Below are 72,089 nucleotides of genomic sequence, written 5' to 3' on the forward strand. Positions count from 1 at the left end.
TAGACCCAGAGTTACGAGGCCGCAAAGTTGGGTCTAATGCAATTCCTATGGAGGGTTTGTTTGTTTACGTTTTGCTTAATTACTTGGCCCCTGTTTGTCGTAGCCCTAAGTTTATAGTATGGTTGGATGGGGGACAAATTGATCTATAACATACTCAAAGGACATCCCCGTATCACTACTAGAACCAGAGTTACGAGCCTCCAAAATTGGGTCAAACGCTTTTCCTATGGAGGGGTTGTTCGTTTACGTTTTGCTTAATTACTTGGCCCATGTTTGTCGTAGCCCTACGTTTTTAGTATGGTCAGATGGGGGACAAATTGCACTATAACATTCTCAAAGGACATCCCCTTATCTCTACTAGAACCAGAGTTACGAGCCTCCAAAGTTGGGTCTAATGCTATTCCTATGGAAGGAGTTGTTTCTTTACTTTTTCCTTAATTACTCGGCCCTGTATTCTCGGTCACCCATAATAACATATCTGTAGTGTAGTGGTTAACACATCCGCCTCACTCACGGAAGGCCACAGGTTCGAAACCGCGAAGTTTTTTTTTTCGCTTGGGATATGTAAAGACCTTTATAATTATCCGAACATTTGTGTCAAGGTCACATTATTTACATCCCCGTATCTCTGGTAGAACCAGAGTTCCGAGCCTCCAAAATTTAGTTTAATGCATTTCCTATGGAGGGGTTTGTTTCTTTACGTTTTGGTTAAGTACTCGGCCCCAGTTTGTCGTAGCCCAAAGTTTTTAGTATGGTTAGATGGGGGACAAATTGGGCTATAACATACTCAAAGGACATCCGCGTATCTCTACTAGAAAAAGAGTTACGAGCCTGCAAAGTTTATTTTCAAAAATCAAAAGTAACCTCCTAACAATAAGTGAGACAAAAAATAAGTTGACGACGATATTGAGGTAGCCTCAAGTTTAAAGTATCCTTGTATGGGGAGCAAAGAGTACTATAACATATCCAAAGGAGATCCCCGTATCTCTAATAGAACGAGAGTTATGAGCCTACAAAGTTCAGTGCTAAAATCATAAGTAACATAGCAAATAAAGGTGAGAAGATACCATACGTTGACGAACATTTTGCTTAATATCTCGGCCCCTGTTTGTCGTAGCCCTATGTTCTTGGTATGGTTGGATGGGGGACAAATTGGACTATAACATACTCAGAGGACATCCCCCTATGTCTATTAGAACCAGAGTTACGAGACTCTAAAGTTGGGTGTGACGCTATTTTTATGGCATGTTTTTGAATATTTCGCTTAATTTCTCAGCCCCTATATGACGCAACCCCAAACCTTTGGTATAGTAGGATGGGGGACAAATTGGGCTATAACATACTCAAACGACATCCCCGTATCTCTAGTAGAAACAGAGTTACGAGCCTGCAAAGTATAGTCTAAAGCATTTCCTATGGAGGAGTTTGTTTCTTTACGTTTTGCTTAATTACTTGGCCCCTGTTTGTCGTAGCCCAAAGTTTTTAGTATGGTTAGATGGGGGGCAAATTGGGCTATAACATACTCAAAGGACATCCCCGTATCTCTAGTAGAAACAGAGTTACGAGGCTGCAAAGTTGGGTCTAAAATGCAATTCCTATGGAGGGGTTGTTTGTTTACGTTTTGCTTAATTACTTGGCCCCTGTTTGTCGCAGCCCAAAGTCTTTAGTATAGTTAGATGGGGGACAAATTTAACTATAACATACTCAAAGGACATCCCCGTATCTCTACTAGACCCACAGTTACGAGCCTGCAAAATTGGGTCTAATGCATTTCCTATGGAGGGGTTTGTTTGTTCACGTTTTGCTTAAATATTTGGCCTGTATTTTCGATCAAACATCAGAACATATCTGTAGTGCAGTGGTTATCATGTCCGCCTCACTCCCGGAAGTCTACAGGTTCGAAACCGCGAAGTTTTTTTTTTTTTTTTTGCTTGGGATATGTAAAGACCTTTATAATTATCCGAACATTTGTGTCAAGGTCACATTATTTACATCCCCGTAACTCTACTAGACCCAGAGTTACGAGGCCGCAAAGTTGGGTCTAATGCAATTCCTATGGAGGGTTTGTTTGTTTACGTTTTGCTTAATTACTTGGCCCCTGTTTGTCGTAGCCCTAAGTTTATAGTATGGTTGGATGGGGGACAAATTGATCTATAACATACTCAAAGGACATCCCCGTATCACTACTAGAACCAGAGTTACGAGCCTCCAAAATTGGGTCAAACGCTTTTCCTATGGAGGGGTTGTTCGTTTACGTTTTGCTTAATTACTTGGCCCATGTTTGTCGTAGCCCTACGTTTTTAGTATGGTCAGATGGGGGACAAATTGCACTATAACATTCTCAAAGGACATCCCCTTATCTCTACTAGAACCAGAGTTACGAGCCTCCAAAGTTGGGTCTAATGCTATTCCTATGGAAGGAGTTGTTTCTTTACTTTTTCCTTAATTACTCGGCCCTGTATTCTCGGTCACCCATAATAACATATCTGTAGTGTAGTGGTTAACACATCCGCCTCACTCACGGAAGGCCACAGGTTCGAAACCGCGAAGTTTTTTTTTTCGCTTGGGATATGTAAAGACCTTTATAATTATCCGAACATTTGTGTCAAGGTCACATTATTTACATCCCCGTATCTCTGGTAGAACCAGAGTTCCGAGCCTCCAAAATTTAGTTTAATGCATTTCCTATGGAGGGGTTTGTTTCTTTACGTTTTGGTTAAGTACTCGGCCCCAGTTTGTCGTAGCCCAAAGTTTTTAGTATGGTTAGATGGGGGACAAATTGGGCTATAACATACTCAAAGGACATCCGCGTATCTCTACTAGAAAAAGAGTTACGAGCCTGCAAAGTTTATTTTCAAAAATCAAAAGTAACCTCCTAACAATAAGTGAGACAAAAAATAAGTTGACGACGATATTGAGGTAGCCTCAAGTTTAAAGTATCCTTGTATGGGGAGCAAAGAGTACTATAACATATCCAAAGGAGATCCCCGTATCTCTAATAGAACGAGAGTTATGAGCCTACAAAGTTCAGTGCTAAAATCATAAGTAACATAGCAAATAAAGGTGAGAAGATACCATACGTTGACGAACATTTTGCTTAATATCTCGGCCCCTGTTTGTCGTAGCCCTATGTTCTTGGTATGGTTGGATGGGGGACAAATTGGACTATAACATACTCAGAGGACATCCCCCTATGTCTATTAGAACCAGAGTTACGAGACTCTAAAGTTGGGTGTGACGCTATTTTTATGGCATGTTTTTGAATATTTCGCTTAATTTCTCAGCCCCTATATGACGCAACCCCAAACCTTTGGTATAGTAGGATGGGGGACAAATTGGGCTATAACATACTCAAACGACATCCCCGTATCTCTAGTAGAAACAGAGTTACGAGCCTGCAAAGTATAGTCTAAAGCATTTCCTATGGAGGAGTTTGTTTCTTTACGTTTTGCTTAATTACTTGGCCCCTGTTTGTCGTAGCCCAAAGTTTTTAGTATGGTTAGATGGGGGGCAAATTGGGCTATAACATACTCAAAGGACATCCCCGTATCTCTAGTAGAAACAGAGTTACGAGGCTGCAAAGTTGGGTCTAAAATGCAATTCCTATGGAGGGGTTGTTTGTTTACGTTTTGCTTAATTACTTGGCCCCTGTTTGTCGCAGCCCAAAGTCTTTAGTATAGTTAGATGGGGGACAAATTTAACTATAACATACTCAAAGGACATCCCCGTATCTCTACTAGACCCACAGTTACGAGCCTGCAAAATTGGGTCTAATGCATTTCCTATGGAGGGGTTTGTTTGTTCACGTTTTGCTTAAATATTTGGCCTGTATTTTCGATCAAACATCAGAACATATCTGTAGTGCAGTGGTTATCATGTCCGCCTCACTCACGGAAGGCCACAGGTTCGAAACCGCGAAGTTTTTTTTTTTGCTTGGGATATGTAAAGACCTTTATAATTATCCGAACATTTGTGTCAAGGTCACATTATTTACATCCCCGTAACTCTACTAGACCCAGAGTTACGAGGCCGCAAAGTTGGGTCTAATGCAATTCCTATGGAGGGTTTGTTTGTTTACGTTTTGCTTAATTACTTGGCCCCTGTTTGTCGTAGCCCTAAGTTTATAGTATGGTTGGATGGGGGACAAATTGATCTATAACATACTCAAAGGACATCCCCGTATCACTACTAGAACCAGAGTTACGAGCCTCCAAAATTGGGTCAAACGCTTTTCCTATGGAGGGGTTGTTCGTTTACGTTTTGCTTAATTACTTGGCCCATGTTTGTCGTAGCCCTACGTTTTTAGTATGGTCAGATGGGGGACAAATTGCACTATAACATTCTCAAAGGACATCCCCTTATCTCTACTAGAACCAGAGTTACGAGCCTCCAAAGTTGGGTCTAATGCTATTCCTATGGAAGGAGTTGTTTCTTTACTTTTTCCTTAATTACTCGGCCCTGTATTCTCGGTCACCCATAATAACATATCTGTAGTGTAGTGGTTAACACATCCGCCTCACTCACGGAAGGCCACAGGTTCGAAACCGCGAAGTTTTTTTTTTCGCTTGGGATATGTAAAGACCTTTATAATTATCCGAACATTTGTGTCAAGGTCACATTATTTACATCCCCGTATCTCTGGTAGAACCAGAGTTCCGAGCCTCCAAAATTTAGTTTAATGCATTTCCTATGGAGGGGTTTGTTTCTTTACGTTTTGCTTAAGTACTCGGCCCCAGTTTGTCGTAGCCCAAAGTTTTTAGTATGGTTAGATGGGGGACAAATTGGGCTATAACATACTCAAAGGACATCCGCGTATCTCTACTAGAAAAAGAGTTACGAGCCTGCAAAGTTTATTTTCAAAAATCAAAAGTAACCTCCTAACAATAAGTGAGACAAAAAATAAGTTGACGACGATATTGAGGTAGCCTCAAGTTTAAAGTATCCTTGTATGGGGAGCAAAGAGTACTATAACATATCCAAAGGAGATCCCCGTATCTCTAATAGAACGAGAGTTATGAGCCTACAAAGTTCAGTGCTAAAATCATAAGTAACATAGCAAATAAAGGTGAGAAGATACCATACGTTGACGAACATTTTGCTTAATATCTCGGCCCCTGTTTGTCGTAGCCCTATGTTCTTGGTATGGTTGGATGGGGGACAAATTGGACTATAACATACTCAGAGGACATCCCCCTATGTCTATTAGAACCAGAGTTACGAGACTCTAAAGTTGGGTGTGACGCTATTTTTATGGCATGTTTTTGAATATTTCGCTTAATTTCTCAGCCCCTATATGACGCAACCCCAAACCTTTGGTATAGTAGGATGGGGGACAAATTGGGCTATAACATACTCAAACGACATCCCCGTATCTCTAGTAGAAACAGAGTTACGAGCCTGCAAAGTATAGTCTAAAGCATTTCCTATGGAGGAGTTTGTTTCTTTACGTTTTGCTTAATTACTTGGCCCCTGTTTGTCGTAGCCCAAAGTTTTTAGTATGGTTAGATGGGGGGCAAATTGGGCTATAACATACTCAAAGGACATCCCCGTATCTCTAGTAGAAACAGAGTTACGAGGCTGCAAAGTTGGGTCTAAAATGCAATTCCTATGGAGGGGTTGTTTGTTTACGTTTTGCTTAATTACTTGGCCCCTGTTTGTCGCAGCCCAAAGTCTTTAGTATAGTTAGATGGGGGACAAATTTAACTATAACATACTCAAAGGACATCCCCGTATCTCTACTAGACCCACAGTTACGAGCCTGCAAAATTGGGTCTAATGCATTTCCTATGGAGGGGTTTGTTTGTTCACGTTTTGCTTAAATATTTGGCCTGTATTTTCGATCAAACATCAGAACATATCTGTAGTGCAGTGGTTATCATGTCCGCCTCACTCACGGAAGGCCACAGGTTCGAAACCGCGAAGTTTTTTTTTTTGCTTGGGATATGTAAAGACCTTTATAATTATCCGAACATTTTTGTCAAGGTCACATTATTTACATCCCCGTAACTCTACTAGACCCAGAGTTACGAGGCCGCAAAGTTGGGTCTAATGCAATTCCTATGGAGGGTTTGTTTGTTTACGTTTTGCTTAATTACTTGGCCCCTGTTTGTCGTAGCCCTAAGTTTATAGTATGGTTGGATGGGGGACAAATTGATCTATAACATACTCAAAGGACATCCCCGTATCACTACTAGAACCAGAGTTACGAGCCTCCAAAATTGGGTCAAACGCTTTTCCTATGGAGGGGTTGTTCGTTTACGTTTTGCTTAATTACTTGGCCCATGTTTGTCGTAGCCCTACGTTTTTAGTATGGTCAGATGGGGGACAAATTGCACTATAACATTCTCAAAGGACATCCCCTTATCTCTACTAGAACCAGAGTTACGAGCCTCCAAAGTTGGGTCTAATGCTATTCCTATGGAAGGAGTTGTTTCTTTACTTTTTCCTTAATTACTCGGCCCTGTATTCTCGGTCACCCATAATAACATATCTGTAGTGTAGTGGTTAACACATCCGCCTCACTCACGGAAGGCCACAGGTTCGAAACCGCGAAGTTTTTTTTTTCGCTTGGGATATGTAAAGACCTTTATAATTATCCGAACATTTGTGTCAAGGTCACATTATTTACATCCCCGTATCTCTGGTAGAACCAGAGTTCCGAGCCTCCAAAATTTAGTTTAATGCATTTCCTATGGAGGGGTTTGTTTCTTTACGTTTTGCTTAAGTACTCGGCCCCAGTTTGTCGTAGCCCAAAGTTTTTAGTATGGTTAGATGGGGGACAAATTGGGCTATAACATACTCAAAGGACATCCGCGTATCTCTACTAGAAAAAGAGTTACGAGCCTGCAAAGTTTATTTTCAAAAATCAAAAGTAACCTCCTAACAATAAGTGAGACAAAAAATAAGTTGACGACGATATTGAGGTAGCCTCAAGTTTAAAGTATCCTTGTATGGGGAGCAAAGAGTACTATAACATATCCAAAGGAGATCCCCGTATCTCTAATAGAACGAGAGTTATGAGCCTACAAAGTTCAGTGCTAAAATCATAAGTAACATAGCAAATAAAGGTGAGAAGATACCATACGTTGACGAACATTTTGCTTAATATCTCGGCCCCTGTTTGTCGTAGCCCTATGTTCTTGGTATGGTTGGATGGGGGACAAATTGGACTATAACATACTCAGAGGACATCCCCCTATGTCTATTAGAACCAGAGTTACGAGACTCTAAAGTTGGGTGTGACGCTATTTTTATGGCATGTTTTTGAATATTTCGCTTAATTTCTCGGCCCCTATATGACGCAACCCCAAACCTTTGGTATAGTAGGATGGGGGACAAATTGGGCTATAACATACTCAAACGACATCCCCGTATCTCTAGTAGAAACAGAGTTACGAGCCTGCAAAGTATAGTCTAAAGCATTTCCTATGGAGGAGTTTGTTTCTTTACGTTTTGCTTAATTACTTGGCCCCTGTTTGTCGTAGCCCAAAGTTTTTAGTATGGTTAGATGGGGGGCAAATTGGGCTATAACATACTCAAAGGACATCCCCGTATCTCTAGTAGAAACAGAGTTACGAGGCTGCAAAGTTGGGTCTAAAATGCAATTCCTATGGAGGGGTTGTTTGTTTACGTTTTGCTTAATTACTTGGCCCCTGTTTGTCGCAGCCCAAAGTCTTTAGTATAGTTAGATGGGGGACAAATTTAACTATAACATACTCAAAGGACATCCCCGTATCTCTACTAGACCCACAGTTACGAGCCTGCAAAATTGGGTCTAATGCATTTCCTATGGAGGGGTTTGTTTGTTCACGTTTTGCTTAAATATTTGGCCTGTATTTTCGATCAAACATCAGAACATATCTGTAGTGCAGTGGTTATCATGTCCGCCTCACTCCCGGAAGTCTACAGGTTCGAAACCGCGAAGTTTTTTTTTTTTTTTTCGCTTGGGATATGTAAAGACCTTTATAATTATCCGAACATTTGTGTCAAGGTCACATTATTTACATCCCCGTAACTCTACTAGACCCAGAGTTACGAGGCCGCAAAGTTGGGTCTAATGCAATTCCTATGGAGGGTTTGTTTGTTTACGTTTTGCTTAATTACTTGGCCCCTGTTTGTCGTAGCCCTAAGTTTATAGTATGGTTGGATGGGGGACAAATTGATCTATAACATACTCAAAGGACATCCCCGTATCACTACTAGAACCAGAGTTACGAGCCTCCAAAATTGGGTCAAACGCTTTTCCTATGGAGGGGTTGTTCGTTTACGTTTTGCTTAATTACTTGGCCCATGTTTGTCGTAGCCCTAAGTTTATAGTATGGTTGGATGGGGGACAAATTGATCTATAACATACTCAAAGGACATCCCCGTATCACTACTAGAACCAGAGTTACGAGCCTCCAAAATTGGGTCAAACGCTTTTCCTATGGAGGGGTTGTTCGTTTACGTTTTGCTTAATTACTTGGCCCATGTTTGTCGTAGCCCTACGTTTTTAGTATGGTCAGATGGGGGACAAATTGCACTATAACATTCTCAAAGGACATCCCCTTATCTCTACTAGAACCAGAGTTACGAGCCTCCAAAGTTGGGTCTAATGCTATTCCTATGGAAGGAGTTGTTTCTTTACTTTTTCCTTAATTACTCGGCCCTGTATTCTCGGTCACCCATAATAACATATCTGTAGTGTAGTGGTTAACACATCCGCCTCACTCACGGAAGGCCACAGGTTCGAAACCGCGAAGTTTTTTTTTTCGCTTGGGATATGTAAAGACCTTTATAATTATCCGAACATTTGTGTCAAGGTCACATTATTTACATCCCCGTATCTCTGGTAGAACCAGAGTTCCGAGCCTCCAAAATTTAGTTTAATGCATTTCCTATGGAGGGGTTTGTTTCTTTACGTTTTGCTTAAGTACTCGGCCCCAGTTTGTCGTAGCCCAAAGTTTTTAGTATGGTTAGATGGGGGACAAATTGGGCTATAACATACTCAAAGGACATCCGCGTATCTCTACTAGAAAAAGAGTTACGAGCCTGCAAAGTTTATTTTCAAAAATCAAAAGTAACCTCCTAACAATAAGTGAGACAAAAAATAAGTTGACGACGATATTGAGGTAGCCTCAAGTTTAAAGTATCCTTGTATGGGGAGCAAAGAGTACTATAACATATCCAAAGGAGATCCCCGTATCTCTAATAGAACGAGAGTTATGAGCCTACAAAGTTCAGTGCTAAAATCATAAGTAACATAGCAAATAAAGGTGAGAAGATACCATACGTTGACGAACATTTTGCTTAATATCTCGGCCCCTGTTTGTCGTAGCCCTATGTTCTTGGTATGGTTGGATGGGGGACAAATTGGACTATAACATACTCAGAGGACATCCCCCTATGTCTATTAGAACCAGAGTTACGAGACTCTAAAGTTGGGTGTGACGCTATTTTTATGGCATGTTTTTGAATATTTCGCTTAATTTCTCAGCCCCTATATGACGCAACCCCAAACCTTTGGTATAGTAGGATGGGGGACAAATTGGGCTATAACATACTCAAACGACATCCCCGTATCTCTAGTAGAAACAGAGTTACGAGCCTGCAAAGTATAGTCTAAAGCATTTCCTATGGAGGAGTTTGTTTCTTTACGTTTTGCTTAATTACTTGGCCCCTGTTTGTCGTAGCCCAAAGTTTTTAGTATGGTTAGATGGGGGGCAAATTGGGCTATAACATACTCAAAGGACATCCCCGTATCTCTAGTAGAAACAGAGTTACGAGGCTGCAAAGTTGGGTCTAAAATGCAATTCCTATGGAGGGGTTGTTTGTTTACGTTTTGCTTAATTACTTGGCCCCTGTTTGTCGCAGCCCAAAGTCTTTAGTATAGTTAGATGGGGGACAAATTTAACTATAACATACTCAAAGGACATCCCCGTATCTCTACTAGACCCACAGTTACGAGCCTGCAAAATTGGGTCTAATGCATTTCCTATGGAGGGGTTTGTTTGTTCACGTTTTGCTTAAATATTTGGCCTGTATTTTCGATCAAACATCAGAACATATCTGTAGTGCAGTGGTTATCATGTCCGCCTCACTCCCGGAAGTCTACAGGTTCGAAACCGCGAAGTTTTTTTTTTTTTTTTTTCGCTTGGGATATGTAAAGACCTTTATAATTATCCGAACATTTGTGTCAAGGTCACATTATTTACATCCCCGTAACTCTACTAGACCCAGAGTTACGAGGCCGCAAAGTTGGGTCTAATGCAATTCCTATGGAGGGTTTGTTTGTTTACGTTTTGCTTAATTACTTGGCCCCTGTTTGTCGTAGCCCTAAGTTTATAGTATGGTTGGATGGGGGACAAATTGATCTATAACATACTCAAAGGACATCCCCGTATCACTACTAGAACCAGAGTTACGAGCCTCCAAAATTGGGTCAAACGCTTTTCCTATGGAGGGGTTGTTCGTTTACGTTTTGCTTAATTACTTGGCCCATGTTTGTCGTAGCCCTACGTTTTTAGTATGGTCAGATGGGGGACAAATTGCACTATAACATTCTCAAAGGACATCCCCTTATCTCTACTAGAACCAGAGTTACGAGCCTCCAAAGTTGGGTCTAATGCTATTCCTATGGAAGGAGTTGTTTCTTTACTTTTTCCTTAATTACTCGGCCCTGTATTCTCGGTCACCCATAATAACATATCTGTAGTGTAGTGGTTAACACATCCGCCTCACTCACGGAAGGCCACAGGTTCGAAACCGCGAAGTTTTTTTTTTCGCTTGGGATATGTAAAGACCTTTATAATTATCCGAACATTTGTGTCAAGGTCACATTATTTACATCCCCGTATCTCTGGTAGAACCAGAGTTCCGAGCCTCCAAAATTTAGTTTAATGCATTTCCTATGGAGGGGTTTGTTTCTTTACGTTTTGCTTAAGTACTCGGCCCCAGTTTGTCGTAGCCCAAAGTTTTTAGTATGGTTAGATGGGGGACAAATTGGGCTATAACATACTCAAAGGACATCCGCGTATCTCTACTAGAAAAAGAGTTACGAGCCTGCAAAGTTTATTTTCAAAAATCAAAAGTAACCTCCTAACAATAAGTGAGACAAAAAATAAGTTGACGACGATATTGAGGTAGCCTCAAGTTTAAAGTATCCTTGTATGGGGAGCAAAGAGTACTATAACATATCCAAAGGAGATCCCCGTATCTCTAATAGAACGAGAGTTATGAGCCTACAAAGTTCAGTGCTAAAATCATAAGTAACATAGCAAATAAAGGTGAGAAGATACCATACGTTGACGAACATTTTGCTTAATATCTCGGCCCCTGTTTGTCGTAGCCCTATGTTCTTGGTATGGTTGGATGGGGGACAAATTGGACTATAACATACTCAGAGGACATCCCCCTATGTCTATTAGAACCAGAGTTACGAGACTCTAAAGTTGGGTGTGACGCTATTTTTATGGCATGTTTTTGAATATTTCGCTTAATTTCTCAGCCCCTATATGACGCAACCCCAAACCTTTGGTATAGTAGGATGGGGGACAAATTGGGCTATAACATACTCAAACGACATCCCCGTATCTCTAGTAGAAACAGAGTTACGAGCCTGCAAAGTATAGTCTAAAGCATTTCCTATGGAGGAGTTTGTTTCTTTACGTTTTGCTTAATTACTTGGCCCCTGTTTGTCGTAGCCCAAAGTTTTTAGTATGGTTAGATGGGGGGCAAATTGGGCTATAACATACTCAAAGGACATCCCCGTATCTCTAGTAGAAACAGAGTTACGAGGCTGCAAAGTTGGGTCTAAAATGCAATTCCTATGGAGGGGTTGTTTGTTTACGTTTTGCTTAATTACTTGGCCCCTGTTTGTCGCAGCCCAAAGTCTTTAGTATAGTTAGATGGGGGACAAATTTAACTATAACATACTCAAAGGACATCCCCGTATCTCTACTAGACCCACAGTTACGAGCCTGCAAAATTGGGTCTAATGCATTTCCTATGGAGGGGTTTGTTTGTTCACGTTTTGCTTAAATATTTGGCCTGTATTTTCGATCAAACATCAGAACATATCTGTAGTGCAGTGGTTATCATGTCCGCCTCACTCCCGGAAGTCTACAGGTTCGAAACCGCGAAGTTTTTTTTTTTTTTTTTTCGCTTGGGATATGTAAAGACCTTTATAATTATCCGAACATTTGTGTCAAGGTCATATTATTTACATCCCCGTAACTCTACTAGACCCAGAGTTACGAGGCCGCAAAGTTGGGTCTAATGCAATTCCTATGGAGGGTTTGTTTGTTTACGTTTTGCTTAATTACTTGGCCCCTGTTTGTCGTAGCCCTAAGTTTATAGTATGGTTGGATGGGGGACAAATTGATCTATAACATACTCAAAGGACATCCCCGTATCACTACTAGAACCAGAGTTACGAGCCTCCAAAATTGGGTCAAACGCTTTTCCTATGGAGGGGTTGTTCGTTTACGTTTTGCTTAATTACTTGGCCCATGTTTGTCGTAGCCCTACGTTTTTAGTATGGTCAGATGGGGGACAAATTGCACTATAACATTCTCAAAGGACATCCCCTTATCTCTACTAGAACCAGAGTTACGAGCCTCCAAAGTTGGGTCTAATGCTATTCCTATGGAAGGAGTTGTTTCTTTACTTTTTCCTTAATTACTCGGCCCTGTATTCTCGGTCACCCATAATAACATATCTGTAGTGTAGTGGTTAACACATCCGCCTCACTCACGGAAGGCCACAGGTTCGAAACCGCGAAGTTTTTTTTTTCGCTTGGGATATGTAAAGACCTTTATAATTATCCGAACATTTGTGTCAAGGTCACATTATTTACATCCCCGTATCTCTGGTAGAACCAGAGTTCCGAGCCTCCAAAATTTAGTTTAATGCATTTCCTATGGAGGGGTTTGTTTCTTTACGTTTTGCTTAAGTACTCGGCCCCAGTTTGTCGTAGCCCAAAGTTTTTAGTATGGTTAGATGGGGGACAAATTGGGCTATAACATACTCAAAGGACATCCGCGTATCTCTACTAGAAAAAGAGTTACGAGCCTGCAAAGTTTATTTTCAAAAATCAAAAGTAACCTCCTAACAATAAGTGAGACAAAAAATAAGTTGACGACGATATTGAGGTAGCCTCAAGTTTAAAGTATCCTTGTATGGGGAGCAAAGAGTACTATAACATATCCAAAGGAGATCCCCGTATCTCTAATAGAACGAGAGTTATGAGCCTACAAAGTTCAGTGCTAAAATCATAAGTAACATAGCAAATAAAGGTGAGAAGATACCATACGTTGACGAACATTTTGCTTAATATCTCGGCCCCTGTTTGTCGTAGCCCTATGTTCTTGGTATGGTTGGATGGGGGACAAATTGGACTATAACATACTCAGAGGACATCCCCCTATGTCTATTAGAACCAGAGTTACGAGACTCTAAAGTTGGGTGTGACGCTATTTTTATGGCATGTTTTTGAATATTTCGCTTAATTTCTCAGCCCCTATATGACGCAACCCCAAACCTTTGGTATAGTAGGATGGGGGACAAATTGGGCTATAACATACTCAAACGACATCCCCGTATCTCTAGTAGAAACAGAGTTACGAGCCTGCAAAGTATAGTCTAAAGCATTTCCTATGGAGGAGTTTGTTTCTTTACGTTTTGCTTAATTACTTGGCCCCTGTTTGTCGTAGCCCAAAGTTTTTAGTATGGTTAGATGGGGGGCAAATTGGGCTATAACATACTCAAAGGACATCCCCGTATCTCTAGTAGAAACAGAGTTACGAGGCTGCAAAGTTGGGTCTAAAATGCAATTCCTATGGAGGGGTTGTTTGTTTACGTTTTGCTTAATTACTTGGCCCCTGTTTGTCGCAGCCCAAAGTCTTTAGTATAGTTAGATGGGGGACAAATTTAACTATAACATACTCAAAGGACATCCCCGTATCTCTACTAGACCCACAGTTACGAGCCTGCAAAATTGGGTCTAATGCATTTCCTATGGAGGGGTTTGTTTGTTCACGTTTTGCTTAAATATTTGGCCTGTATTTTCGATCAAACATCAGAACATATCTGTAGTGCAGTGGTTATCATGTCCGCCTCACTCCCGGAAGTCTACAGGTTCGAAACCGCGAAGTTTTTTTTTTTTTTTTTTCGCTTGGGATATGTAAAGACCTTTATAATTATCCGAACATTTGTGTCAAGGTCATATTATTTACATCCCCGTAACTCTACTAGACCCAGAGTTACGAGGCCGCAAAGTTGGGTCTAATGCAATTCCTATGGAGGGTTTGTTTGTTTACGTTTTGCTTAATTACTTGGCCCCTGTTTGTCGTAGCCCTAAGTTTATAGTATGGTTGGATGGGGGACAAATTGATCTATAACATACTCAAAGGACATCCCCGTATCACTACTAGAACCAGAGTTACGAGCCTCCAAAATTGGGTCAAACGCTTTTCCTATGGAGGGGTTGTTCGTTTACGTTTTGCTTAATTACTTGGCCCATGTTTGTCGTAGCCCTACGTTTTTAGTATGGTCAGATGGGGGACAAATTGCACTATAACATTCTCAAAGGACATCCCCTTATCTCTACTAGAACCAGAGTTACGAGCCTCCAAAGTTGGGTCTAATGCTATTCCTATGGAAGGAGTTGTTTCTTTACTTTTTCCTTAATTACTCGGCCCTGTATTCTCGGTCACCCATAATAACATATCTGTAGTGTAGTGGTTAACACATCCGCCTCACTCACGGAAGGCCACAGGTTCGAAACCGCGAAGTTTTTTTTTTCGCTTGGGATATGTAAAGACCTTTATAATTATCCGAACATTTGTGTCAAGGTCACATTATTTACATCCCCGTATCTCTGGTAGAACCAGAGTTCCGAGCCTCCAAAATTTAGTTTAATGCATTTCCTATGGAGGGGTTTGTTTCTTTACGTTTTGCTTAAGTACTCGGCCCCAGTTTGTCGTAGCCCAAAGTTTTTAGTATGGTTAGATGGGGGACAAATTGGGCTATAACATACTCAAAGGACATCCGCGTATCTCTACTAGAAAAAGAGTTACGAGCCTGCAAAGTTTATTTTCAAAAATCAAAAGTAACCTCCTAACAATAAGTGAGACAAAAAATAAGTTGACGACGATATTGAGGTAGCCTCAAGTTTAAAGTATCCTTGTATGGGGAGCAAAGAGTACTATAACATATCCAAAGGAGATCCCCGTATCTCTAATAGAACGAGAGTTATGAGCCTACAAAGTTCAGTGCTAAAATCATAAGTAACATTAATCAAAACGCGTCTTGGATTTAACCAAGACCTACAAAGTATCGATAAGAACAAGGTTAATCACTTGACTGAATGCGCAGATATTGAAACTTTTTTTTTAATTAAAACTTACATGCTTAAGAAAGTATGTTCCATCACCCTATTCCATTGAATAAACTTACTTTACTGGTAGTAAATTTTTTCCCTCTCAATAATTTGAAAAATTTACTTATCTCGGGTTTTCGAGCACAATTCCATTCCCCGAAAACATTTTATAACTACATTTATTATCACTTTTAAGAGTTTTCGTGTGGAAAAATACCTCATAACTAGTAACCATTGAGTTCAGAACATAAATATATTAATCAAAACGCGTCTTGGATTTAACCAAGACCTACAAAGTATCGATAAGAACAAGGTTAATCACTTGACTGAATGCGCAGATATTGAAACTTTTTTTTTAATTAAAACTTACATGCTTAAGAAAGTATGTTCCATCACCCTATTCCATTGAATAAACTTACTTTACTGGTAGTAAATTTTTTCCCTCTCAATAATTTGAAAAATTTACTTATCTCGGGTTTTCGAGCACAATTCCATTCCCCGAAAACATTTTATAACTACATTTATTATCACTTTTAAGAGTTTTCGTGTGGAAAAATACCTCATAACTAGTAACCATTGAGTTCAGAACATAAATATATTAGAACTCAATGCTAGTAACTACACGTAACAATGAAAAAACGATTAGGGGGTAGTCTGCTCAAGAAGGAATTTACTATAAGAAGACATATATTCATCTCCGGTGTGCGCGTGATAGTCGACAATCCCCCCCTTCATGGGTGGGGGAGGGCGGAGTAGGAGGCGGGACTTAATATTTTATTTTGACTCTGTTTTCTAACTTCCGTTTTTAAACGTCGTCTGCAAATTAGTCTGTTCTCTTCTAGCTTAGGCTTAGTACCAACAGGGTGGTTATAAAAAGATGGATGCTGGTAAAAAAAAGGTATGCTAATTAATTTAATTAATTTAATTTAGTTAAAGAATTCAGTTAACCTCAATGTTTAATCTTAGAAACGTCAGTGCTCCACGAATTCCAAGAAATTGGAAGAAATGGTAATGTTTTTTTGTTTCTTTAGACGATTCTATTAGATTTATTGAATTATTTTTTTGGTTTCAAAGGAAAAACAAAAGCAAGAAAAGATACAGCTACGAATGGAACGGGAGAGAAAACTTAAAGAAGCTCGCGATTTAAAAGCAAAACAAAAGGAAAATGAGAAATTAGAACGGGAAAAAAAGAAAATTGAGCTGAAGGAGAAAAGGTTGAAGGAATTGGAAGAAAAACAACTGAAAAAGCAGGAAGAAAAGTTGCGACTAAAACAGGAAAAGAAGGAGAAAGTGGAACAGAAACGACTCCAGAAAACCACTGTAAAACCAAAGCAAAAGCGCAGCAAGAAAGTTTCAGAAGAAAGCAAGAAAAAGAGTGGAAGAGTAGTGAAGAATACAAGGGTTGTTAATGTCAGTGATATCGCGTTGAATCTTAAATCCTTAACTGAAGAAGCTATAAGAACAAGCATTCTAAGTAAAATCAAGACCTTTCCCAATATTTCACAACCTATAGTAGATTATTTGTCAACGCCAACAGAAAATGCAGAATCATTCCTTTTCAAAATGTGGAAAATATTGTTAATATTTTTTGAAGATGATTCCAAACCGAACGTAATTAATAGCAATTGCTTTTTATTAAGGAAATGGCATGAATTGCTTGATATTATAAATAAACATGTTTATGCTATTTGTGGCATAGTAGTCACAAACAAATTATGCATTTCCAACGATAGCATTCAAGATCTGACATCAGTGATTTTTAAAGTTCTAAAAGTAAACCAGGCCATCCTCTACGAGAGAGAAAATTTAACGGTTGAAACTGTATCTCAAGTAGAGAGTTGGCTGCATTTATTTATTAAAGTCACAAATGCCCTTTCCAAGGCTATATATGAACATTTCACCAATAAAATACTAGGCGCCAAAAACCAACCCAAAACTGTGATAACAAATGACCCCCAATCAAGACCGTCAACTAATCCATTCCTTGATACAAGATTAGTCTCACTAGCAGGAGGTGTGATGGGCAAAATCGCAAAGCTCCACAAAAAGAAGGAAAATAGCAAATTCCCTAAACAAAAACACCAGGCTTGGGCATTCTCAGTTATAAATGCGGCAATTAGAATGAAACCGCATGAGCAGGATAAGCTTCCTCCCGGCTTACGAAGGAGAAATAAAGGGAACTTATATTTTCTGAACAAAAATTTCGAATATTTTCTTAAATCATTTGAAGAAATTGCAAGCTCTGTTATTACGGAGGAAAATTATAAAGCGCAAGGAAAAGAATTTGCTAAACTCGGAAAACCTAACTTTTTGGATAACCAAATTTTGAAAAACCAATTAGTCACAATTATAAACGATCAACTGGGCCCAAATACATCAGTCAAAAGAAAGGATCAGGAAGAATACGCAACAATATTTTTAAGAAAAATGACTAATGCAAGGTTTGGAGATTTTATTCGCTTGCACTGTGAAAATGATAAAGGAGGCTTGCTTTTAAGAGATACCTTGAAAAGTTTTCCAAGTAAAAAGAAGAAAGGCAAAGAAACCAAACCAAACTCAAGCAAACGTAACAAAAACACGATTAAAATATCTGAAGAATTACCTTCTAACTGTGAAGATATTTTTAATGAATTTGATGATTTTGATAGTGATTTTCAGTCCGAATTGGAAAATTTCCTAGAGCAATATGACACAACTAATATTCCTAATATTGAGTCAACACCCAAGTCTAAATCAAAATATGACACAACTACTGTTCCTAATATGGACTCAACACCCAAGTCAAAATCTAAAGCTCGACGAAGAATCTTGATTAATTCAAGAAGAGATATACCAATAGGTATATCTCGTCTTGATTAATTATATGTGATATTTTTAGCAATTTAGTGATAAACATTACGACTGTGATATGTTCAAAATACGTCACTTGTTCAGATTTTTTAATAAAAGAAACTAATTTCCCAAGTATCTTTTTTATTTTGAGTCCCAATTGGATGGATATACAAAATTGCTTGAAGTTGATTCTTCTTGCTAAAATACATTTAAATACTTTTTGTCTTTAGTTTTCTTAATCGTTTTAAGTTGGTTGTCACAATTGAAAGGGGAGCATCGCGGTAGTCATCGCGTTTAAACTTTCTGCCTCCCACTGCAGACTTCATTTTACGATTTCTCACAGCGAAGTTATAATTTATTCCTGACAATTTTCCTGCCATAGAAAATCTAAACTGCGAAAAAAGTGTTTCCACTGCGCTTCCATTTATCCATCCAGGGCAGATGAAATATCCTGGGTTATCATTAATAAAGGTATCCACTAACCCAATGAAACCATAAACCATTATCCTCAGTCTATCCCAAGTCTGAAATAAGAAAAAAAAAATAATTGTAACATCTTGTCTTTGAATTTTAAATCATACCTGCCAAGATAGGAATAGCCGTTGGGATTCCGTAGTTTCCAATCCAGGATAGGTAGCTGGAAAAGTTAGTTTCATTATATGAAAAACGTGTAAAGAGCTTTTTACTTTTTACGTACCCACAAGGCTATTTAACCAATTTACAAAATATTGGAATCCAGCCTTTATATTCTGAAGACATTGGTGACCCATATCACGAACAAAGCCATCATTAAATAAAATACCGTTTTCAAACAATTGACTGCAAGCGTACAGAAAGTTGTAAGTTTCGAGAATTTCGTCAGAATTAGGTGGTTTTGGGTCATTAGTCGGCAAAGCCATCTCATATAGTGCTGCCAATACTTCCTCTTGCTATTGTAACAAAATTAAATGATTTTGATTTTTTTTCTTATTGAGAGGAACCTCATTCTAGCCATTAATAATTTTTAGAACTGTATTACCTGCATCACCTTTGCCGGTTTGACGTTTAGTCGCGTCCACGGATCTCTGTAAACATATCGTTTCTGAAGACCTTTTACCAATGATGGTAAATTTTTCTCTTTCCGTTTCATGTTTACGTCGTATAATTGAAGAATAGCATTCCATCCAAATTCCACGTTATTTATTGAAAATAACCTAGTTGAGTTTGGTTTGGACTGATACAACGCAGCAATGAGGTTTTTCAGCTATTGAAAAAAACAAAAAATGCGTTATTTAATTGAAACAATCAATGATAAATATTAAATAAGCTAACCTCATGAGAAGGACAAATTATCCAATATATATCGTGGAATGGCCAAAATGGATTTGGGAAGCTGACTGGTATTTCATGTTCATTTGTATTGGAAAATCCGAAACTTCCTCTATGATTGACTGTAGTTTTCATGACACCAAGATTAGTGGATGCTCCATCACAAACCAGGCCCCGAACATGAAAGTCATGCATTTCAAAAAGAGCGATGACATCCATTAAGACTCCATATAGCAGGTTTTGCTTGATATTGCCAGCTGACGATATGTATGGCCCTAAAATATCAAATCTATTCGAAATATCTCTCCAAAGAAATTGGAGCATGTATTCAGTCTTCTTTGGAGTTTCATCATTCAAGAATGAGTAAACGTCATGAAGAGAACTCATCTCCTTAAGGGTCATGGCTAAACCCATAAGTTCATTATTTGTAGAATTCCACAAAACCTTCCCAATCACTTTAACTTCGTCGAAGATCAAGATTCCCTCCCCTAAAGGAGGTTGATGTCCAAGTTGTAATTTCTCAATTTTCATTTTTTCATACAAAATCTTTTGTTCAGATATGTAATTGTCTGATAGTCCTGGTCTTTCCAAGTTTGCCCTTGTAAACTCCTTCAGGGAAGTCTCACTTGGAAGTTGTAATAAATTGAAGCTTTTCAATGCCTTGAACGCTGCTGGGCTTCGAACGTACACCGCTAAAGCCAAGCGGTAGGTAATCATCGACCATCTGTTTCGCTTTGACCCAGTTTCTAAGTGTATATTTTGGAGATTTAATCAAAATTAGAATTCATTTTAGGGTTAAACATTTCTTTAAACTGGAATAAAACACTACAATAATTTACCATTTTTGTCTTGATCTTTTAAAAAGTTCTTCTTGTCTGTTTCATGTTGGGCCTGACGATCCTTTTTCCAGGCTGTTCTTAAGGCTAATTTTGTTTGCAAATCTGGTGCAGTGTTTATAACATCATTTAGTTTATCCGGAAATTTAGTCGATATTAAATCTACTATTTCGTTAAGTTCATTAGACTGAGTGTTATTTAACACAAGTGTCATTTTAGACAGTTTTTGTCGCAAGACTTTCAAATTTCGACCCAAATTTTGACGTTCTCTTCGAATGTTAGCAATTCTTTTCTTTCGGCTTCTCGGAGTGAGTTTTGAAATAGCGTATCTTGACTGACAATCTGTTTTCAATACCTTAGCTGGCCCTTTCTCTATTTCGTTTTCAGCTTTTCGTTTTACAGCATTTCGTTTATCACGATCCATGGAGCCTAGCAGCCACCGTTTACATTTTTTACAACGTGGAATGTTAAGTTTACCCACTGAAGTTTCGTTTAATTTTGGTATACATCGTTTCAAAATTCCTTCACATTTATTGGACACATACTTTGTATACGGGTATTTGAAGCAAGATATAAACGGTGAATGACTTTTTAATGCTATTTCATCTTTAGAAAACCCACAACAGATTTGATAATTTCCGCCATCAATCTCTTTTACCTTTTCTAGCATATCCAATAAATCTACTGATAAGTGCCACGTATTTTCACTTTCATTAAACGAGAACGAATTAGAAATATTTTTTAGTTCTCTATGATGCAGCTGAAGTGAAGACTTAAACGTCTCTAACGATATCACAATTCTAAGCGGCTTCAGAGTGACATTCAACTCACAAAATTCCCTGGAATTCGTGAAGCCTTGGTTTGGTTTTTCGAACTCGCTTACGAAATCATAAGGATAGTACACGTGATTTTTTTTAGAAATAATTATGGAACGGTTTCCACGTAGGGACACGTATTCCAAATCCAGCGAATTTGGTTCATAATTGTTAACTAGCTGCTTAATGGCAATTAAAAATAATTCCCGTACCGTTTCAGCACCGGGGGCAGCGGCAGCCTCCATGTTTTTTGTTTACTACTTTGCCCGAGTTTTTTTTTCTCTAGTCGGAAATACGTCATTTGCGTAATTCTCGTCTGTATGACGTACCCCCACGGAATCCAATGGGAAAGCGCGGATAAATGACAGATATGAAAGGGGTGGGGCTTATTTGTCCACTTACACCGGCGTAAGGGTAGAAGCCTAAAATCTGATTAATATGTGTCTTCTTATAGTAAATTCCTTCTTGGTCTGCTTTAGCTTCTGCTGCGCCCGATACGAACAAGGAGGATGTATAGTTGTATACCCCATTGAGTTCAGAACATATATCCCATTGAGTTCAGAACATATATCCTTCTAGAGTTCTATTTGGATATCGGGTTTTCGCGCTCGCGCGACCATAGTTTTTGAAATTATGGGACGGCCGGATAACTTTATCATTAGGTGGTGGCGGCATCTATTTCAGTTAAAAAACACATATTTGTTACTATGGCGTCTGCTATAATTTCTTAATATAGATAGGAAATGTTTAGAAACCGCTATGATAATGGAAGTAAATTGCTAGATTCGAGTAAAAACAGAGAAGGAACTGCATTAACCGATAGTATATGTATTTTTGAGCTTTCGTGATAGTCAACTTCACAAAAATGATCACCGCAAATGTCTTTTTTTGGAGTCCATTCAATTCCATTAATGGCCTGACACCATTGTTTTGGTAATTCCGAATTTTTTGTAGGCAATCTTAATGGTACAGTTCAAAAAGGGTTGAACTATCTAAATATTTATTAATTTTCTATACGTAAACACTTATGTCACAAAACATATTTATTTCTACCAGTGTTGACACACTTTTCTACCGAGCATTTTCGACCCATTTTAAAATTTAATACATTTTCACATTATGTGTTACTTTAATAACTAATAACATATAATTCCCAAGTAAAAACACGCATTTAATAAGAAATTGATCAATATTCCATTTACTAAATATCAAATTTTATTTATTAGGCTCCACTTACTGTTTTTCAATTACCTAACTTTCATATTTCGCGCTTTACTTCTTCCTAAGCCTAATTTACAAACTCAAGCTGCGGCGATCATAGACATTAGAACACTATTAAGAACCTAGACAAACTATTGAGAGGGGGGTTCGCGACATTCTGTTACGAAAATTTCCATCCCACCCCTTCGCGTGTGTGATAGGGTTTTTGATACGTGGCGCCCCTATCGGCGAGCGAAGGAGCTATTCAATTTGAACAAAAAATAAATACCGTAATGTTTCATCTTGCAAATGTTTTAATTCTCTGTTAATAATCATCTCTTTATTTTACAAACACTTTTCCTTCCATTAATTAATACGTAAATTAATAAAAATTAATTAAATATAAAACGTCCCCGGCGGGATTCGAACCCGCGTTGTCTCCCTCCCAAGTACTGACCGCGCTCGAAGCTGCTTAACTTTGAGTGTTAACATGGGGTTAGTAATATTTTAGTTTATCTCGCCGCATGTAGATGGCGCTGCAAGCAACTCACCCTATCACACACGCGAAGGGGCGCTTCCACTGAACCCGAATCAAAGCTGAAAATTCAACTGTTCCTCTTGTATCTCTATGGCGGCGATTTTGCGGGGCGCTTTCCCGCATAATCGTGGGAAATTCTTTTAAGCTTCTCACGTAAGGCGACAGATGGCGCTAACGACTAATGATAAAGTAATGAAATTCGACGAATCGAGTACGCGAGGAGGAAATTCAACAAAAACTCTAGAAATAAATATATTAGAACTCAATGGTATACCCCCCTTGATAGAAGTACGCCTTGTGCCATTCTCATGCCTTGTCTTTCGCTGGCCTCGTCACCAAGGCAATAGCCCACTCAATTGCGCGTTAAGCTGCTCGAGAATTCTGTGTGAATCACTTTTTATAGTAGTAATTGTAAATAGTAATTGTTTTTGAGAGCATTCCTCGCCTTGAAATAGGACAACTACGAAATAATTCGACCAAATTGAAGTTTAAATATTCGAACAAATCTTATTTTATAAATATCTTCTACCATTTCAATTTCTATAAAACTGTTCTACCAAATGCATAAAGAGTGCTACCAGAAGTCTCTGGGGCTACTAGAAATACAACATTTACTATAGGAAGATTCGCAGCGACAAGTTTAAAAATCCCATATTCCTTTAAAAACCGTTAATGCATTATCCTTGTTCCTGAAGATATACAGACTAAGTAGCAGAGTCGAGCCACAGCGTCGTAGATCACGCGACTTGGTGAACGCAGGCTATTTTTCAAAATAACCAAGTCATAAATTTCAGGCTACGACCACGCTTAAGTTAACAATTACAACAAAGAAAATCAAAAAATTACGAATATCATGCACGCCCCTACTGCTTGCGAACCATAGAAACGCCATGGCAGAACCGTTTGAACATTGTCTGTCGTACCGTTGCTATAGACCCTTTTTACGTAAAAAAGAGATGTCAATCCTTAGTATCGGGACATATGGGAGGGGGGGGGGGTTTGACCCCTCGCCGTCTCTGCTCTATTTATGATCTTTCCATCGACTCGACTCACTCGAGCGAGATGGAAGGCAAAGTTTTACCCCCGTGTCTTCCCATGTCGAAGTGGTCTATTAACATAAGTCAGTTTAACCAAGAGTAAAAATCATAACGTCCATGTTGAATGTGCTGCCATTGTTGAAATTTGCACTAAAATTAACAAAAGGTTTCACTATGGAGCGTTCAGGGCATAAACGGGGATATGTTAGCAACCTATTAACGACACAATGTCATACACGTACTCTCTTAAAAGTGATAATAAATGTAGTTATAAAATGTTTTCGGGGAATGGAATTGTGCTCGAAAACCCGAGATAAGTAAATTTTTCAAATTATTGAGAGGGAAAAAATTTACTACCAGTAAAGTAAGTTTATTCAATGGAATAGGGTGATGGAACATACTTTCTTAAGCATGTAAGTTTTAATTAAAAAAAAAGTTTCAATATCTGCGCATTCAGTCAAGTGATTAACCTTGTTCTTATCGATACTTTGTAGGTCTTGGTTAAATCCAAGACGCGTTTTGATTAATATATTTATGTTCTGAACTCAATGGTTACTAGTTATGAGGTATTTTTCCACACGAAAACTCTTAAAAGTGATAATAAATGTAGTTATAAAATGTTTTCGGGGAATGGAATTGTGCTCGAAAACCCGAGATAAGTAAATTTTTCAAATTATTGAGAGGGAAAAAATTTACTACCAGTAAAGTAAGTTTATTCAATGGAATAGGGTGATGGAACATACTTTCTTAAGCATGTAAGTTTTAATTAAAAAAAAAGTTTCAATATCTGCGCATTCAGTCAAGTGATTAACCTTGTTCTTATCGATACTTTGTAGGTCTTGGTTAAATCCAAGACGCGTTTTGATTAATATCTGTTACTTCGGTCTTAATTTTTATTAATTTTGCGTACATGCGGTGGTGATTAATTTATTTCAGTGCTCATTCCCGCTAGCTGCAGAAAAGGAAATAGTTTGTCATTCAATAGACTGAGAGTTATTAGCTAAGGGGACGTCACATCAATATTTTTAGTCTTAATTTAAGCTGATGAAATTCGTAGATATACGAGGGTGTGATGTCATGACAAAGATTTTAGTTCGACTATTTCTGATGAACCCAGACCAGAATATACCAGTTGCTTTCACGCTAATTTTGAACCCCATTTCCAATGTCATTGTGTCAACAAGATCTTATTCAGAACGGATATTTCTCTTAACCTTTACACGAGATTCAACATATAGATTACCATCTTTTGTGATTAACTTTAACCTAATTTAAGAAACTAAAATAGTAATTTTTTTTGTTAAAAGTGGCATTAAATAAGACAACTAGCAATAATTTGGCAATATTTCAGGGGAAAAGAAATACAATTTTGTAGTGTTTTGGAAAAGCTGGCAATATCATAATAATTATAATATAATATAAATATAACGCGTCTTAAAAAGATTTTCTCTTCCGTATAGTGTGGTAGTTTGGCATATTTTATTTTTCGCTCTGTCCTTAAGTACAATTTTAATTGGATTTAGCCATTGGGATAGATGATAAATGATTAGCCAGCGTACTACAGGAGTCTGGCAATGGAACTGTGCTTAGATTTATCATTGAATATAGGAAATAATAGGATCAACAAATTATTTAGTAGTATTTATGAAACTAATGGTAACTATTTTACCTTTGATAAATAAAGTGAAATGAGAGTTACATTAGTTTATTGATGACAAAAGTTAGGGTTAATAGTATTATTTATTTTATATAATAGTTAAAATATAAATTGTAATTTTTTAAAGTTATGGCTGTTCAGTAATTACTTAAAAGTCATTAAAACAATAAATTGCTTTAAGAATATTTTTGTTAAACTTTTTTTTCAAAGTTAAAACACGTATGATTATTATTTTATTGGCATGTGCTAAAGATTTATTTTAAAAACACATTTGGTTTGATAATTGCTACATTTATTTATAAGACGCAATTTGGAATTGAATTTCCCTGGTTGTTATTTGTATTCATTATAATTATTTTCCAGTAAATAAAAATTTTATTTTTCACGTTTAAAGCTAATAGTTGCGTATTTTTTAAAGGGTTTCATTCGTAACTTTATAAGGAAAATTATTTTGGACACCAGAAAGGCTTTTGAGAATAATTAGTGATAGCGTCCTAACTGTTAAATAAAGCCTTACCTAATTTAAGATTTTAATCATTTGGGTAGAATTATTAGTTCAAAATATTCCTAAATCCAATTACAGTCAAAGCTTCCTGACATTTAAAATGTAGTTTGGTCTAAAAGCTATAAGGAGCTAACAACTGGCTAGGGGGAACAGATAGTCTGACGTCACACAGCCCCTCTCTGGTTGGAATTTTTGCGAGTAGAATACTGTTTCCAACCGTTAGGGGGGATGAAACTCCAGTAAGAGATAGAAGGGTGTGACGTTTCAGGGTCAGAACTGTTAGCTCCCTATTGTCTCCGTCATGAGTTCCCATATCAGAAGGGGAAAAGAAGTATTATATTCTTCCCCATAATATTTATCAAATTATTATTAATTTATTAATTTCTTTATCAACTTGCGTTAATCATTTCCTTCCTAACATAACTAATTAAAAGATTATTAATTTCTTTATCAACTTGCGTAAATCATTTCCTTCCTAACATAACTAATTAAAAGATTATTAATTTCTTTATCAACTTGCGTTAATCATTTCCTTCCTAACATAACTAATTAAAAGATTATTAATTTCTTTATCAACTTGCGTTAATCATTTCCTTCCTAACATAACTAATTAAAAGATTATTAATTTCTTTATTAACTTGCGTAAATCATTTCCTTCCTAACATAACTAATTAAAAGATTATTAATTTCTTTATTAACTTGCGTTAATCATTTCCTTCCTAACATAACTAATTAAAAGATTATTAATTTCTTTATTAACTTGCGTAAATCATTTCCTTCCTAACATAACTAATTAAAAGATTATTAATTTCTTTATCAACTTGCGTAAATCATTTCCTTCCTAACATAACTAATTAAAAGATTATTAATTTCTTTATTAACTTGCGTTAATCATTTCCTTCCTAACATAACTAATTAAAAGATTATTAATTTCTTTATCAACTTGCGTTAATCATTTCCTTCCTAACATAACTAATTAAAAGATTATTAATTTCTTTATTAACTTGCGTTAATCATTTCCTTCCTAACATAACTAATTAAAAGATTATTAATTTCTTTATCAACTTGCGTAAATCATTTCCTTCCTAACATAACTAATTAAAAGATTATTAATTTCTTTATTAACTTGCGTAAATCATTTCCTTCCTAACATAACTAATTAAAAGATTATTAATTTCTTTATTAACTTGCGTTAATCATTTCCTTCCTAACATAACTAATTAAAAGATTATTAATTTCTTTATTAACTTGCGTTAATCATTTCCTTCCTAACATAACTAATTAAAAGATTATTAATTTCTTTATCAACTTGCGTTAATCATTTCCTTCCTAACATAACTAATTAAAAGATTATTAATTTCTTTATTAACTTGCGTTAATCATTTCCTTCCTAACATAACTAATTAAAAGATTATTAATTTCTTTATCAACTTGCGTTAATCATTTCCTTCCTAACATAACTAATTAAAAGATTATTAATTTCTTTATTAACTTGCGTTAATCATTTCCTTCCTAACATAACTAATTAAAAGATTATTAATTTCTTTATCAACTTGCGTTAATCATTTCCTTCCTAACATAACTAATTAAAAGATTATTAATTTCTTTATTAACTTGCGTAAATCATTTCCTTCCTAACATAACTAATTAAAAGATTATTAATTTCTTTATTAACTTGCGTAAATCATTTCCTTCCTAACATAACTAATTAAAAGATTATTAATTTCTTTATTAACTTGCGTTAATCATTTCCTTCCTAACATAACTAATTAAAAGATTATTAATTTCTTTATTAACTTGCGTTAATCATTTCCTTCCTAACATAACTAATTAAAAGATTATTAATTTCTTTATCAACTTGCGTTAATCATTTCCTTCCTAACATAACTAATTAAAAGATTATTAATTTCTTTATTAACTTGCGTTAATCATTTCCTTCCTAACATAACTAATTAAAAGATTATTAATTTCTTTATCAACTTGCGTTAATCATTTCCTTCCTAACATAACTAATTAAAAGATTATTAATTTCTTTATTAACTTGCGTTAATCATTTCCTTCCTAACATAACTAATTAAAAGATTATTAATTTCTTTATCAACTTGCGTAAATCATTTCCTTCCTAACATAACTAATTAAAAGATTATTAATTTCTTTATTAACTTGCGTAAATCATTTCCTTCCTAACATAACTAATTAAAAGATTATTAATTTCTTTATTAACTTGCGTAAATCATTTCCTTCCTAACATAACTAATTAAAAGATTATTAATTTCTTTATCAACTTGCGTAAATCATTTCCTTCCTAACATAACTAATTAAAAGATTATTAATTTCTTTATTAACTTGCGTTAATCATTTCCTTCCTAACATAACTAATTAAAAGATTATTAATTTCTTTATTAACTTGCGTTAATCATTTCCTTCCTAACATAACTAATTAAAAGATTATTAATTTCTTTATCAACTTGCGTTAATTATTTCCTTCCTAACATAACTAATTAAAAGATTATTAATTTCTTTATCAACTTGCGTAAATCATTTCCTTCCTAACATAACTAATTAAAAGATTATTAATTTCTTTATCAACTTGCGTTAATCATTTCCTTCCTAACATAACTAATTAAAAGATTATTAATTTCTTTATTAACTTGCGTTAATCATTTCCTTCCTAACATAACTAATTAAAAGATTATTAATTTCTTTATTAACTTGCGTTAATCATTTCCTTCCTAACATAACTAATTAAAAGATTATTAATTTCTTTATCAACTTGCGTTAATCATTTCCTTCCTAACATAACTAATTAAAAGATTATTAATTTCTTTATTAACTTGCGTTAATCATTTCCTTCCTAACATAACTAATTAAAAGATTATTAATTTCTTTATCAACTTGCGTTAATCATTTCCTTCCTAACATAACTAATTAAAAGATTATTAATTTCTTTATTAACTTGCGTTAATCATTTCCTTCCTAACATAACTAATTAAAAGATTATTAATTTCTTTATCAACTTGCGTAAATCATTTCCTTCCTAACATAACTAATTAAAAGATTATTAATTTCTTTATTAACTTGCGTAAATCATTTCCTTCCTAACATAACTAATTAAAAGATTATTAATTTCTTTATTAACTTGCGTAAATCATTTCCTTCCTAACATAACTAATTAAAAGATTATTAATTTCTTTATCAACTTGCGTAAATCATTTCCTTCCTAACATAACTAATTAAAAGATTATTAATTTCTTTATTAACTTGCGTTAATCATTTCCTTCCTAACATAACTAATTAAAAGATTATTAATTTCTTTATTAACTTGCGTTAATCATTTCCTTCCTAACATAACTAATTAAAAGATTATTAATTTCTTTATCAACTTGCGTTAATTATTTCCTTCCTAACATAACTAATTAAAAGATTATTAATTTCTTTATCAACTTGCGTAAATCATTTCCTTCCTAACATAACTAATTAAAAGATTATTAATTTCTTTATCAACTTGCGTTAATCATTTCCTTCCTAACATAACTAATTAAAAGATTATTAATTTCTTTATTAACTTGCGTTAATCATTTCCTTCCTAACATAACTAATTAAAAGATTATTAATTTCTTTATTAACTTGCGTTAATCATTTCCTTCCTAACATAACTAATTAAAAGATTATTAATTTCTTTATCAACTTGCGTAAATCATTTCCTTCCTAACATAACTAATTAAAAGATTATTAATTTCTTTATTAACTTGCGTAAATCATTTCCTTCCTAACATAACTAATTAAAAGATTATTAATTTCTTTATTAACTTGCGTTAATCATTTCCTTCCTAACATAACTAATTAAAAGATTATTAATTTCTTTATTAACTTGCGTTAATCATTTCCTTCCTAACATAACTAATTAAAAGATTATTAATTTCTTTATCAACTTGCGTTAATCATTTCCTTCCTAACATAACTAATTAAAAGATTATTAATTTCTTTATTAACTTGCGTTAATCATTTCCTTCCTAACATAACTAATTAAAAGATTATTAATTTCTTTATCAACTTGCGTTAATCATTTCCTTCCTAACATAACTAATTAAAAGATTATTAATTTCTTTATTAACTTGCGTTAATCATTTCCTTCCTAACATAACTAATTAAAAGATTATTAATTTCTTTATCAACTTGCGTTAATCATTTCCTTCCTAACATAACTAATTAAAAGATTATTAATTTCTTTATTAACTTGCGTAAATCATTTCCTTCCTAACATAACTAATTAAAAGATTATTAATTTCTTTATTAACTTGCGTAAATCATTTCCTTCCTAACATAACTAATTAAAAGATTATTAATTTCTTTATTAACTTGCGTTAATCATTTCCTTCCTAACATAACTAATTAAAAGATTATTAATTTCTTTATTAACTTGCGTTAATCATTTCCTTCCTAACATAACTAATTAAAAGATTATTAATTTCTTTATCAACTTGCGTTAATCATTTCCTTCCTAACATAACTAATTAAAAGATTATTAATTTCTTTATTAACTTGCGTTAATCATTTCCTTCCTAACATAACTAATTAAAAGATTATTAATTTCTTTATCAACTTGCGTTAATCATTTCCTTCCTAACATAACTAATTAAAAGATTATTAATTTCTTTATTAACTTGCGTTAATCATTTCCTTCCTAACATAACTAATTAAAAGATTATTAATTTCTTTATCAACTTGCGTAAATCATTTCCTTCCTAACATAACTAATTAAAAGATTATTAATTTCTTTATTAACTTGCGTAAATCATTTCCTTCCTAACATAACTAATTAAAAGATTATTAATTTCTTTATTAACTTGCGTAAATCATTTCCTTCCTAACATAACTAATTAAAAGATTATTAATTTCTTTATCAACTTGCGTAAATCATTTCCTTCCTAACATAACTAATTAAAAGATTATTAATTTCTTTATTAACTTGCGTTAATCATTTCCTTCCTAACATAACTAATTAAAAGATTATTAATTTCTTTATTAACTTGCGTTAATCATTTCCTTCCTAACATAACTAATTAAAAGATTATTAATTTCTTTATCAACTTGCGTTAATTATTTCCTTCCTAACATAACTAATTAAAAGATTATTAATTTCTTTATCAACTTGCGTAAATCATTTCCTTCCTAACATAACTAATTAAAAGATTATTAATTTCTTTATCAACTTGCGTTAATCATTTCCTTCCTAACATAACTAATTAAAAGATTATTAATTTCTTTATTAACTTGCGTTAATCATTTCCTTCCTAACATAACTAATTAAAAGATTATTAATTTCTTTATTAACTTGCGTTAATCATTTCCTTCCTAACATAACTAATTAAAAGATTATTAATTTCTTTATCAACTTGCGTTAATCATTTCCTTCCTAACATAACTAATTAAAAGATTATTAATTTCTTTATCAACTTGCGTTAATCATTTCCTTCCTAACATAATTAATCAAAAGATTATTAATTTCTTTATCAACTTGCGTTAATCATTTCCATCTATTATTATTATTATTAGTTCCAAACCATTGTTTGTTGGATGGCTCACTAATAGTGGTTTTGTTCGAAACTGAGCTTCATTCATGAAATATTACATATAACCACAATTAATATAACTTGTTAAAAGTGTGTTTGAGTTAAATTATAAATATGTAAACTATTAATTAAGAAAATAAGGTTTGCTGTCAATACTTTCCAGAAAATCACCGTTAATGGCAATAGTATTTATTGTATTTAATAGTTTACAAGGTAAACAAACGTGTTACGTTGGTGAGGAATATGTGTATAAATCTTCTGTAGTGAGCGTTGTTTTTCATAAAGCATTACCAAATGAAACATTTTAATCATTTAGGTAGAATACAAGGTTTTAATTAATACAATGGAACCCTGATTTGAGTAAATAAATAACGGCATTTTTAACTATCACTACTGTTACCTATGCTTACGAAATAAATAAAGCATAAATTCATAGCATAATACAAAGCAGACTTCGAAGACAGAGCATATATGAGGAAACCAGGATGGGAAATAAGATTGACGGGCCTGGTGCACTATGGATATTGTTTTGACCAAGGCTTAGAGAAATTAATTCACCATGGCTGCGCACCACGATTAGAAGCATTAAAGGGGCTGAAGCGACCAAGGCTTAGCGCAATTTCACGGGTTTCACCGCCTTAAAAAAAGTGGCAAGTTTAGAAACAGATTGTGGGACAATAGAAAGGTGGAAAATTATGAAATTAGGCTTATATTAAAACTTGAAACCTACTTTATATTATATTTAAAATCTATCCATCAGCAAATCCTCAAAAAATATGAAAATGACAACGATAAAGGACCCACTCTCAAATTTTTTCCCCTTAAAAAAATGGCGACCACAAACGGGGTATTTGTCACGGCGGCAATTTAAAGCAGTCTTATCTCACTACCGATAGGGCATTTCAACCAAAAGGCATTAAGAAAAAACAATCGGATTAATATGACGCAACTAAACGCAAAAAAAGGCCAATTTTGGTCGCGCTGCAATTTTCTAGTAAATCAGTCTATCCATGCTTAAATAACGCAAATTGGGTTAATTTTGAAAATTTAAAATTAAACATACTTAAACTTAAAATTAATCAATGAAAGCTGGAAAGCACAAATACTAAATATGAGGCTTTCATTTGAAACCGTTTTCAAATCAAACAAACGTATAGTTATTTCATGACGGCTTCCACAAAAAGGCTATCTGTTAAATTTTTCCCATGTTATTTCTATGGAAAATTTCATGATTTTCATCAAAATATCGTAAAATTTTTATGGAAATGAAAACCACCCTTAGCAACTTTATTTTTTATAAGAAAAACTAATGGATGGATCTTTTTGAAATTTTAACCACATATTTAGGTCCCGAATTGTAGTTCTGTGGAATTTTTTCAAAGCAGTTAATACGATACAAAAAAAGTTATAACCAATCAAAAAACCATCCTTATACATTAAAGTCGGTATGAGGTCTTATCTAAGAGAGCTATCGCTCTCCTAGAATAGCAAATAAAGGTGAGAAGATACCATACGTTGACGAACATTTTGCTTAATATCTCGGCCCCTGTTTGTCGTAGCCCTATGTTCTTGGTATGGTTGGATGGGGGACAAATTGGACTATAACATACTCAGAGGACATCCCCCTATGTCTATTAGAACCAGAGTTACGAGACTCTAAAGTTGGGTGTGACGCTATTTTTATGGCATGTTTTTGAATATTTCGCTTAATTTCTCGGCCCCTATATGACGCAACCCCAAACCTTTGGTATAGTAGGATGGGGGACAAATTGGGCTATAACATACTCAAACGACATCCCCGTATCTCTAGTAGAAACAGAGTTACGAGCCTGCAAAGTATAGTCTAAAGCATTTCCTATGGAGGAGTTTGTTTCTTTACGTTTTGCTTAATTACTTGGCCCCTGTTTGTCGTAGCCCAAAGTTTTTAGTATGGTTAGATGGGGGGCAAATTGGGCTATAACATACTCAAAGGACATCCCCGTATCTCTAGTAGAAACAGAGTTACGAGGCTGCAAAGTTGGGTCTAAAATGCAATTCCTATGGAGGGGTTGTTTGTTTACGTTTTGCTTAATTACTTGGCCCCTGTTTGTCGCAGCCCAAAGTCTTTAGTATAGTTAGATGGGGGACAAATTTAACTATAACATACTCAAAGGACATCCCCGTATCTCTACTAGACCCACAGTTACGAGCCTGCAAAATTGGGTCTAATGCATTTCCTATGGAGGGGTTTGTTTGTTCACGTTTTGCTTAAATATTTGGCCTGTATTTTCGATCAAACATCAGAACATATCTGTAGTGCAGTGGTTATCATGTCCGCCTCACTCCCGGAAGTCTACAGGTTCGAAACCGCGAAGTTTTTTTTTTTTTTTTTCGCTTGGGATATGTAAAGACCTTTATAATTATCCGAACATTTGTGTCAAGGTCACATTATTTACATCCCCGTAACTCTACTAGACCCAGAGTTACGAGGCCGCAAAGTTGGGTCTAATGCAATTCCTATGGAGGGTTTGTTTGTTTACGTTTTGCTTAATTACTTGGCCCCTGTTTGTCGTAGCCCTAAGTTTATAGTATGGTTGGATGGGGGACAAATTGATCTATAACATACTCAAAGGACATCCCCGTATCACTACTAGAACCAGAGTTACGAGCCTCCAAAATTGGGTCAAACGCTTTTCCTATGGAGGGGTTGTTCGTTTACGTTTTGCTTAATTACTTGGCCCATGTTTGTCGTAGCCCTACGTTTTTAGTATGGTCAGATGGGGGACAAATTGCACTATAACATTCTCAAAGGACATCCCCTTATCTCTACTAGAACCAGAGTTACGAGCCTCCAAAGTTGGGTCTAATGCTATTCCTATGGAAGGAGTTGTTTCTTTACTTTTTCCTTAATTACTCGGCCCTGTATTCTCGGTCACGCATAATAACATATCTGTAGTGTAGTGGTTAACACATCCGCCTCACTCACGGAAGGCCACAGGTTCGAAACCGCGAAGTTTTTTTTTTCGCTTGGGATATGTAAAGACCTTTATAATTATCCGAACATTTGTGTCAAGGTCACATTATTCACATCCCCGTATCTCTGGTAGAACCAGAGTTCCGAGCCTCCAAAATTTAGTTTAATGCATTTCCTATGGAGGGGTTTGTTTCTTTACGTTTTGCTTAAGTACTCGGCCCCAGTTTGTCGTAGCCCAAAGTTTTTAGTATGGTTAGATGGGGGACAAATTGGGCTATAACATACTCAAAGGACATCCGCGTATCTCTACTAGAAAAAGAGTTACGAGCCTGCAAAGTTTATTTTCAAAAATCAAAAGTAACCTCCTAACAATAAGTGAGACAAAAAATAAGTTGACGACGATATTGAGGTAGCCTCAAGTTTAAAGTATCCTTGTATGGGGAGCAAAGAGTACTATAACATATCCAAAGGAGATCCCCGTATCTCTAATAGAACGAGAGTTATGAGCCTACAAAGTTCAGTGCTAAAATCATAAGTAACATAGCAAATAAAGGTGAGAAGATACCATACGTTGACGAACATTTTGCTTAATATCTCGGCCCCTGTTTGTCGTAGCCCTATGTTCTTGGTATGGTTGGATGGGGGACAAATTGGACTATAACATACTCAGAGGACATCCCCCTATGTCTATTAGAACCAGAGTTACGAGACTCTAAAGTTGGGTGTGACGCTATTTTTATGGCATGTTTTTGAATATTTCGCTTAATTTCTCGGCCCCTATATGACGCAACCCCAAACCTTTGGTATAGTAGGATGGGGGACAAATTGGGCTATAACATACTCAAACGACATCCCCGTATCTCTAGTAGAAACAGAGTTACGAGCCTGCAAAGTATAGTCTAAAGCATTTCCTATGGAGGAGTTTGTTTCTTTACGTTTTGCTTAATTACTTGGCCCCTGTTTGTCGTAGCCCAAAGTTTTTAGTATGGTTAGATGGGGGGCAAATTGGGCTATAACATACTCAAAGGACATCCCCGTATCTCTAGTAGAAACAGAGTTACGAGGCTGCAAAGTTGGGTCTAAAATGCAATTCCTATGGAGGGGTTGTTTGTTTACGTTTTGCTTAATTACTTGGCCCCTGTTTGTCGCAGCCCAAAGTCTTTAGTATAGTTAGATGGGGGACAAATTTAACTATAACATACTCAAAGGACATCCCCGTATCTCTACTAGACCCACAGTTACGAGCCTGCAAAATTGGGTCTAATGCATTTCCTATGGAGGGGTTTGTTTGTTCACGTTTTGCTTAAATATTTGGCCTGTATTTTCGATCAAACATCAGAACATATCTGTAGTGCAGTGGTTATCATGTCCGCCTCACTCCCGGAAGTCTACAGGTTCGAAACCGCGAAGTTTTTTTTTTTTTTTTTCGCTTGGGATATGTAAAGACCTTTATAATTATCCGAACATTTGTGTCAAGGTCACATTATTTACATCCCCGTAACTCTACTAGACCCAGAGTTACGAGGCCGCAAAGTTGGGTCTAATGCAATTCCTATGGAGGGTTTGTTTGTTTACGTTTTGCTTAATTACTTGGCCCCTGTTTGTCGTAGCCCTAAGTTTATAGTATGGTTGGATGGGGGACAAATTGATCTATAACATACTCAAAGGACATCCCCGTATCACTACTAGAACCAGAGTTACGAGCCTCCAAAATTGGGTCAAACGCTTTTCCTATGGAGGGGTTGTTCGTTTACGTTTTGCTTAATTACTTGGCCCATGTTTGTCGTAGCCCTACGTTTTTAGTATGGTCAGATGGGGGACAAATTGCACTATAACATTCTCAAAGGACATCCCCTTATCTCTACTAGAACCAGAGTTACGAGCCTCCAAAGTTGGGTCTAATGCTATTCCTATGGAAGGAGTTGTTTCTTTACTTTTTCCTTAATTACTCGGCCCTGTATTCTCGGTCACCCATAATAACATATCTGTAGTGTAGTGGTTAACACATCCGCCTCACTCACGGAAGGCCACAGGTTCGAAACCGCGAAGTTTTTTTTTTCGCTTGGGATATGTAAAGACCTTTATAATTATCCGAACATTTGTGTCAAGGTCACATTATTCACATCCCCGTATCTCTGGTAGAACCAGAGTTCCGAGCCTCCAAAATTTAGTTTAATGCATTTCCTATGGAGGGGTTTGTTTCTTTACGTTTTGCTTAAGTACTCGGCCCCAGTTTGTCGTAGCCCAAAGTTTTTAGTATGGTTAGATGGGGGACAAATTGGGCTATAACATACTCAAAGGACATCCGCGTATCTCTACTAGAAAAAGAGTTACGAGCCTGCAAAGTTTATTTTCAAAAATCAAAAGTAACCTCCTAACAATAAGTGAGACAAAAAATAAGTTGACGACGATATTGAGGTAGCCTCAAGTTTAAAGTATCCTTGTATGGGGAGCAAAGAGTACTATAACATATCCAAAGGAGATCCCCGTATCTCTAATAGAACGAGAGTTATGAGCCTACAAAGTTCAGTGCTAAAATCATAAGTAACATAGCAAATAAAGGTGAGAAGATACCATACGTTGACGAACATTTTGCTTAATATCTCGGCCCCTGTTTGTCGTAGCCCTATGTTCTTGGTATGGTTGGATGGGGGACAAATTGGACTATAACATACTCAGAGGACATCCCCCTATGTCTATTAGAACCAGAGTTACGAGACTCTAAAGTTGGGTGTGACGCTATTTTTATGGCATGTTTTTGAATATTTCGCTTAATTTCTCGGCCCCTATATGACGCAACCCCAAACCTTTGGTATAGTAGGATGGGGGACAAATTGGGCTATAACATACTCAAACGACATCCCCGTATCTCTAGTAGAAACAGAGTTACGAGCCTGCAAAGTATAGTCTAAAGCATTTCCTATGGAGGAGTTTGTTTCTTTACGTTTTGCTTAATTACTTGGCCCCTGTTTGTCGTAGCCCAAAGTTTTTAGTATGGTTAGATGGGGGGCAAATTGGGCTATAACATACTCAAAGGACATCCCCGTATCTCTAGTAGAAACAGAGTTACGAGGCTGCAAAGTTGGGTCTAAAATGCAATTCCTATGGAGGGGTTGTTTGTTTACGTTTTGCTTAATTACTTGGCCCATGTTTGTCGTAGCCCTACGTTTTTAGTATGGTCAGATGGGGGACAAATTGCACTATAACATTCTCAAAGGACATCCCCTTATCTCTACTAGAACCAGAGTTACGAGCCTCCAAAGTTGGGTCTAATGCTATTCCTATGGAAGGAGTTGTTTCTTTACTTTTTCCTTAATTACTCGGCCCTGTATTCTCGGTCACCCATAATAACATATCTGTAGTGTAGTGGTTAACACATCCGCCTCACTCACGGAAGGCCACAGGTTCGAAACCGCGAAGTTTTTTTTTTCGCTTGGGATATGTAAAGACCTTTATAATTATCCGAACATTTGTGTCAAGGTCACATTATTTACATCCCCGTATCTCTGGTAGAACCAGAGTTCCGAGCCTCCAAAATTTAGTTTAATGCATTTCCTATGGAGGGGTTTGTTTCTTTACGTTTTGCTTAAGTACTCGGCCCCAGTTTGTCGTAGCCCAAAGTTTTTAGTATGGTTAGATGGGGGACAAATTGGGCTATAACATACTCAAAGGACATCCGCGTATCTCTACTAGAAAAAGAGTTACGAGCCTGCAAAGTTTATTTTCAAAAATCAAAAGTAACCTCCTAACAATAAGTGAGACAAAAAATAAGTTGACGACGATATTGAGGTAGCCTCAAGTTTAAAGTATCCTTGTATGGGGAGCAAAGAGTACTATAACATATCCAAAGGAGATCCCCGTATCTCTAATAGAACGAGAGTTATGAGCCTACAAAGTTCAGTGCTAAAATCATAAGTAACATAGCAAATAAAGGTGAGAAGATACCATACGTTGACGAACATTTTGCTTAATATCTCGGCCCCTGTTTGTCGTAGCCCTATGTTCTTGGTATGGTTGGATGGGGGACAAATTGGACTATAACATACTCAGAGGACATCCCTCTATGTCTATTAGAACCAGAGTTACGAGACTCTAAAGTTGGGTGTGACGCTATTTTTATGGCATGTTTTTGAATATTTCGCTTAATTTCTCGGCCCCTATATGACGCAACCCCAAACCTTTGGTATAGTAGGATGGGGGACAAATTGGGCTATAACATACTCAAACGACATCCCCGTATCTCTAGTAGAAACAGAGTTACGAGCCTGCAAAGTATAGTCTAAAGCATTTCCTATGGAGGAGTTTGTTTCTTTACGTTTTGCTTAATTACTTGGCCCCTGTTTGTCGTAGCCCAAAGTTTTTAGTATGGTTAGATGGGGGGCAAATTGGGCTATAACATACTCAAAGGACATCCCCGTATCTCTAGTAGAAACAGAGTTACGAGGCTGCAAAGTTGGGTCTAAAATGCAATTCCTATGGAGGAGTTTGTTTCTTTACGTTTTGCTTAATTACTTGGCCCCTGTTTGTCGCAGCCCAAAGTCTTTAGTATAGTTAGATGGGGGACAAATTTAACTATAACATACTCAAAGGACATCCCCGTATCTCTACTAGACCCACAGTTACGAGCCTGCAAAATTGGGTCTAATGCATTTCCTATGGAGGGGTTTGTTTGTTCACGTTTTGCTTAAATATTTGGCCTGTATTTTCGATCAAACATCAGAACATATCTGTAGTGCAGTGGTTATCATGTCCGCCTCACTCCCGGAAGTCTACAGGTTCGAAACCGCGAAGTTTTTTTTTTTTTTTTTTTCGCTTGGGATATGTAAAGACCTTTATAATTATCCGAACATTTGTGTCAAGGTCACATTATTTACATCCCCGTAACTCTACTAGACCCAGAGTTACGAGGCCGCAAAGTTGGGTCTAATGCAATTCCTACGGAGGGTTTGTTTGTTTACGTTTTGCTTAATTACTTGGCCCCTGTTTGTCGTAGCCCTAAGTTTATAGTATGGTTGGATGGGGGACAAATTGATCTATAACATACTCAAAGGACATCCCCGTATCACTACTAGAACCAGAGTTACGAGCCTCCAAAATTGGGTCAAACGCTTTTCCTATGGAGGGGTTGTTCGTTTACGTTTTGCTTAATTACTTGGCCCATGTTTGTCGTAGCCCTACGTTTTTAGTATGGTCAGATGGGGGACAAATTGCACTATAACATTCTCAAAGGACATCCCCTTATCTCTACTAGAACCAGAGTTACGAGCCTCCAAAGTTGGGTCTAATGCTATTCCTATGGAAGGAGTTGTTTCTTTACTTTTTCCTTAATTACTCGGCCCTGTATTCTCGGTCACCCATAATAACATATCTGTAGTGTAGTGGTTAACACATCCGCCTCACTCACGGAAGGCCACAGGTTCGAAACCGCGAAGTTTTTTTTTTCGCTTGGGATATGTAAAGACCTTTATAATTATCCGAACATTTGTGTCAAGGTCACATTATTTACATCCCCGTATCTCTGGTAGAACCAGAGTTCCGAGCCTCCAAAATTTAGTTTAATGCATTTCCTATGGAGGGGTTTGTTTCTTTACGTTTTGCTTAAGTACTCGGCCCCAGTTTGTCGTAGCCCAAAGTTTTTAGTATGGTTAGATGGGGGACAAATTGGGCTATAACATACTCAAAGGACATCCGCGTATCTCTACTAGAAAAAGAGTTACGAGCCTGCAAAGTTTATTTTCAAAAATCAAAAGTAACCTCCTAACAATAAGTGAGACAAAAAATAAGTTGACGACGATATTGAGGTAGCCTCAAGTTTAAAGTATCCTTGTATGGGGAGCAAAGAGTACTATAACATATCCAAAGGAGATCCCCGTATCTCTAATAGAACGAGAGTTATGAGCCTACAAAGTTCAGTGCTAAAATCATAAGTAACATAGCAAATAAAGGTGAGAAGATACCATACGTTGACGAACATTTTGCTTAATATCTCGGCCCCTGTTTGTCGTAGCCCTATGTTCTTGGTATGGTTGGATGGGGGACAAATTGGACTATAACATACTCAGAGGACATCCCCCTATGTCTATTAGAACCAGAGTTACGAGACTCTAAAGTTGGGTGTGACGCTATTTTTATGGCATGTTTTTGAATATTTCGCTTAATTTCTCGGCCCCTATATGACGCAACCCCAAACCTTTGGTATAGTAGGATGGGGGACAAATTGGGCTATAACATACTCAAACGACATCCCCGTATCTCTAGTAGAAACAGAGTTACGAGCCTGCAAAGTATAGTCTAAAGCATTTCCTATGGAGGAGTTTGTTTCTTTACGTTTTGCTTAATTACTTGGCCCCTGTTTGTCGTAGCCCAAAGTTTTTAGTATGGTTAGATGGGGGGCAAATTGGGCTATAACATACTCAAAGGACATCCCCGTATCTCTAGTAGAAACAGAGTTACGAGGCTGCAAAGTTGGGTCTAAAATGCAATTCCTATGGAGGAGTTTGTTTCTTTACGTTTTGCTTAATTACTTGGCCCCTGTTTGTCGCAGCCCAAAGTCTTTAGTATAGTTAGATGGGGGACAAATTTAACTATAACATACTCAAAGGACATCCCCGTATCTCTACTAGACCCACAGTTACGAGCCTGCAAAATTAGGTCTAATGCATTTCCTATGGAGGGGTTTGTTTGTTCACGTTTTGCTTAAATATTTGGCCTGTATTTTCGATCAAACATCAGAACATATCTGTAGTGCAGTGGTTATCATGTCCGCCTCACTCCCGGAAGTCTACAGGTTCGAAACCGCGAAGTTTTTTTTTTTTTTTTTCGCTTGGGATATGTAAAGACCTTTATAATTATCCGAACATTTGTGTCAAGGTCACATTATTTACATCCCCGTAACTCTACTAGACCCAGAGTTACGAGGCCGCAAAGTTGGGTCTAATGCAATTCCTATGGAGGGTTTGTTTGTTTACGTTTTGCTTAATTACTTGGCCCCTGTTTGTCGTAGCCCTAAGTTTATAGTATGGTTGGATGGGGGACAAATTGATCTATAACATACTCAAAGGACATCCCCGTATCACTACTAGAACCAGAGTTACGAGCCTCCAAAATTGGGTCAAACGCTTTTCCTATGGAGGGGTTGTTCGTTTACGTTTTGCTTAATTACTTGGCCCATGTTTGTCGTAGCCCTACGTTTTTAGTATGGTCAGATGGGGGACAAATTGCACTATAACATTCTCAAAGGACATCCCCTTATCTCTACTAGAACCAGAGTTACGAGCCTCCAAAGTTGGGTCTAATGCTATTCCTATGGAAGGAGTTGTTTCTTTACTTTTTCCTTAATTACTCGGCCCTGTATTCTCGGTCACCCATAATAACATATCTGTAGTGTAGTGGTTAACACATCCGCCTCACTCACGGAAGGCCACAGGTTCGAAACCGCGAAGTTTTTTTTTTCGCTTGGGATATGTAAAGACCTTTATAATTATCCGAACATTTGTGTCAAGGTCACATTATTTACATCCCCGTATCTCTGGTAGAACCAGAGTTCCGAGCCTCCAAAATTTAGTTTAATGCATTTCCTATGGAGGGGTTTGTTTCTTTACGTTTTGCTTAAGTACTCGGCCCCAGTTTGTCGTAGCCCAAAGTTTTTAGTATGGTTAGATGGGGGACAAATTGGGCTATAACATACTCAAAGGACATCCGCGTATCTCTACTAGAAAAAGAGTTACGAGCCTGCAAAGTTTATTTTCAAAAATCAAAAGTAACCTCCTAACAATAAGTGAGACAAAAAATAAGTTGACGACGATATTGAGGTAGCCTCAAGTTTAAAGTATCCTTGTATGGGGAGCAAAGAGTACTATAACATATCCAAAGGAGATCCCCGTATCTCTAATAGAACGAGAGTTATGAGCCTACAAAGTTCAGTGCTAAAATCATAAGTAACATAGCAAATAAAGGTGAGAAGATACCATACGTTGACGAACATTTTGCTTAATATCTCGGCCCCTGTTTGTCGTAGCCCTATGTTCTTGGTATGGTTGGATGGGGGACAAATTGGACTATAACATACTCAGAGGACATCCCCCTATGTCTATTAGAACCAGAGTTACGAGACTCTAAAGTTGGGTGTGACGCTATTTTTATGGCATGTTTTTGAATATTTCGCTTAATTTCTCGGCCCCTATATGACGCAACCCCAAACCTTTGGTATAGTAGGATGGGGGACAAATTGGGCTATAACATACTCAAACGACATCCCCGTATCTCTAGTAGAAACAGAGTTACGAGCCTGCAAAGTATAGTCTAAAGCATTTCCTATGGAGGAGTTTGTTTCTTTACGTTTTGCTTAATTACTTGGCCCCTGTTTGTCGTAGCCCAAAGTTTTTAGTATGGTTAGATGGGGGGCAAATTGGACTATAACATACTCAAAGGACATCCCCGTATCTCTAGTAGAAACAGAGTTACGAGGCTGCAAAGTTGGGTCTAAAATGCAATTCCTATGGAGGAGTTTGTTTCTTTACGTTTTGCTTAATTACTTGGCCCCTGTTTGTCGCAGCCCAAAGTCTTTAGTATAGTTAGATGGGGGACAAATTTAACTATAACATACTCAAAGGACATCCCCGTATCTCTACTAGACCCACAGTTACGAGCCTGCAAAATTGGGTCTAATGCATTTCCTATGGAGGGGTTTGTTTGTTCACGTTTTGCTTAAATATTTGGCCTGTATTTTCGATCAAACATCAGAACATATCTGTAGTGCAGTGGTTATCATGTCCGCCTCACTCCCGGAAGTCTACAGGTTCGAAACCGCGAAGTTTTTTTTTTTTTTTTTCGCTTGGGATATGTAAAGACCTTTATAATTATCCGAACATTTGTGTCAAGGTCACATTATTTACATCCCCGTAACTCTACTAGACCCAGAGTTACGAGGCCGCAAAGTTGGGTCTAATGCAATTCCTATGGAGGGTTTGTTTGTTTACGTTTTGCTTAATTACTTGGCCCCTGTTTGTCGTAGCCCTAAGTTTATAGTATGGTTGGATGGGGGACAAATTGATCTATAACATACTCAAAGGACATCCCCGTATCACTACTAGAACCAGAGTTACGAGCCTCCAAAATTGGGTCAAACGCTTTTCCTATGGAGGGGTTGTTCGTTTACGTTTTGCTTAATTACTTGGCCCATGTTTGTCGTAGCCCTACGTTTTTAGTATGGTCAGATGGGGGACAAATTGCACTATAACATTCTCAAAGGACATCCCCTTATCTCTACTAGAACCAGAGTTACGAGCCTCCAAAGTTGGGTCTAATGCTATTCCTATGGAAGGAGTTGTTTCTTTACTTTTTCCTTAATTACTCGGCCCTGTATTCTCGGTCACCCATAATAACATATCTGTAGTGTAGTGGTTAACACATCCGCCTCACTCACGGAAGGCCACAGGTTCGAAACCGCGAAGTTTTTTTTTTTGCTTGGGATATGTAAAGACCTTTATAATTATCCGAACATTTGTGTCAAGGTCACATTATTTACATCCCCGTAACTCTACTAGACCCAGAGTTACGAGGCCGCAAAGTTGGGTCTAATGCAATTCCTATGGAGGGTTTGTTTGTTTACGTTTTGCTTAATTACTTGGCCCCTGTTTGTCGTAGCCCTAAGTTTATAGTATGGTTGGATGGGGGACAAATTGATCTATAACATACTCAAAGGACATCCCCGTATCACTACTAGAACCAGAGTTACGAGCCTCCAAAATTGGGTCAAACGCTTTTCCTATGGAGGGGTTGTTCGTTTACGTTTTGCTTAATTACTTGGCCCATGTTTGTCGTAGCCCTACGTTTTTAGTATGGTCAGATGGGGGACAAATTGCACTATAACATTCTCAAAGGACATCCCCTTATCTCTACTAGAACCAGAGTTACGAGCCTCCAAAGTTGGGTCTAATGCTATTCCTATGGAAGGAGTTGTTTCTTTACTTTTTCCTTAATTACTCGGCCCTGTATTCTCGGTCACCCATAATAACATATCTGTAGTGTAGTGGTTAACACATCCGCCTCACTCACGGAAGGCCACAGGTTCGAAACCGCGAAGTTTTTTTTTTCGCTTGGGATATGTAAAGACCTTTATAATTATCCGAACATTTGTGTCAAGGTCACATTATTCACATCCCCGTATCTCTGGTAGAACCAGAGTTCCGAGCCTCCAAAATTTAGTTTAATGCATTTCCTATGGAGGGGTTTGTTTCTTTACGTTTTGCTTAAGTACTCGGCCCCAGTTTGTCGTAGCCCAAAGTTTTTAGTATGGTTAGATGGGGGACAAATTGGGCTATAACATACTCAAAGGACATCCGCGTATCTCTACTAGAAAAAGAGTTACGAGCCTGCAAAGTTTATTTTCAAAAATCAAAAGTAACCTCCTAACAATAAGTGAGACAAAAAATAAGTTGACGACGATATTGAGGTAGCCTCAAGTTTAAAGTATCCTTGTATGGGGAGCAAAGAGTACTATAACATATCCAAAGGAGATCCCCGTATCTCTAATAGAACGAGAGTTATGAGCCTACAAAGTTCAGTGCTAAAATCATAAGTAACATAGCAAATAAAGGTGAGAAGATACCATACGTTGACGAACATTTTGCTTAATATCTCGGCCCCTGTTTGTCGTAGCCCTATGTTCTTGGTATGGTTGGATGGGGGACAAATTGGACTATAACATACTCAGAGGACATCCCCCTATGTCTATTAGAACCAGAGTTACGAGACTCTAAAGTTGGGTGTGACGCTATTTTTATGGCATGTTTTTGAATATTTCGCTTAATTTCTCGGCCCCTATATGACGCAACCCCAAACCTTTGGTATAGTAGGATGGGGGACAAATTGGGCTATAACATACTCAAACGACATCCCCGTATCTCTAGTAGAAACAGAGTTACGAGCCTGCAAAGTATAGTCTAAAGCATTTCCTATGGAGGAGTTTGTTTCTTTACGTTTTGCTTAATTACTTGGCCCCTGTTTGTCGTAGCCCAAAGTTTTTAGTATGGTTAGATGGGGGGCAAATTGGACTATAACATACTCAAAGGACATCCCCGTATCTCTAGTAGAAACAGAGTTACGAGGGTGCAAAATTGGGTCTAAAATGCAATTCCTATGGAGGAGTTTGTTTCTTTACGTTTTGCTTAATTACTTGGCCCCTGTTTGTCGCAGCCCAAAGTCTTTAGTATAGTTAGATGGGGGACAAATTTAACTATAACATACTCAAAGGACATCCCCGTATCTCTACTAGACCCACAGTTACGAGCCTGCAAAATTGGGTCTAATGCATTTCCTATGGAGGGGTTTGTTTGTTCACGTTTTGCTTAAATATTTGGCCTGTATTTTCGATCAAACATCAGAACATATCTGTAGTGCAGTGGTTATCATGTCCGCCTCACTCCCGGAAGTCTACAGGTTCGAAACCGCGAAGTTTTTTTTTTTTTTTTTTCGCTTGGGATATGTAAAGACCTTTATAATTATCCGAACATTTGTGTCAAGGTCACATTATTTACATCCCCGTAACTCTACTAGACCCAGAGTTACGAGGCCGCAAAGTTGGGTCTAATGCAATTCCTATGGAGGGTTTGTTTGTTTACGTTTTGCTTAATTACTTGGCCCCTGTTTGTCGTAGCCCTAAGTTTATAGTATGGTTGGATGGGGGACAAATTGATCTATAACATACTCAAAGGACATCCCCGTATCACTACTAGAACCAGAGTTACGAGCCTCCAAAATTGGGTCAAACGCTTTTCCTATGGAGGGGTTGTTCGTTTACGTTTTGCTTAATTACTTGGCCCATGTTTGTCGTAGCCCTACGTTTTTAGTATGGTCAGATGGGGGACAAATTGCACTATAACATTCTCAAAGGACATCCCCTTATCTCTACTAGAACCAGAGTTACGAGCCTCCAAAGTTGGGTCTAATGCTATTCCTATGGAAGGAGTTGTTTCTTTACTTTTTCCTTAATTACTCGGCCCTGTATTCTCGGTCACCCATAATAACATATCTGTAGTGTAGTGGTTAACACATCCGCCTCACTCACGGAAGGCCACAGGTTCGAAACCGCGAAGTTTTTTTTTTCGCTTGGGATATGTAAAGACCTTTATAATTATCCGAACATTTGTGTCAAGGTCACATTATTTACATCCCCGTATCTCTGGTAGAACCAGAGTTCCGAGCCTCCAAAATTTAGTTTAATGCATTTCCTATGGAGGGGTTTGTTTCTTTACGTTTTGCTTAAGTACTCGGCCCCAGTTTGTCGTAGCCCAAAGTTTTTAGTATGGTTAGATGGGGGACAAATTGGGCTATAACATACTCAAAGGACATCCGCGTATCTCTACTAGAAAAAGAGTTACGAGCCTGCAAAGTTTATTTTCAAAAATCAAAAGTAACCTCCTAACAATAAGTGAGACAAAAAATAAGTTGACGACGATATTGAGGTAGCCTCAAGTTTAAAGTATCCTTGTATGGGGAGCAAAGAGTACTATAACATATCCAAAGGAGATCCCCGTATCTCTAATAGAACGAGAGTTATGAGCCTACAAAGTTCAGTGCTAAAATCATAAGTAACATAGCAAATAAAGGTGAGAAGATACCATACGTTGACGAACATTTTGCTTAATATCTCGCCCCTGTTTGTCGTAGCCCTATGTTCTTGGTATGGTTGGATGGGGGACAAATTGGACTATAACATACTCAGAGGACATCCCCCTATGTCTATTAGAACCAGAGTTACGAGACTCTAAAGTTGGGTGTGACGCTATTTTTATGGCATGTTTTTGAATATTTCGCTTAATTTCTCGGCCCCTATATGACGCAACCCCAAACCTTTGGTATAGTAGGATGGGGGACAAATTGGGCTATAACATACTCAAACGACATCCCCGTATCTCTAGTAGAAACAGAGTTACGAGCCTGCAAAGTATAGTCTAAAGCATTTCCTATGGAGGAGTTTGTTTCTTTACGTTTTGCTTAATTACTTGGCCCCTGTTTGTCGTAGCCCAAAGTTTTTAGTATGGTTAGATGGGGGGCAAATTGGGCTATAACATACTCAAAGGACATCCCCGTATCTCTAGTAGAAACAGAGTTACGAGGCTGCAAAGTTGGGTCTAAAATGCAATTCCTATGGAGGGGTTGTTTGTTTACGTTTTGCTTAATTACTTGGCCCCTGTTTGTCGCAGCCCAAAGTCTTTAGTATAGTTAGATGGGGGACAAATTTAACTATAACATACTCAAAGGACATCCCCGTATCTCTACTAGACCCACAGTTACGAGCCTGCAAAATTGGGTCTAATGCATTTCCTATGGAGGGGTTTGTTTGTTCACGTTTTGCTTAAATATTTGGCCTGTATTTTCGATCAAACATCAGAACATATCTGTAGTGCAGTGGTTATCATGTCCGCCTCACTCCCGGAAGTCTACAGGTTCGAAACCGCGAAGTTTTTTTTTTTTTTTTTTCGCTTGGGATATGTAAAGACCTTTATAATTATCCGAACATTTGTGTCAAGGTCACATTATTTACATCCCCGTAACTCTTCTAGACCCAGAGTTACGAGGCCGCAAAGTTGGGTCTAATGCAATTCCTATGGAGGGTTTGTTTGTTTACGTTTTGCTTAATTACTTGGCCCCTGTTTGTCGTAGCCCTAAGTTTATAGTATGGTTGGATGGGGGACAAATTGATCTATAACATACTCAAAGGACATCCCCGTATCACTAATAGAACCAGAGTTACGAGCCTCCAAAATTGGGTCAAACGCTTTTCCTATGGAGGGGTTGTTCGTTTACGTTTTGCTTAATTACTTGGCCCATGTTTGTCGTAGCCCTACGTTTTTAGTATGGTCAGATGGGGGACAAATTGCACTATAACATTCTCAAAGGACATCCCCTTATCTCTACTAGAACCAGAGTTACGAGCCTCCAAAGTTGGGTCTAATGCTATTCCTATGGAAGGAGTTGTTTCTTTACTTTTTCCTTAATTACTCGGCCCTGTATTCTCGGTCACCCATAATAACATATCTGTAGTGTAGTGGTTAACACATCCGCCTCACTCACGGAAGGCCACAGGTTCGAAACCGCGAAGTTTTTTTTTTTGCTTGGGATATGTAAAGACCTTTATAATTATCCGAACATTTGTGTCAAGGTCACATTATTTACATCCCCGTAACTCTACTAGACCCAGAGTTACGAGGCCGCAAAGTTGGGTCTAATGCAATTCCTATGGAGGGTTTGTTTGTTTACGTTTTGCTTAATTACTTGGCCCCTGTTTGTCGTAGCCCTAAGTTTATAGTATGGTTGGATGGGGGACAAATTGATCTATAACATACTCAAAGGACATCCCCGTATCACTACTAGAACCAGAGTTACGAGCCTCCAAAATTGGGTCAAACGCTTTTCCTATGGAGGGGTTGTTCGTTTACGTTTTGCTTAATTACTTGGCCCATGTTTGTCGTAGCCCTACGTTTTTAGTATGGTCAGATGGGGGACAAATTGCACTATAACATTCTCAAAGGACATCCCCTTATCTCTACTAGAACCAGAGTTACGAGCCTCCAAAGTTGGGTCTAATGCTATTCCTATGGAAGGAGTTGTTTCTTTACTTTTTCCTTAATTACTCGGCCCTGTATTCTCGGTCACCCATAATAACATATCTGTAGTGTAGTGGTTAACACATCCGCCTCACTCACGGAAGGCCACAGGTTCGAAACCGCGAAGTTTTTTTTTTCGCTTGGGATATGTAAAGACCTTTATAATTATCCGAACATTTGTGTCAAGGTCACATTATTTACATCCCCGTATCTCTGGTAGAACCAGAGTTCCGAGCCTCCAAAATTTAGTTTAATGCATTTCCTATGGAGGGGTTTGTTTCTTTACGTTTTGCTTAAGTACTCGGCCCCAGTTTGTCGTAGCCCAAAGTTTTTAGTATGGTTAGATGGGGGACAAATTGGGCTATAACATACTCAAAGGACATCCGCGTATCTCTACTAGAAAAAGAGTTACGAGCCTGCAAAGTTTATTTTCAAAAATCAAAAGTAACCTCCTAACAATAAGTGAGACAAAAAATAAGTTGACGACGATATTGAGGTAGCCTCAAGTTTAAAGTATCCTTGTATGGGGAGCAAAGAGTACTATAACATATCCAAAGGAGATCCCCGTATCTCTAATAGAACGAGAGTTATGAGCCTACAAAGTTCAGTGCTAAAATCATAAGTAACATAGCAAATAAAGGTGAGAAGATACCATACGTTGACGAACATTTTGCTTAATATCTCGGCCCCTGTTTGTCGTAGCCCTATGTTCTTGGTATGGTTGGATGGGGGACAAATTGGACTATAACATACTCAGAGGACATCCCCCTATGTCTATTAGAACCAGAGTTACGAGACTCTAAAGTTGGGTGCGACGCTATTTTTATGGCATGTTTTTGAATATTTCGCTTAATTTCTCGGCCCCTATATGACGCAACCCCAAACCTTTGGTATAGTAGGATGGGGGACAAATTGGGCTATAACATACTCAAACGACATCCCCGTATCTCTAGTAGAAACAGAGTTACGAGCCTGCAAAGTATAGTCTAAAGCATTTCCTATGGAGGAGTTTGTTTCTTTACGTTTTGCTTAATTACTTGGCCCCTGTTTGTCGTAGCCCAAAGTTTTTAGTATGGTTAGATGGGGGGCAAATTGGGCTATAACATACTCAAAGGACATCCCCGTATCTCTAGTAGAAACAGAGTTACGAGGCTGCAAAGTTGGGTCTAAAATGCAATTCCTATGGAGGGGTTGTTTGTTTACGTTTTGCTTAATTACTTGGCCCATGTTTGTCGTAGCCCTACGTTTTTAGTATGGTCAGATGGGGGACAAATTGCACTATAACATTCTCAAAGGACATCCCCTTATCTCTACTAGAACCAGAGTTACGAGCCTCCAAAGTTGGGTCTAATGCTATTCCTATGGAAGGAGTTGTTTCTTTACTTTTTCCTTAATTACTCGGCCCTGTATTCTCGGTCACCCATAATAACATATCTGTAGTGTAGTGGTTAACACATCCGCCTCACTCACGGAAGGCCACAGGTTCGAAACCGCGAAGTTTTTTTTTTCGCTTGGGATATGTAAAGACCTTTATAATTATCCGAACATTTGTGTCAAGGTCACATTATTTACATCCCCGTATCTCTGGTAGAACCAGAGTTCCGAGCCTCCAAAATTTAGTTTAATGCATTTCCTATGGAGGGGTTTGTTTCTTTACGTTTTGCTTAAGTACTCGGCCCCAGTTTGTCGTAGCCCAAAGTTTTTAGTATGGTTAGATGGGGGACAAATTGGGCTATAACATACTCAAAGGACATCCGCGTATCTCTACTAGAAAAAGAGTTACGAGCCTGCAAAGTTTATTTTCAAAAATCAAAAGTAACCTCCTAACAATAAGTGAGACAAAAAATAAGTTGACGACGATATTGAGGTAGCCTCAAGTTTAAAGTATCCTTGTATGGGGAGCAAAGAGTACTATAACATATCCAAAGGAGATCCCCGTATCTCTAATAGAACGAGAGTTATGAGCCTACAAAGTTCAGTGCTAAAATCATAAGTAACATAGCAAATAAAGGTGAGAAGATACCATACGTTGACGAACATTTTGCTTAATATCTCGGCCCCTGTTTGTCGTAGCCCTATGTTCTTGGTATGGTTGGATGGGGGACAAATTGGACTATAACATACTCAGAGGACATCCCCCTATGTCTATTAGAACCAGAGTTACGAGACTCTAAAGTTGGGTGTGACGCTATTTTTATGGCATGTTTTTGAATATTTCGCTTAATTTCTCGGCCCCTATATGACGCAACCCCAAACCTTTGGTATAGTAGGATGGGGGACAAATTGGGCTATAACATACTCAAACGACATCCCCGTATCTCTAGTAGAAACAGAGTTACGAGCCTGCAAAGTATAGTCTAAAGCATTTCCTATGGAGGAGTTTGTTTCTTTACGTTTTGCTTAATTACTTGGCCCCTGTTTGTCGTAGCCCAAAGTTTTTAGTATGGTTAGATGGGGGGCAAATTGGGCTATAACATACTCAAAGGACATCCCCGTATCTCTAGTAGAAACAGAGTTACGAGGCTGCAAAGTTGGGTCTAAAATGCGATTCCTATGGAGGAGTTTGTTTCTTTACGTTTTGCTTAATTACTTGGCCCCTGTTTGTCGCAGCCCAAAGTCTTTAGTATAGTTAGATGGGGGACAAATTTAACTATAACATACTCAAAGGACATCCCCGTATCTCTACTAGACCCACAGTTACGAGCCTGCAAAATTGGGTCTAATGCATTTCCTATGGAGGGGTTTGTTTGTTCACGTTTTGCTTAAATATTTGGCCTGTATTTTCGATCAAACATCAGAACATATCTGTAGTGCAGTGGTTATCATGTCCGCCTCACTCCCGGAAGTCTACAGGTTCGAAACCGCGAAGTTTTTTTTTTTTTTTTTTTCGCTTGGGATATGTAAAGACCTTTATAATTATCCGAACATTTGTGTCAAGGTCACATTATTTACATCCCCGTAACTCTACTAGACCCAGAGTTACGAGGCCGCAAAGTTGGGTCTAATGCAATTCCTATGGAGGGTTTGTTTGTTTACGTTTTGCTTAATTACTTGGCCCCTGTTTGTCGTAGCCCTAAGTTTATAGTATGGTTGGATGGGGGACAAATTGATCTATAACATACTCAAAGGACATCCCCGTATCACTACTAGAACCAGAGTTACGAGCCTCCAAAATTGGGTCAAACGCTTTTCCTATGGAGGGGTTGTTCGTTTACGTTTTGCTTAATTACTTGGCCCATGTTTGTCGTAGCCCTACGTTTTTAGTATGGTCAGATGGGGGACAAATTGCACTATAACATTCTCAAAGGACATCCCCTTATCTCTACTAGAACCAGAGTTACGAGCCTCCAAAGTTGGGTCTAATGCTATTCCTATGGAAGGAGTTGTTTCTTTACTTTTTCCTTAATTACTCGGCCCTGTATTCTCGGTCACCCATAATAACATATCTGTAGTGTAGTGGTTAACACATCCGCCTCACTCACGGAAGGCCACAGGTTCGAAACCGCGAAGTTTTTTTTTTCGCTTGGGATATGTAAAGACCTTTATAATTATCCGAACATTTGTGTCAAGGTCACATTATTTACATCCCCGTATCTCTGGTAGAACCAGAGTTCCGAGCCTCCAAAATTTAGTTTAATGCATTTCCTATGGAGGGGTTTGTTTCTTTACGTTTTGCTTAAGTACTCGGCCCCAGTTTGTCGTAGCCCAAAGTTTTTAGTATGGTTAGATGGGGGACAAATTGGGCTATAACATACTCAAAGGACATCCGCGTATCTCTACTAGAAAAAGAGTTACGAGCCTGCAAAGTTTATTTTCAAAAATCAAAAGTAACCTCCTAACAATAAGTGAGACAAAAAATAAGTTGACGACGATATTGAGGTAGCCTCAAGTTTAAAGTATCCTTGTATGGGGAGCAAAGAGTACTATAACATATCCAAAGGAGATCCCCGTATCTCTAATAGAACCAGGAGCAGATGACAAAGGAGTCTCGGACGCTAGCTTCCATAATGTAGAGGGCAATGGGATCCGCGAACGTCACGGTTATTAACCAAAATCATTACGCCAGTGCCCCCTCTCGTAGGAAATTTGAGCTTTATTTTCCAACCAATAGCGTGGCAGCAAAGTCTCGAAAGGAGATCTGGGAAATCGCGTCTGGAGCCTCTCTTTAAAAATACGTATCGTCTGCTTATAATTAGCCTAGGCTTAACGAGTATTAGAGTTAAAAATGGATTTCAACGGCTTTTTAATCTTTTTTTAGACTAAAATTGATAATGAAAAGCCCAGCGAGTAACGTATGTACACTATTAAAAAACTAAAATGTGTTTCAGTGCCAATTTTTTCTTAATTTCGTCTTGAATTAAATGATAGCTACAAGAAGTTGGGAAAAGAAATCACTCACGATCTTTTAAAACCCAAAAAGTAAGAGACAGTGATTTCGTTTCCAACCTCTTGTAGCAGTCAATTAATTCAAAAACATACGGAATATTTTGGCCCTAAAACACATATATAAGATTGTGTTTCGGCATCTTTTAAAACCTTGCTTTATAATTTGAAAACCCGAGCCCAATCATTCCAGTGGGCGCAAATTGTTAATTAAGCCTTGGCTTACCTGGGTTTCTCTGCTAGTTTGGACTTAATTTACTATTTAGTAGGTTTAAAGTCACAAAATGTAGGCCTATTCTTATCTTTTATCTTAATACCAACGGTTACAGCTGTTTGAATAAAGTATAATTATATTGTGTATATTTATGTCGCGATCGGATAAGACGAACTTCAGTAGCCACCATTAGTCCGTTATTACAAAACAAATTCCCAGCAGACTTTGGTGCCAGATATAATCCACCAAAAGCATCGTCTGCTATAATGTCTGATAGCGCGTCTATGGCAAACGATACCGCTACAGCTGTGACGTACGCGGGTGCCATTGCCCTCTATATTGTGGAAGCTAGCGTCCGAGACTCCTTTGTCATCTGCTCCTGATAGAACGAGAGTTATGAGCCTACAAAGTTCAGTGCTAAAATCATAAGTAACATAGCAAATAAAGGTGAGAAGATACCATACGTTGACGAACATTTTGCTTAATATCTCGGCCCCTGTTTGTCGTAGCCCTATGTTCTTGGTATGGTTGGATGGGGGACAAATTGGACTATAACATACTCAGAGGACATCCCCCTATGTCTATTAGAACCAGAGTTACGAGACTCTAAAGTTGGGTGTGACGCTATTTTTATGGCATGTTTTTGAATATTTCGCTTAATTTCTCGGCCCCTATATGACGCAACCCCAAACCTTTGGTATAGTAGGATGGGGGACAAATTGGGCTATAACATACTCAAACGACATCCCCGTATCTCTAGTAGAAACAGAGTTACGAGCCTGCAAAGTATAGTCTAAAGCATTTCCTATGGAGGAGTTTGTTTCTTTACGTTTTGCTTAATTACTTGGCCCCTGTTTGTCGTAGCCCAAAGTTTTTAGTATGGTTAGATGGGGGGCAAATTGGGCTATAACATACTCAAAGGACATCCCCGTATCTCTAGTAGAAACAGAGTTACGAGGCTGCAAAGTTGGGTCTAAAATGCAATTCCTATGGAGGGGTTGTTTGTTTACGTTTTGCTTAATTACTTGGCCCATGTTTGTCGTAGCCCTACGTTTTTAGTATGGTCAGATGGGGGACAAATTGCACTATAACATTCTCAAAGGACATCCCCTTATCTCTACTAGAACCAGAGTTACGAGCCTCCAAAGTTGGGTCTAATGCTATTCCTATGGAAGGAGTTGTTTCTTTACTTTTTCCTTAATTACTCGGCCCTGTATTCTCGGTCACCCATAATAACATATCTGTAGTGTAGTGGTTAACACATCCGCCTCACTCACGGAAGGCCACAGGTTCGAAACCGCGAAGTTTTTTTTTTCGCTTGGGATATGTAAAGACCTTTATAATTATCCGAACATTTGTGTCAAGGTCACATTATTTACATCCCCGTATCTCTGGTAGAACCAGAGTTCCGAGCCTCCAAAATTTAGTTTAATGCATTTCCTATGGAGGGGTTTGTTTCTTTACGTTTTGCTTAAGTACTCGGCCCCAGTTTGTCGTAGCCCAAAGTTTTTAGTATGGTTAGATGGGGGACAAATTGGGCTATAACATACTCAAAGGACATCCGCGTATCTCTACTAGAAAAAGAGTTACGAGCCTGCAAAGTTTATTTTCAAAAATCAAAAGTAACCTCCTAACAATAAGTGAGACAAAAAATAAGTTGACGACGATATTGAGGTAGCCTCAAGTTTAAAGTATCCTTGTATGGGGAGCAAAGAGTACTATAACATATCCAAAGGAGATCCCCGTATCTCTAATAGAACGAGAGTTATGAGCCTACAAAGTTCAGTGCTAAAATCATAAGTAACATAGCAAATAAAGGTGAGAAGATACCATACGTTGACGAACATTTTGCTTAATATCTCGGCCCCTGTTTGTCGTAGCCCTATGTTCTTGGTATGGTTGGATGGGGGACAAATTGGACTATAACATACTCAGAGGACATCCCCCTATGTCTATTAGAACCAGAGTTACGAGACTCTAAAGTTGGGTGCGACGCTATTTTTATGGCATGTTTTTGAATATTTCGCTTAATTTCTCGGCCCCTATATGACGCAACCCCAAACCTTTGGTATAGTAGGATGGGGGACAAATTGGGCTATAACATACTCAAACGACATCCCCGTATCTCTAGTAGAAACAGAGTTACGAGCCTGCAAAGTATAGTCTAAAGCATTTCCTATGGAGGAGTTTGTTTCTTTACGTTTTGCTTAATTACTTGGCCCCTGTTTGTCGTAGCCCAAAGTTTTTAGTATGGTTAGATGGGGGGCAAATTGGGCTATAACATACTCAAAGGACATCCCCGTATCTCTAGTAGAAACAGAGTTACGAGGCTGCAAAGTTGGGTCTAAAATGCAATTCCTATGGAGGGGTTGTTTGTTTACGTTTTGCTTAATTACTTGGCCCATGTTTGTCGTAGCCCTACGTTTTTAGTATGGTCAGATGGGGGACAAATTGCACTATAACATTCTCAAAGGACATCCCCTTATCTCTACTAGAACCAGAGTTACGAGCCTCCAAAGTTGGGTCTAATGCTATTCCTATGGAAGGAGTTGTTTCTTTACTTTTTCCTTAATTACTCGGCCCTGTATTCTCGGTCACCCATAATAACATATCTGTAGTGTAGTGGTTAACACATCCGCCTCACTCACGGAAGGCCACAGGTTCGAAACCGCGAAGTTTTTTTTTTCGCTTGGGATATGTAAAGACCTTTATAATTATCCGAACATTTGTGTCAAGGTCACATTATTTACATCCCCGTATCTCTGGTAGAACCAGAGTTCCGAGCCTCCAAAATTTAGTTTAATGCATTTCCTATGGAGGGGTTTGTTTCTTTACGTTTTGCTTAAGTACTCGGCCCCAGTTTGTCGTAGCCCAAAGTTTTTAGTATGGTTAGATGGGGGACAAATTGGGCTATAACATACTCAAAGGACATCCGCGTATCTCTACTAGAAAAAGAGTTACGAGCCTGCAAAGTTTATTTTCAAAAATCAAAAGTAACCTCCTAACAATAAGTGAGACAAAAAATAAGTTGACGACGATATTGAGGTAGCCTCAAGTTTAAAGTATCCTTGTATGGGGAGCAAAGAGTACTATAACATATCCAAAGGAGATCCCCGTATCTCTAATAGAACGAGAGTTATGAGCCTACAAAGTTCAGTGCTAAAATCATAAGTAACATAGCAAATAAAGGTGAGAAGATACCATACGTTGACGAACATTTTGCTTAATATCTCGGCCCCTGTTTGTCGTAGCCCTATGTTCTTGGTATGGTTGGATGGGGGACAAATTGGACTATAACATACTCAGAGGACATCCCCCTATGTCTATTAGAACCAGAGTTACGAGACTCTAAAGTTGGGTGTGACGCTATTTTTATGGCATGTTTTTGAATATTTCGCTTAATTTCTCGGCCCCTATATGACGCAACCCCAAACCTTTGGTATAGTAGGATGGGGGACAAATTGGGCTATAACATACTCAAACGACATCCCCGTATCTCTAGTAGAAACAGAGTTACGAGCCTGCAAAGTATAGTCTAAAGCATTTCCTATGGAGGAGTTTGTTTCTTTACGTTTTGCTTAATTACTTGGCCCCTGTTTGTCGTAGCCCAAAGTTTTTAGTATGGTTAGATGGGGGGCAAATTGGGCTATAACATACTCAAAGGACATCCCCGTATCTCTAGTAGAAACAGAGTTACGAGGCTGCAAAGTTGGGTCTAAAATGCAATTCCTATGGAGGAGTTTGTTTCTTTACGTTTTGCTTAATTACTTGGCCCCTGTTTGTCGCAGCCCAAAGTCTTTAGTATAGTTAGATGGGGGACAAATTTAACTATAACATACTCAAAGGACATCCCCGTATCTCTACTAGACCCACAGTTACGAGCCTGCAAAATTGGGTCTAATGCATTTCCTATGGAGGGGTTTGTTTGTTCACGTTTTGCTTAAATATTTGGCCTGTATTTTCGATCAAACATCAGAACATATCTGTAGTGCAGTGGTTATCATGTCCGCCTCACTCCCGGAAGTCTACAGGTTCGAAACCGCGAAGTTTTTTTTTTTTTTTTTTTCGCTTGGGATATGTAAAGACCTTTATAATTATCCGAACATTTGTGTCAAGGTCACATTATTTACATCCCCGTAACTCTACTAGACCCAGAGTTACGAGGCCGCAAAGTTGGGTCTAATGCAATTCCTATGGAGGGTTTGTTTGTTTACGTTTTGCTTAATTACTTGGCCCCTGTTTGTCGTAGCCCTAAGTTTATAGTATGGTTGGATGGGGGACAAATTGATCTATAACATACTCAAAGGACATCCCCGTATCACTACTAGAACCAGAGTTACGAGCCTCCAAAATTGGGTCAAACGCTTTTCCTATGGAGGGGTTGTTCGTTTACGTTTTGCTTAATTACTTGGCCCATGTTTGTCGTAGCCCTACGTTTTTAGTATGGTCAGATGGGGGACAAATTGCACTATAACATTCTCAAAGGACATCCCCTTATCTCTACTAGAACCAGAGTTACGAGCCTCCAAAGTTGGGTCTAATGCTATTCCTATGGAAGGAGTTGTTTCTTTACTTTTTCCTTAATTACTCGGCCCTGTATTCTCGGTCACCCATAATAACATATCTGTAGTGTAGTGGTTAACACATCCGCCTCACTCACGGAAGGCCACAGGTTCGAAACCGCGAAGTTTTTTTTTTCGCTTGGGATATGTAAAGACCTTTATAATTATCCGAACATTTGTGTCAAGGTCACATTATTTACATCCCCGTATCTCTGGTAGAACCAGAGTTCCGAGCCTCCAAAATTTAGTTTAATGCATTTCCTATGGAGGGGTTTGTTTCTTTACGTTTTGCTTAAGTACTCGGCCCCAGTTTGTCGTAGCCCAAAGTTTTTAGTATGGTTAGATGGGGGACAAATTGGGCTATAACATACTCAAAGGACATCCGCGTATCTCTACTAGAAAAAGAGTTACGAGCCTGCAAAGTTTATTTTCAAAAATCAAAAGTAACCTCCTAACAATAAGTGAGACAAAAAATAAGTTGACGACGATATTGAGGTAGCCTCAAGTTTAAAGTATCCTTGTATGGGGAGCAAAGAGTACTATAACATATCCAAAGGAGATCCCCGTATCTCTAATAGAACCAGGAGCAGATGACAAAGGAGTCTCGGACGCTAGCTTCCATAATGTAGAGGGCAATGGGATCCGCGAACGTCACGGTTATTAACCAAAATCATTACGCCAGTGCCCCCTCTCGTAGGAAATTTGAGCTTTATTTTCCAACCAATAGCGTGGCAGCAAAGTCTCGAAAGGAGATCTGGGAAATCGCGTCTGGAGCCTCTCTTTAAAAATACGTATCGTCTGCTTATAATTAGCCTAGGCTTAACGAGTATTAGAGTTAAAAATGGATTTCAACGGCTTTTTAATCTTTTTTTAGACTAAAATTGATAATGAAAAGCCCAGCGAGTAACGTATGTACACTATTAAAAAACTAAAATGTGTTTCAGTGCCAATTTTTTCTTAATTTCGTCTTGAATTAAATGATAGCTACAAGAAGTTGGGAAAAGAAATCACTCACGATCTTTTAAAACCCAAAAAGTAAGAGACAGTGATTTCGTTTCCAACCTCTTGTAGCAGTCAATTAATTCAAAAACATACGGAATATTTTGGCCCTAAAACACATATATAAGATTGTGTTTCGGCATCTTTTAAAACCTTGCTTTATAATTTGAAAACCCGAGCCCAATCATTCCAGTGGGCGCAAATTGTTAATTAAGCCTTGGCTTACCTGGGTTTCTCTGCTAGTTTGGACTTAATTTACTATTTAGTAGGTTTAAAGTCACAAAATGTAGGCCTATTCTTATCTTTTATCTTAATACCAACGGTTACAGCTGTTTGAATAAAGTATAATTATATTGTGTATATTTATGTCGCGATCGGATAAGACGAACTTCAGTAGCCACCATTAGTCCGTTATTACAAAACAAATTCCCAGCAGACTTTGGTGCCAGATATAATCCACCAAAAGCATCGTCTGCTATAATGTCTGATAGCGCGTCTATGGCAAACGATACCGCTACAGCTGTGACGTACGCGGGTGCCATTGCCCTCTATATTGTGGAAGCTAGCGTCCGAGACTCCTTTGTCATCTGCTCCTGATAGAACGAGAGTTATGAGCCTACAAAGTTCAGTGCTAAAATCATAAGTAACATAGCAAATAAAGGTGAGAAGATACCATACGTTGACGAACATTTTGCTTAATATCTCGGCCCCTGTTTGTCGTAGCCCTATGTTCTTGGTATGGTTGGATGGGGGACAAATTGGACTATAACATACTCAGAGGACATCCCCCTATGTCTATTAGAACCAGAGTTACGAGACTCTAAAGTTGGGTGTGACGCTATTTTTATGGCATGTTTTTGAATATTTCGCTTAATTTCTCGGCCCCTATATGACGCAACCCCAAACCTTTGGTATAGTAGGATGGGGGACAAATTGGGCTATAACATACTCAAACGACATCCCCGTATCTCTAGTAGAAACAGAGTTACGAGCCTGCAAAGTATAGTCTAAAGCATTTCCTATGGAGGAGTTTGTTTCTTTACGTTTTGCTTAATTACTTGGCCCCTGTTTGTCGTAGCCCAAAGTTTTTAGTATGGTTAGATGGGGGGCAAATTGGGCTATAACATACTCAAAGGACATCCCCGTATCTCTAGTAGAAACAGAGTTACGAGGCTGCAAAGTTGGGTCTAAAATGCAATTCCTATGGAGGGGTTGTTTGTTTACGTTTTGCTTAATTACTTGGCCCATGTTTGTCGTAGCCCTACGTTTTTAGTATGGTCAGATGGGGGACAAATTGCACTATAACATTCTCAAAGGACATCCCCTTATCTCTACTAGAACCAGAGTTACGAGCCTCCAAAGTTGGGTCTAATGCTATTCCTATGGAAGGAGTTGTTTCTTTACTTTTTCCTTAATTACTCGGCCCTGTATTCTCGGTCACCCATAATAACATATCTGTAGTGTAGTGGTTAACACATCCGCCTCACTCACGGAAGGCCACAGGTTCGAAACCGCGAAGTTTTTTTTTTCGCTTGGGATATGTAAAGACCTTTATAATTATCCGAACATTTGTGTCAAGGTCACATTATTTACATCCCCGTATCTCTGGTAGAACCAGAGTTCCGAGCCTCCAAAATTTAGTTTAATGCATTTCCTATGGAGGGGTTTGTTTCTTTACGTTTTGCTTAAGTACTCGGCCCCAGTTTGTCGTAGCCCAAAGTTTTTAGTATGGTTAGATGGGGGACAAATTGGGCTATAACATACTCAAAGGACATCCGCGTATCTCTACTAGAAAAAGAGTTACGAGCCTGCAAAGTTTATTTTCAAAAATCAAAAGTAACCTCCTAACAATAAGTGAGACAAAAAATAAGTTGACGACGATATTGAGGTAGCCTCAAGTTTAAAGTATCCTTGTATGGGGAGCAAAGAGTACTATAACATATCCAAAGGAGATCCCCGTATCTCTAATAGAACGAGAGTTATGAGCCTACAAAGTTCAGTGCTAAAATCATAAGTAACATAGCAAATAAAGGTGAGAAGATACCATACGTTGACGAACATTTTGCTTAATATCTCGGCCCCTGTTTGTCGTAGCCCTATGTTCTTGGTATGGTTGGATGGGGGACAAATTGGACTATAACATACTCAGAGGACATCCCCCTATGTCTATTAGAACCAGAGTTACGAGACTCTAAAGTTGGGTGTGACGCTATTTTTATGGCATGTTTTTGAATATTTCGCTTAATTTCTCGGCCCCTATATGACGCAACCCCAAACCTTTGGTATAGTAGGATGGGGGACAAATTGGGCTATAACATACTCAAACGACATCCCCGTATCTCTAGTAGAAACAGAGTTACGAGCCTGCAAAGTATAGTCTAAAGCATTTCCTATGGAGGAGTTTGTTTCTTTACGTTTTGCTTAATTACTTGGCCCCTGTTTGTCGTAGCCCAAAGTTTTTAGTATGGTTAGATGGGGGGCAAATTGGGCTATAACATACTCAAAGGACATCCCCGTATCTCTAGTAGAAACAGAGTTACGAGGCTGCAAAGTTGGGTCTAAAATGCAATTCCTATGGAGGAGTTTGTTTCTTTACGTTTTGCTTAATTACTTGGCCCCTGTTTGTCGCAGCCCAAAGTCTTTAGTATAGTTAGATGGGGGACAAATTTAACTATAACATACTCAAAGGACATCCCCGTATCTCTACTAGACCCACAGTTACGAGCCTGCAAAATTGGGTCTAATGCATTTCCTATGGAGGGGTTTGTTTGTTCACGTTTTGCTTAAATATTTGGCCTGTATTTTCGATCAAACATCAGAACATATCTGTAGTGCAGTGGTTATCATGTCCGCCTCACTCCCGGAAGTCTACAGGTTCGAAACCGCGAAGTTTTTTTTTTTTTTTTTCGCTTGGGATATGTAAAGACCTTTATAATTATCCGAACATTTGTGTCAAGGTCACATTATTTACATCCCCGTAACTCTACTAGACCCAGAGTTACGAGGCCGCAAAGTTGGGTCTAATGCAATTCCTATGGAGGGTTTGTTTGTTTACGTTTTGCTTAATTACTTGGCCCCTGTTTGTCGTAGCCCTAAGTTTATAGTATGGTTGGATGGGGGACAAATTGATCTATAACATACTCAAAGGACATCCCCGTATCACTACTAGAACCAGAGTTACGAGCCTCCAAAATTGGGTCAAACGCTTTTCCTATGGAGGGGTTGTTCGTTTACGTTTTGCTTAATTACTTGGCCCATGTTTGTCGTAGCCCTACGTTTTTAGTATGGTCAGATGGGGGACAAATTGCACTATAACATTCTCAAAGGACATCCCCTTATCTCTACTAGAACCAGAGTTACGAGCCTCCAAAGTTGGGTCTAATGCTATTCCTATGGAAGGAGTTGTTTCTTTACTTTTTCCTTAATTACTCGGCCCTGTATTCTCGGTCACCCATAATAACATATCTGTAGTGTAGTGGTTAACACATCCGCCTCACTCACGGAAGGCCACAGGTTCGAAACCGCGAAGTTTTTTTTTTCGCTTGGGATATGTAAAGACCTTTATAATTATCCGAACATTTGTGTCAAGGTCACATTATTTACATCCCCGTATCTCTGGTAGAACCAGAGTTCCGAGCCTCCAAAATTTAGTTTAATGCATTTCCTATGGAGGGGTTTGTTTCTTTACGTTTTGCTTAAGTACTCGGCCCCAGTTTGTCGTAGCCCAAAGTTTTTAGTATGGTTAGATGGGGGACAAATTGGGCTATAACATACTCAAAGGACATCCGCGTATCTCTACTAGAAAAAGAGTTACGAGCCTGCAAAGTTTATTTTCAAAAATCAAAAGTAACCTCCTAACAATAAGTGAGACAAAAAATAAGTTGACGACGATATTGAGGTAGCCTCAAGTTTAAAGTATCCTTGTATGGGGAGCAAAGAGTACTATAACATATCCAAAGGAGATCCCCGTATCTCTAATAGAACGAGAGTTATGAGCCTACAAAGTTCAGTGCTAAAATCATAAGTAACATAGCAAATAAAGGTGAGAAGATACCATACGTTGACGAACATTTTGCTTAATATCTCGGCCCCTGTTTGTCGTAGCCCTATGTTCTTGGTATGGTTGGATGGGGGACAAATTGGACTATAACATACTCAGAGGACATCCCCCTATGTCTATTAGAACCAGAGTTACGAGACTCTAAAGTTGGGTGTGACGCTATTTTTATGGCATGTTTTTGAATATTTCGCTTAATTTCTCGGCCCCTATATGACGCAACCCCAAACCTTTGGTATAGTAGGATGGGGGACAAATTGGGCTATAACATACTCAAACGACATCCCCGTATCTCTAGTAGAAACAGAGTTACGAGCCTGCAAAGTATAGTCTAAAGCATTTCCTATGGAGGAGTTTGTTTCTTTACGTTTTGCTTAATTACTTGGCCCCTGTTTGTCGTAGCCCAAAGTTTTTAGTATGGTTAGATGGGGGGCAAATTGGGCTATAACATACTCAAAGGACATCCCCGTATCTCTAGTAGAAACAGAGTTACGAGGCTGCAAAGTTGGGTCTAAAATGCAATTCCTATGGAGGGGTTGTTTGTTTACGTTTTGCTTAATTACTTGGCCCATGTTTGTCGTAGCCCTACGTTTTTAGTATGGTCAGATGGGGGACAAATTGCACTATAACATTCTCAAAGGACATCCCCTTATCTCTACTAGAACCAGAGTTACGAGCCTCCAAAGTTGGGTCTAATGCTATTCCTATGGAAGGAGTTGTTTCTTTACTTTTTCCTTAATTACTCGGCCCTGTATTCTCGGTCACCCATAATAACATATCTGTAGTGTAGTGGTTAACACATCCGCCTCGCTCACGGAAGGCCACAGGTTCGAAACCGCGAAGTTTTTTTTTTCGCTTGGGATATGTAAAGACCTTTATAATTATCCGAACATTTGTGTCAAGGTCACATTATTTACATCCCCGTATCTCTGGTAGAACCAGAGTTCCGAGCCTCCAAAATTTAGTTTAATGCATTTCCTATGGAGGGGTTTGTTTCTTTACGTTTTGCTTAAGTACTCGGCCCCAGTTTGTCGTAGCCCAAAGTTTTTAGTATGGTTACATGGGGGACAAATTGGGCTATAACATACTCAAAGGACATCCGCGTATCTCTACTAGAAAAAGAGTTACGAGCCTGCAAAGTTTATTTTCAAAAATCAAAAGTAACCTCCTAACAATAAGTGAGACAAAAAATAAGTTGACGACGATATTGAGGTAGCCTCAAGTTTAAAGTATCCTTGTATGGGGAGCAAAGAGTACTATAACATATCCAAAGGAGATCCCCGTATCTCTAATAGAACGAGAGTTATGAGCCTACAAAGTTCAGTGCTAAAATCATAAGTAACATAGCAAATAAAGGTGAGAAGATACCATACGTTGACGAACATTTTGCTTAATATCTCGGCCCCTGTTTGTCGTAGCCCTATGTTCTTGGTATGGTTGGATGGGGGACAAATTGGACTATAACATACTCAGAGGACATCCCCCTATGTCTATTAGAACCAGAGTTACGAGACTCTAAAGTTGGGTGTGACGCTATTTTTATGGCATGTTTTTGAATATTTCGCTTAATTTCTCGGCCCCTATATGACGCAACCCCAAACCTTTGGTATAGTAGGATGGGGGACAAATTGGGCTATAACATACTCAAACGACATCCCCGTATCTCTAGTAGAAACAGAGTTACGAGCCTGCAAAGTATAGTCTAAAGCATTTCCTATGGAGGAGTTTGTTTCTTTACGTTTTGCTTAATTACTTGGCCCCTGTTTGTCGTAGCCCAAAGTTTTTAGTATGGTTAGATGGGGGGCAAATTGGGCTATAACATACTCAAAGGACATCCCCGTATCTCTAGTAGAAACAGAGTTACGAGGCTGCAAAGTTGGGTCTAAAATGCAATTCCTATGGAGGGGTTGTTTGTTTACGTTTTGCTTAATTACTTGGCCCATGTTTGTCGTAGCCCTACGTTTTTAGTATGGTCAGATGGGGGACAAATTGCACTATAACATTCTCAAAGGACATCCCCTTATCTCTACTAGAACCAGAGTTACGAGCCTCCAAAGTTGGGTCTAATGCTATTCCTATGGAAGGAGTTGTTTCTTTACTTTTTCCTTAATTACTCGGCCCTGTATTCTCGGTCACCCATAATAACATATCTGTAGTGTAGTGGTTAACACATCCGCCTCACTCACGGAAGGCCACAGGTTCGAAACCGCGAAGTTTTTTTTTTCGCTTGGGATATGTAAAGACCTTTATAATTATCCGAACATTTGTGTCAAGGTCACATTATTTACATCCCCGTATCTCTGGTAGAACCAGAGTTCCGAGCCTCCAAAATTTAGTTTAATGCATTTCCTATGGAGGGGTTTGTTTCTTTACGTTTTGCTTAAGTACTCGGCCCCAGTTTGTCGTAGCCCAAAGTTTTTAGTATGGTTAGATGGGGGACAAATTGGGCTATAACATACTCAAAGGACATCCGCGTATCTCTACTAGAAAAAGAGTTACGAGCCTGCAAAGTTTATTTTCAAAAATCAAAAGTAACCTCCTAACAATAAGTGAGACAAAAAATAAGTTGACGACGATATTGAGGTAGCCTCAAGTTTAAAGTATCCTTGTATGGGGAGCAAAGAGTACTATAACATATCCAAAGGAGATCCCCGTATCTCTAATAGAACGAGAGTTATGAGCCTACAAAGTTCAGTGCTAAAATCATAAGTAACATAGCAAATAAAGGTGAGAAGATACCATACGTTGACGAACATTTTGCTTAATATCTCGGCCCCTGTTTGTCGTAGCCCTATGTTCTTGGTATGGTTGGATGGGGGACAAATTGGACTATAACATACTCAGAGGACATCCCCCTATGTCTATTAGAACCAGAGTTACGAGACTCTAAAGTTGGGTGTGACGCTATTTTTATGGCATGTTTTTGAATATTTCGCTTAATTTCTCGGCCCCTATATGACGCAACCCCAAACCTTTGGTATAGTAGGATGGGGGACAAATTGGGCTATAACATACTCAAACGACATCCCCGTATCTCTAGTAGAAACAGAGTTACGAGCCTGCAAAGTATAGTCTAAAGCATTTCCTATGGAGGAGTTTGTTTCTTTACGTTTTGCTTAATTACTTGGCCCCTGTTTGTCGTAGCCCAAAGTTTTTAGTATGGTTAGATGGGGGGCAAATTGGGCTATAACATACTCAAAGGACATCCCCGTATCTCTAGTAGAAACAGAGTTACGAGGCTGCAAAGTTGGGTCTAAAATGCAATTCCTATGGAGGGGTTTGTTTCTTTACGTTTTGCTTAATTACTTGGCCCCTGTTTGTCGCAGCCCAAAGTCTTTAGTATAGTTAGATGGGGGACAAATTTAACTATAACATACTCAAAGGACATCCCCGTATCTCTACTAGACCCACAGTTACGAGCCTGCAAAATTGGGTCTAATGCATTTCCTATGGAGGGGTTTGTTTGTTCACGTTTTGCTTAAATATTTGGCCTGTATTTTCGATCAAACATCAGAACATATCTGTAGTGCAGTGGTTATCATGTCCGCCTCACTCCCGGAAGTCTACAGGTTCGAAACCGCGAAGTTTTTTTTTTTTTTTTTTCGCTTGGGATATGTAAAGACCTTTATAATTATCCGAACATTTGTGTCAAGGTCACATTATTTACATCCCCGTAACTCTACTAGACCCAGAGTTACGAGGCCGCAAAGTTGGGTCTAATGCAATTCCTATGGAGGGTTTGTTTGTTTACGTTTTGCTTAATTACTTGGCCCCTGTTTGTCGTAGCCCTAAGTTTATAGTATGGTTGGATGGGGGACAAATTGATCTATAACATACTCAAAGGACATCCCCGTATCACTACTAGAACCAGAGTTACGAGCCTCCAAAATTGGGTCAAACGCTTTTCCTATGGAGGGGTTGTTCGTTTACGTTTTGCTTAATTACTTGGCCCATGTTTGTCGTAGCCCTACGTTTTTAGTATGGTCAGATGGGGGACAAATTGCACTATAACATTCTCAAAGGACATCCCCTTATCTCTACTAGAACCAGAGTTACGAGCCTCCAAAGTTGGGTCTAATGCTATTCCTATGGAAGGAGTTGTTTCTTTACTTTTTCCTTAATTACTCGGCCCTGTATTCTCGGTCACCCATAATAACATATCTGTAGTGTAGTGGTTAACACATCCGCCTCACTCACGGAAGGCCACAGGTTCGAAACCGCGAAGTTTTTTTTTTCGCTTGGGATATGTAAAGACCTTTATAATTATCCGAACATTTGTGTCAAGGTCACATTATTTACATCCCCGTATCTCTGGTAGAACCAGAGTTCCGAGCCTCCAAAATTTAGTTTAATGCATTTCCTATGGAGGGGTTTGTTTCTTTACGTTTTGCTTAAGTACTCGGCCCCAGTTTGTCGTAGCCCAAAGTTTTTAGTATGGTTAGATGGGGGACAAATTGGGCTATAACATACTCAAAGGACATCCGCGTATCTCTACTAGAAAAAGAGTTACGAGCCTGCAAAGTTTATTTTCAAAAATCAAAAGTAACCTCCTAACAATAAGTGAGACAAAAAATAAGTTGACGACGATATTGAGGTAGCCTCAAGTTTAAAGTATCCTTGTATGGGGAGCAAAGAGTACTATAACATATCCAAAGGAGATCCCCGTATCTCTAATAGAACGAGAGTTATGAGCCTACAAAGTTCAGTGCTAAAATCATAAGTAACATAGCAAATAAAGGTGAGAAGATACCATACGTTGACGAACATTTTGCTTAATATCTCGGCCCCTGTTTGTCGTAGCCCTATGTTCTTGGTATGGTTGGATGGGGGACAAATTGGACTATAACATACTCAGAGGACATCCCCCTATGTCTATTAGAACCAGAGTTACGAGACTCTAAAGTTGGGTGTGACGCTATTTTTATGGCATGTTTTTGAATATTTCGCTTAATTTCTCGGCCCCTATATGACGCAACCCCAAACCTTTGGTATAGTAGGATGGGGGACAAATTGGGCTATAACATACTCAAACGACATCCCCGTATCTCTAGTAGAAACAGAGTTACGAGCCTGCAAAGTATAGTCTAAAGCATTTCCTATGGAGGAGTTTGTTTCTTTACGTTTTGCTTAATTACTTGGCCCCTGTTTGTCGTAGCCCAAAGTTTTTAGTATGGTTAGATGGGGGGCAAATTGGGCTATAACATACTCAAAGGACATCCCCGTATCTCTAGTAGAAACAGAGTTACGAGGCTGCAAAGTTGGGTCTAAAATGCAATTCCTATGGAGGAGTTTGTTTCTTTACGTTTTGCTTAATTACTTGGCCCCTGTTTGTCGCAGCCCAAAGTCTTTAGTATAGTTAGATGGGGGACAAATTTAACTATAACATACTCAAAGGACATCCCCGTATCTCTACTAGACCCACAGTTACGAGCCTGCAAAATTGGGTCTAATGCATTTCCTATGGAGGGGTTTGTTTGTTCACGTTTTGCTTAAATATTTGGCCTGTATTTTCGATCAAACATCAGAACATATCTGTAGTGCAGTGGTTATCATGTCCGCCTCACTCCCGGAAGTCTACAGGTTCGAAACCGCGAAGTTTTTTTTTTTTTTTTTTTCGCTTGGGATATGTAAAGACCTTTATAATTATCCGAACATTTGTGTCAAGGTCACATTATTTACATCCCCGTAACTCTACTAGACCCAGAGTTACGAGGCCGCAAAGTTGGGTCTAATGCAATTCCTATGGAGGGTTTGTTTGTTTACGTTTTGCTTAATTACTTGGCCCCTGTTTGTCGTAGCCCTAAGTTTATAGTATGGTTGGATGGGGGACAAATTGATCTATAACATACTCAAAGGACATCCCCGTATCACTACTAGAACCAGAGTTACGAGCCTCCAAAATTGGGTCAAACGCTTTTCCTATGGAGGGGTTGTTCGTTTACGTTTTGCTTAATTACTTGGCCCATGTTTGTCGTAGCCCTACGTTTTTAGTATGGTCAGATGGGGGACAAATTGCACTATAACATTCTCAAAGGACATCCCCTTATCTCTACTAGAACCAGAGTTACGAGCCTCCAAAGTTGGGTCTAATGCTATTCCTATGGAAGGAGTTGTTTCTTTACTTTTTCCTTAATTACTCGGCCCTGTATTCTCGGTCACCCATAATAACATATCTGTAGTGTAGTGGTTAACACATCCGCCTCACTCACGGAAGGCCACAGGTTCGAAACCGCGAAGTTTTTTTTTTCGCTTGGGATATGTAAAGACCTTTATAATTATCCGAACATTTGTGTCAAGGTCACATTATTTACATCCCCGTATCTCTGGTAGAACCAGAGTTCCGAGCCTCCAAAATTTAGTTTAATGCATTTCCTATGGAGGGGTTTGTTTCTTTACGTTTTGCTTAAGTACTCGGCCCCAGTTTGTCGTAGCCCAAAGTTTTTAGTATGGTTAGATGGGGGACAAATTGGGCTATAACATACTCAAAGGACATCCGCGTATCTCTACTAGAAAAAGAGTTACGAGCCTGCAAAGTTTATTTTCAAAAATCAAAAGTAACCTCCTAACAATAAGTGAGACAAAAAATAAGTTGACGACGATATTGAGGTAGCCTCAAGTTTAAAGTATCCTTGTATGGGGAGCAAAGAGTACTATAACATATCCAAAGGAGATCCCCGTATCTCTAATAGAACGAGAGTTATGAGCCTACAAAGTTCAGTGCTAAAATCATAAGTAACATAGCAAATAAAGGTGAGAAGATACCATACGTTGACGAACATTTTGCTTAATATCTCGGCCCCTGTTTGTCGTAGCCCTATGTTCTTGGTATGGTTGGATGGGGGACAAATTGGACTATAACATACTCAGAGGACATCCCCCTATGTCTATTAGAACCAGAGTTACGAGACTCTAAAGTTGGGTGTGACGCTATTTTTATGGCATGTTTTTGAATATTTCGCTTAATTTCTCGGCCCCTATATGACGCAACCCCAAACCTTTGGTATAGTAGGATGGGGGACAAATTGGGCTATAACATACTCAAACGACATCCCCGTATCTCTAGTAGAAACAGAGTTACGAGCCTGCAAAGTATAGTCTAAAGCATTTCCTATGGAGGAGTTTGTTTCTTTACGTTTTGCTTAATTACTTGGCCCCTGTTTGTCGTAGCCCAAAGTTTTTAGTATGGTTAGATGGGGGGCAAATTGGGCTATAACATACTCAAAGGACATCCCCGTATCTCTAGTAGAAACAGAGTTACGAGGCTGCAAAGTTGGGTCTAAAATGCAATTCCTATGGAGGAGTTTGTTTCTTTACGTTTTGCTTAATTACTTGGCCCCTGTTTGTCGCAGCCCAAAGTCTTTAGTATAGTTAGATGGGGGACAAATTTAACTATAACATACTCAAAGGACATCCCCGTATCTCTACTAGACCCACAGTTACGAGCCTGCAAAATTGGGTCTAATGCATTTCCTATGGAGGGGTTTGTTTGTTCACGTTTTGCTTAAATATTTGGCCTGTATTTTCGATCAAACATCAGAACATATCTGTAGTGCAGTGGTTATCATGTCCGCCTCACTCCCGGAAGTCTACAGGTTCGAAACCGCGAAGTTTTTTTTTTTTTTTTTTCGCTTGGGATATGTAAAGACCTTTATAATTATCCGAACATTTGTGTCAAGGTCACATTATTTACATCCCCGTAACTCTACTAGACCCAGAGTTACGAGGCCGCAAAGTTGGGTCTAATGCAATTCCTATGGAGGGTTTGTTTGTTTACGTTTTGCTTAATTACTTGGCCCCTGTTTGTCGTAGCCCTAAGTTTATAGTATGGTTGGATGGGGGACAAATTGATCTATAACATACTCAAAGGACATCCCCGTATCACTACTAGAACCAGAGTTACGAGCCTCCAAAATTGGGTCAAACGCTTTTCCTATGGAGGGGTTGTTCGTTTACGTTTTGCTTAATTACTTGGCCCATGTTTGTCGTAGCCCTACGTTTTTAGTATGGTCAGATGGGGGACAAATTGCACTATAACATTCTCAAAGGACATCCCCTTATCTCTACTAGAACCAGAGTTACGAGCCTCCAAAGTTGGGTCTAATGCTATTCCTATGGAAGGAGTTGTTTCTTTACTTTTTCCTTAATTACTCGGCCCTGTATTCTCGGTCACCCATAATAACATATCTGTAGTGTAGTGGTTAACACATCCGCCTCACTCACGGAAGGCCACAGGTTCGAAACCGCGAAGTTTTTTTTTTCGCTTGGGATATGTAAAGACCTTTATAATTATCCGAACATTTGTGTCAAGGTCACATTATTTACATCCCCGTATCTCTGGTAGAACCAGAGTTCCGAGCCTCCAAAATTTAGTTTAATGCATTTCCTATGGAGGGGTTTGTTTCTTTACGTTTTGCTTAAGTACTCGGCCCCAGTTTGTCGTAGCCCAAAGTTTTTAGTATGGTTAGATGGGGGACAAATTGGGCTATAACATACTCAAAGGACATCCGCGTATCTCTACTAGAAAAAGAGTTACGAGCCTGCAAAGTTTATTTTCAAAAATCAAAAGTAACCTCCTAACAATAAGTGAGACAAAAAATAAGTTGACGACGATATTGAGGTAGCCTCAAGTTTAAAGTATCCTTGTATGGGGAGC

The 72,089-nt window shown here is 38.3% G+C and overlaps 2 protein-coding genes and 1 long non-coding RNA gene across 7 annotated transcripts; 1 reads left to right on the plus strand and 2 right to left on the minus strand.

Moving 5' to 3' along the window:
- The first annotated feature begins 16,027 nt into the window (after nt 1–16,027).
- LOC149709599 (uncharacterized) lies at nt 16,028–25,979 on the plus strand. Of its 4 annotated transcripts, none has more exons than XR_016381383.1 (4): nt 16,028–16,256; nt 16,325–16,366; nt 16,433–24,679; nt 24,861–25,979. XR_016381383.1 is itself a non-coding variant. In XM_089864991.1 (4 exons), the coding sequence occupies exons 1-4, from the start codon at nt 16,236–16,238 to the stop codon at nt 18,036–18,038; spliced, it is 1,587 nt and encodes a 528-aa protein (XP_089721117.1). In that variant the 5' UTR covers nt 16,028–16,235; the 3' UTR covers nt 18,039–18,187. The 4 variants fall into 4 exon arrangements, 2 of the variants coding, with proteins under 2 accessions (XP_089721117.1, XP_089721116.1); XR_016381384.1 differs by having other exon boundaries at nt 16,433–24,630; XM_089864991.1 differs by lacking the exon at nt 24,861–25,979 and having other exon boundaries at nt 16,433–17,924; nt 18,007–18,187.
- On the minus strand, nt 18,315–21,394 carry LOC149709600 (uncharacterized). Of its 2 annotated transcripts, none has more exons than XM_089864988.1 (6): nt 20,338–21,394; nt 19,502–20,244; nt 19,209–19,433; nt 18,888–19,119; nt 18,772–18,827; nt 18,315–18,714 (listed from the first exon to the last, which is right to left on the minus strand). In XM_089864988.1, the coding sequence occupies exons 1-6, from the start codon at nt 21,392–21,394 to the stop codon at nt 18,400–18,402; spliced, it is 2,628 nt and encodes an 875-aa protein (XP_089721114.1). In that variant the 3' UTR covers nt 18,315–18,399. The 2 variants fall into 2 exon arrangements, with proteins under 2 accessions (XP_089721114.1, XP_089721115.1); XM_089864989.1 differs by having other exon boundaries at nt 18,583–18,714; nt 18,776–18,827.
- Nucleotides 25,980–31,812: 5,833 nt separating the features above from the next.
- LOC149709601 (uncharacterized) lies at nt 31,813–32,518 on the minus strand. Its single transcript, XR_016381385.1, has 2 exons — nt 32,390–32,518; nt 31,813–32,296 (listed from the first exon to the last, which is right to left on the minus strand). It is a non-coding gene; the product is annotated as an uncharacterized LOC149709601 (long non-coding RNA).
- Nucleotides 32,519–72,089: the final 39,571 nt, after the last annotated feature.

The sequence above is a fragment of the Phalangium opilio genome, unplaced genomic scaffold (genome assembly GCF_054372755.1).
Source record: "Phalangium opilio isolate 3A_F unplaced genomic scaffold, DU_Popi_V2 ptg000013l_1, whole genome shotgun sequence".
NCBI lineage: Eukaryota > Metazoa > Arthropoda > Arachnida > Opiliones > Phalangiidae > Phalangium > Phalangium opilio.

Bases quoted from the DNA above. Each gene is read 5' to 3' on its own strand.
- LOC149709599 (XM_089864990.1), top strand. From the start codon at position 16,236: ATGGATGCTGGTAAAAAAAAG. The intron at 16,257-16,324 runs GTATGCTAATTA...GTTTAATCTTAG, and splicing joins TGGATGCTGGTAAAAAAAAG to AAACGTCAGTGCTCCACGAA. The intron at 16,367-16,432 runs GTAATGTTTTTT...TTGGTTTCAAAG, and splicing joins CCAAGAAATTGGAAGAAATG to GAAAAACAAAAGCAAGAAAA.
- LOC149709600 (XM_089864988.1), bottom strand. From the start codon at position 21,394: ATGGAGGCTGCCGCTGCCCCCGGTGCTGAAACGGTACGGGAATTATTT. The intron at 19,120-19,208 runs GTAATACAGTTC...TTGTTACAATAG, and splicing joins AACCGGCAAAGGTGATGCAG to CAAGAGGAAGTATTGGCAGC. The intron at 18,715-18,771 runs GTATGATTTAAA...TTCTTATTTCAG, and splicing joins GGCTATTCCTATCTTGGCAG to ACTTGGGATAGACTGAGGAT.